We start from the raw sequence: 72,089 nt of genomic DNA on the forward strand, positions 1-72,089 counted from the left end.
CCTCCCATGTGGGAGGTAGAAATCCAGGGTGTGCAGGGCTGTTTTTCCTGGAGGGTCTAGGGAAAGTCCAATTCTAAGGCCATTCAAGAGGTTGTTCATTTCTTCTTAATATTCCATCATATGAATATATGACATTTCGTTTATCCATTCTTTGGTTGATGGACACTTGGGTTGTTTCCATCTTTTGGCAATTGCAAATCATGCTGCTATGAACATCGGTGGGCAATTGTTTGCATCACAGTTTTCAGTTCTTCTGGGTATATTCTTAGCAGAGGAATTGCTGGATCATATGGCAGTTGCATATTTAGCTGCCTGAGGAACTGCCAAACTGTCTTCCACAGAGGCTGCACCATTTTACAATCCCACCAACAGTGAAGGCATGTTCCTATTTCTCCACATCCTCACCCAGCACTTATTGTTTTCTCTCTCTTTTAGTAATGGCCATTCTATGAGCTGTGAGATTGTACCTCATAGTTTTGATTTGCATTTCCCTAATAGCTAGTGATATGGAACATTTTTTTCATGTGCTTTTTTTGCATTTGTATTTCCTCTTTCAAGTAATGGCCATTTAAGTCTTTTGTCCATTTTTAAATTGGATTCCTTGCTGTTTTATTTTTGAGTTGTAGTGTCTTTTTATAAAGCATTGAAATAAACCCTTAATGGGTATTTGGTTTCCAAATATTTTCTGCCATTGAGTGGGCTGCCTTTTCACCTTTTTTTTTTTTTTAGGTTATAAAACTTTTTATTTGCATATTTTAAAAATTGTGCATTCCAATAATTAAAATCACTTCAACAAAAAAAAAATGGCACTCTGATTAAACTGCATTTTACAGCCTGTAGGACACCTTGGACCAACTTTTGCTTTTACTCTAGATTTCACTGTCATCCTTCACCAACATGCAAGTTTTTCCTTCCCTGCCAGCCATACAGGCAGGTGGGAGAGGCAGGCATGGCCTTCCTTGTCAGTAGTTCTTGATTCTTTGATGTGAAAAGGTGCAGCACAGTCATTTAAACTTGATCAACCTCTTTGCATCTTACAAAGTTAACAGCTAAAAGAAGTAAAATAAGAAGGCAATGCTTGTGGAATGGTCAGTGCATATTGGTGGTGCCCACCTCATTACGATTTGCCTGCTTGCTTCTCCTATTCGATCATTTCTTTGGAAGGCAGTGGATTTTTCTCTTGCATTTCTGTCTTCTTCAATTTCGACTTATCGAATTTCTCAATCTCAGCCATGTCAGGTTTGTCAGACATGGTTGCAGAGGAAGCCAAGCGAGCAGCGAGTGAGGAGAAGCCGGTTCACACAGGGTTTGTCACCGAGTCCTTTTCACCTTCTTGACAAAGTCTTTGGAAGCACAAATTGTTTTACATTTTGATATGTACACATTTGGCCAACGCTTCCCCCTTTGCTTAATCAGGAAGGCCTAGAAGGAAAGGAACTATTAGTTGCCCTATCTTTCCCTTCCCCTTTTTTTTTTTAAAGATTTATTCCTCTCCCTTTTCCCTGCCAACCCCCCCCCCATTGTCTGCTCTCTGTGTCCATTCTCTGTGTGTTCTTCTGTGACCACTTCTTATCCTTATTAGCAGCACCAGGAATCTATGTTTCTTTTTTTCTTGTATCATCTTGCTGTGTGAGCTCTCCGTGTGCGTGGCGCCATTCCTGGGCAGGCTGCACTTTCACAATGGGTGACTCTACTTATGGGGTGTGCTCCTTGTGCATGGGGCCTCCCCTATGCTGGGGACACCCCTGCATGACGGGGTACTTCTTGTGTGCATCAGCATGGGTCAAGGAGGCCCCAGGGTTTGAACCGTGGACCTCCTATGTGGTAGACGGACACCTATCCATTAGGCCAAGTCCATTTTCTCCCTTCCCTTTTGTCATCATTTTTACTGTAAGAGGTTGACTTACAGGAGGAAGAAAGAATCTGATAGGAATCCTTGGTGGTTTTGTATTTCTTTGAAGGCCAATTTTCTACCTTCTGCTTTGGAAGTATCTCTAGTTTGAAAGAAAAATATGGTCTTTTAGAGCAGAGACTTGCTGAACTTCCACCCATCTTAGTCATTGTAATTTTGTGCTCATGGGATGTTGTGAATGCGACGTGCTAATGGGATGGCAAAGAATAATGGCAGACTTGCATAATGTGTGTATCTCTTTGGCTCCACTACACCGTTGTACTTCACAGACAAAACACAGTGCCTGCCCTATGGAATTTGGACACATGAATAGAAAACCCTGACTGATAAACAGTTGCAGTTAAGTTATCACATCAAACTATTGTTGAGTTAGGATGTTGAATTTAAGCCCCCTATATCCACAAAACAATCACCTGAAAAATATACAGAGAAAGAATTGAGAAGGGAATAAAAATGGTTCACTTCATAAATCAGTATGAAAGTAAGCAATAATGAAAGAATTGAGGTATCAAAAAGATTGAAGACTTGCAAAGCCAAGTGGCATGGCTATATTATATTTCAGAGAAGTTTTTAAGAGTCATGTAGGAATTACCATTCCCTCCCATGAGGTGTCAGTGCCATGTGCACCTCCCAGACACCACCACCATGCGGAGTAAGTGGGAGACAGAGCACAGATTGTTGACTTGGAGAAGAAAAGGTAGAAGACTTGCTTTCTTCATGCACAACTTCATTCCCTACTTGTAAAGACAGGAAAAAGGAGGTCTTCCAGTGAGTTTTCTGGCTTGTGGAAGGGAGATAGCTACAACAGAGAACCTGGGTAAAACCTTTCATTCTTTCAAAATGAAAATAAGATGAAAGCCATCTTTCTCTCAGCATTATAGATGCCCATAATGTACCTTACTATGCTTTAAGCAACAGAACATTTTCAGAGAGAACCACGCTATCACTTGAGCTGTGGATCACTTTGAGTCAGATCGTGTAGAGTTATAGAAAAAGAATTGGATATTTCCCTTGTAGATATTCTGAGCTCTTTCAAAACCAGATATCATTAAGGTTTTCAAATTAGAAATGTAGAAGCCACTGTGGCATTCTAGGTTATAATTTCTGATAAGGAACTAGGAAGAGCTAGAACCCACATAAACCCAAAGTTCTGTGGGATCCTCCATAATTTTGTGAGAAGTTTAGAGGTTTTCTGAGACCAGAAAGTGAGGAGAAACCCCTGAGGATAACCACAGCCTGGATTGGCCCATTGCTTGGATGACCTCACAAGGAGCCACTGTGCAGGACCTGCCACCTCTATATAAGGCCCTACAGCTGAGGCTCAGGGTCCACTTACCCAGGAAGCTGTTTTTGATGACCTGTGGACTAGAACTGCTCTTCGTTGGCTTATTTCTCATTTGTGGATTCATTTATTTTGTTTCTTATTTTTTCTTTTTGTCTTAATTCTTTTTTCCAGATTTTGTTTTCTTTTTTCTTTCCTTTTAAAAAAAATTAGTTTGCTTTTTAATTTTTCCTGTTTGTTTTTTTATCTTTTCCTTTTTCTTTTACTCCTGTTTTTTATTTTTGTATTTTTGTATTTTCATTTTTTTCTAGCATTTGATTTTTTTTTTATTAGATCACTTATTCAGTCTTTCCCATTGGAAAGTCTGCCTAGAGTCACCGGGTCTCCAGCCCAGCATAAACTCCAGCATGCTGTGACCTCTCGCAGCCTTGAGGGCTAAGGAGGAAACCCACCTCAAGAACTACCGGTTCCTGAGAACAATAGGCAAGGGTGCCTTTTCTGTCATCAAATTAGCATGGCACGTCCTCACTGGCCATGAGGTAGCCATGAAAATCATACGCAAGAATGACGACCCCAGCAGCCTCTGCATGCGCTCCAGAGAGGTGAGTGTAATGAAGAGCTTGAGCCATCCCAACATCACCTGGCTCTTTGAAATCATTGACAACACCGAGGAGCTCTACCTCATCATGCAGTACACCCATGGAGGTGATCTCTTTCACTACTTGGTGGCCCATGGCCCTCTATTAGAAGAGGAAGACTGAGCAAAATTTCACCAAGTCATATCTGCTGTCCAGTACTGTCACCAGAAGTTTATTTCGCACAGAGACTTGAAAGCAGACAACCTCCTTTTGAATGCTGCTGGGAATGTGAAAGGTGCTGATTTCGGCTTGAGTAACACATTTGACATCAACCAAAAGCTGAAAACCCTGTGCGGCACTCCCTGTTTTACTGCCCCCGAAATACTTAAGGGGCACATGTTTGATGGGGCATCCGTGGACGTCTGGAGGCTGGGGGTGATTCTGTACACCATGATCAGTAGGAAGGTCCCTTTTGTTGCACAGAGCTTCAAACACCTGCAGGAGCAGGTGCTCAGCAGGGAGCTCTGCATCCCAGACCACCTATCTGCAGACTGTAGGAATCTCCTCAAAAAGTGCCTGACAGTGGATCCCTGTAGGAGGTCAAGCCTCCCAGACATAATGACTGACCCATGGGTCAATACAGGCTATGAGCATACAGAATTGAAGCTGTATATGGGACCCCTCCCAGCTTGCCAGGACCCCCACCAGATAGCAGCTATGATTACCGTGGGCTACAAAGAGGAGGAGATACAGGCGTCCTTGAGAGATGGCAAACATGATGAAATTATGGCCATCTATCTCTTGCTGGGTCACAGCAGATGGGAGCAGGGGACCTCCACCAGCGCCCTGCAGACCCAGCCCCCTGCCAGGCCAGGAGTAGGAGAAGCCCACCTCTCTACCCTCCTACCAGAGCCTGCCCTCTGTCCCAGTCCACCCTACAGCTCTCCTGTCCTGCAGAGGACCAGCCTTAGCCAGGCCTTCATGGACGAGGGCTGGGAGAGCCAGCACATGCCAGAGACAGGAGCCTCCAAGACATTGGCTTCACCCACAGGGCCCCTGGCCCTGCCTCATGTGCACCAGCAGCCCCAGATGGCCTGGGTGAAGCCTAGCCAGGCCACCAGGCCCTGCCCCAAGGAGCATCATAAGGAGGGTCCCCTGCTTGGCCCTGTGGTCACTGCCTCCTCCCACATTATCTGCGGCGGGGATGGAGGACCTCAAGGAGGCACTTCTGCCCACTGTTGGCATGGGTGAAGCCATCCCTGGGGGAACACCCCAAGTCGGGGTGAGCAGCAGAACTTTCCCTGCACGGGGAGGCCCACCTCCCCTCCCACCAACAGCCAGGGCCAGCTGAGCACCTGGAGGCAATTCTGGACTTTCCTGAAGCATCGCCTGTGCCTAGGGTGCACCTGCAAGGAGCAGCACCAGGGGAGGAACAACCAGGTGGACCTTCAGGGGGTCCTGCCCTGGTCATGGGACCCAGAGTGGAGGATGAACGTCACGAGCTCCCTGGAGCCACACGAAATAATGGGGGAGATCTGTTGGGTGCTTGATGTACTTGGCTGTGAGTGGGCCCTGAAGGGGTGCCATGGGCTGCTGTGCATGTGTGGCACGCCAGGCCAGGAGGATCTCCTCCAGTGGAGGATGGAGGTGTGCAGGCTGCCATGGCAGGGGCTCCACAGGGTGCAGGTCAAAAGGGTGTCTGGGAGCTCTGGGGCCTTTAGAGACATTGTGGCCAGACTAATAAAGCTGCTTCAGGTTTAAAGCACTCCCAGGCACCCACTGGGAGACCAGGGAAGGTGGGCAGACCCTCGCTGCCCAGGTGACCACTGCCCACACCCCAGGCAGAACCCCAGAGGCTGCACTGGTTGTGTACTGGGCCTGCTCCCTTCTCCTGTCCTTCTCCCAGGCTGGTGGTGAGGCCCAGGGGCTACCCCTTGACCCCACATCTCCTGTGAGCCCAATAAAGCAGAAGCTCCTTAGCTACTGGTAATGTTCTGCATGCCATAGAGGTGTATAGAGGGATCCTCCTCAGTGGACCCCCACTGTGAGCCCACCATGGCCTCTGCACACCCCCATCCTGCCCTGTGTACATCCCCCAGCCCCGTGTGACACACACCACAGCAGCATGTTTTGGCTGTTGTGGTCCCACTCATGGATGCTGGTGATTGTCTCCTGTATCTCCTCTGTGGGCTCCATGGGGCTCCTGGTCTCCATCCTCCATGGTAAGTCTACTGAGTGGACCTTGGTTTCTCCCCTCGGTATTTGCTGAGGTTCAATGACCTCCTGGCAAACCTGACCTGCTTATATCTTCATTTAACCTTGAACAGGTTCCCTTTTGGTGTGTTCTAGCCTGGCTATTGCTAGAACAAGAGGCTGGGGACCCAATGCAGGGAAAATTTTCCTAGGTGCCTTGCTGTGGGAACTGCCCTATGTGGACAGAGCTCTCTTTGACTTAGCTTGGGAAGATGCTTTGTTTTTGGACTACATCCGTGCTGCAGCTGTGGGGTGGTGAGGCCACGAGGCCATGCTGCAGTGTTCCTGGTTCTTGGCCTCTCCGTTGAGCATCTGTGGGGCCCAGTCCAGAGAGCCTGAGGGGCTGCTGCCAGCTGTGCCTGAGCTTTCTTTGGTTCCTGGTCCTGGCGAGTGAGTCTGGGAGATGGCAGTGAAATAAGAAATCTGTTGTGAACCTGAAAGCGAAAAGCACATGGAGATGCTCCCACCTCTGATGGTGAGAAGCAGAGGCAGGGACCAAAATGGAAACCATGGGAAAAGTCCAGGCTGCTCTCCCTAGACTTTGTGTGGAGGAACAAGATCATGTGTCACACAGAGCCTGAAAGGACAGTGGGGGAGATGAGCAGGTGCTGGACACAGCAGCTGTAGTTGGACCTGAACAACAGTTTCAGCTGCTGGGCATGAGTACCACGTGTGCTGGAGGGCTTAGGGCAGTGGAGGATGGAGGTCTGCAGTGCTGGGCAGGTCTCAGTGGGTCCACTTGCGAAGGAGATCCTCATCCACAAGGCCTTCCAAGCATCGGCTCCTAAGATCCAGGGGCTTCAGCTTCCAAAGGTGAAGGGAACCTTCTGGGGGTCCAGAGGAATGGCCTGCAGAGCCTCGCTGCCAGGGGGCCACTCGCCCCACCTATGGTGCTGCAGAGGCTGGACTGACCTGTGTCCCCTGGGGTCCTGCACCCCTCTCCTGCCTTCTCCATCTTTTCCTCTTTGTAGGAGAGTGGAGTTCATTCTGGAGAAATAAAGAGAGTTCAAAAGAGAGCAGAGTCTGTTTATTCAAAGCTTGAGCTCTAGTTTGGGAAGGGACCCCAAGGTAGGCAGGAGCATGGGGAAGCATCACAGTGAGCAGCGAGAAGGCTCGGGGGGGCTCCCGATGCCGGTGGTGGGCAGTGAAGGCCACCTGAGAGGCATCTTATGTGACTGGGGAGCTCATTTGGCTTCCCCTGGTAGGCCCTTATTTGGGAGAATGGGTGACTTCCATAGGGTGAGCACAGGGAGGCTGGGTGTCATTGACAAAATTCCTCCCCTCTGGGGCCTGATGCTTACAGAGGTTTTAGGGTCTCAGTTCTTTCCCTGCCCAGAAATTCCCTCTCCCACCCTGTCCTCTACAGTGGTCCAAGGAAGAGGAGGAGGGGAAGATGCAACAGGGCTCTCTCACAAAACAGGCAGCACAGGGGGCTGCCTCTAAAGGACAATAATATGCATAACAACAAGAAATAAAATTCAGAGGTCCCCTTTTTCTCCAGCTCCAAGCAGGAAGTGGACACTGCATCCCTGGGGTCCTGCCCTGGTGACAGGATTCCCTGTTAGCCCTTGCAAAGCCCACTTAGGCTTCTACCCTCCCCTCCCTCCTTCCCCTCAAGCAAACCACCCCATGGCCTGTCCCTCACCTCAGGACCCTGGGACCCATGCCTGGGTATCTGTGCACTTGCCCTGGTGCAGATCTGAACAGGAGGGGCTGACAGCTGCTCTAGGATGCAGAGGTGAGGGTGAGGGGTGCTGGTGACCCCCCACACCAAATGCTGTCCACTTCCCCAGAGTCAGGCATATTCCTCCCCAAACTGCTATCAGGTCCTGTCCTCCAAAGAGCCTGTGCTCCCACTTCCCCCAGCCCTCCAGGTGGAAAGAGGGGCTGACCCAGGCCTGGAGAGAGCAGGGGCTGTGGGCTGCTGGGCCCCCAGTCACCAGGAGGCTGCCCCAGGAGTCCTCTCCCTGGTGAGGAGACTCTGAGGCTTCACCCTCCAGGAGAGCCTCTGTCCGACAGCACCCACCTGCTGCTGCTCTTCCCTCGGGGTGCCCTTGCTGTGACCCACGCAGCTCCTGTCACAGTGACTGCCCCCTCCCCACCTCCCTGAGCCATTCCTCTGCTTCCTGCCTTCCCTCATGGACAGTGAGGTCCTGCAGTGGCTGAGGAAGAGGCAGGACCATGGGGCTCCAGCCTTCTCCTCAAGGCCATTTTGGGAGCAGGTGTTTATGGGCACTTAGCTGGAGGCAGGCAGTATGTCCTGATTCATTTCTCCCCTCTATTGAACCTTTGAGATATTGGGCAAGGGGGCTATACACAATAGTGCTTCCACTCTCGCCTGGACTGTGTTTTTTTATGAGGGCTTATTTATAAATTTATGGAATCATGATAAGTCCACAACCACCCATCATTTTCCACCTCCCCTGGTCTCATTTCAGGCTCTGAGGATAGTCAAGACCTTGGGAATGTGCAGGTGGCCTTGCCAATATTATCCCTCCTCTCCTACTCTCCTGGGCCACCCCTACTTCCCTTCTGCTTTTTGTGATGACCTGAGGGTCCAGAAAGGCACAGCATTACTCAAGAGGTGAGGGTCAGTAGGACCCCAACAATGTAGACCCATTCTGTCCAGCTTCCCATCGAGCACTAGCTTCTCTGAGCAAATAAACCACAAATCAGAATTTTGTGGGAGGAAAAACCACGGGGAGCATAGAGGGTTTTCACCAATAACTGACACAATGTGATGTATGTTTTAAGGGGATCCCTGCTTATAGAAAGTGGTGGGGGACAAAGGCAGAAGGAGGTGGACACTGGGAACATTGCCATACTCAGGGTTGCTTGACTGGCCCCGTGTCACAGAAGCAGCATGGAGTGTGCACTGCCCACGAGCTGCTAGACTGATGATGCACCTCTGTCCCCCAGGTCAGGAAGGTCACACACTCTCTTCTTTCCACCCCTTCTCCCCGACTCTGTTTCCAGCTAAGACCAGAAGATAAATTCAGAGAGGAGTCATGCCACAGCCCATAGAGCAACTCCTCTAGTGAGTACCCCCACCCCACCCCACTAAGCACAAGACTCTAGTTGTGCACAACACACCCCTCTCTGGAGACAGACACCATGCCCACACACCACCACAGCTGCCTTGGGGATCCAGGCTGAATGAAGGGTCCAGGTCCCCAGCTGTCTGACTCATCGATTCTGCTTCCGTGGCTGCATCTGATCGTGGAATGCCCCTCACTGGGAGGAGTCCAGGAAGCAGGTGTCTGGCACTTTCAACCCCATTTAGGTGAGGCATTCTCTGCCTCCCACTCTGGGCAAAAAGTTGGGAGATCCCAAACCTGCCTGGCCTTGTAGAGGCTGAGCAGCCGACATGTCACAAGTGCCTGGAGGAGAAGTCTATCAGAGCAGAAGCAGTGAACGTCCTTTGAATATAAAATGAACAGTGTTTCCTTTCATGGCTCTAATCTACACTAACAGAAGGAAGTTCTGAAAGAAAAATAAAAGGTATTCCATTCTTTCATTCTGTGAATTAGCCTCCTGAGGGAACTGTGATAAACTATGATTTAAAAACTATGATTTTAAAAAGCACTTGTAGATCATGTGATGGCGACTTGTGGAGGATCCTGTCTTCGAAGCTATTCCTTAAGTGACAGCTGGGAAAAACCGGACGGCCCAGGGTACCGAAGCCCAGGGCGTGGAGACTGAGTGTGCAGAAGAAAGGGGTTCGTCATGGCGGATGACCTAAAACGATTCCTGTATAAAAAATTACCAAGTGTTGAAGGGCTCCATGCTATTGTTGTGTCAGATAGAGATGGAGTACCAGTTATTAAAGTGGCAAATGATAATGCCCCAGAGCATGCTTTGAGACCTGGTTTCTTATCTACTTTTGCCCTTGCAACAGACCAAGGGAGCAAACTTGGACTTTCAAAAAACAAAAGTATTATCTGTTACTATAACACCTACCAGGTGGTTCAATTTAATCGTTTACCTTTGGTGGTGAGTTTCATAGCCAGCAGCAATGCCAACACAGGACTAATTGTCAGCCTAGAAAAGGAACTTGCTCCGTTGTTTGAAGAATTGAGACAAGTTGTGGAAGTTTCTTAATTTGGCAGTGGATTCAATATGTATCTTATCTTCATTATACCAGACACATTATCAATCCAGCAATCTTTAAACCACAATAATACTTATATCCATGTACTCAAGGAAGGGCCCCTTTCCCACCTTATACTAAGAAAGAGCCTCTAGATATAATTTCTGGACAGATTGTTTCATTTCCTTGTTTAGGGTCTTTTCTTATTTAGTGAGATCTGGGGACACTACAAAAATGGTTCCGTCTATGTCAGCTCCCATGGAGTTAGTTCAGTCACCAAATAAGCTTAAGATTCTCTTCAGTAGATCAGAATCAAAATGATATATTGGTCCACTTAAGCCATTAAGTGATCCCTAGTGTATATTTCTCCCAGGCCTTCAGAGTGAAGCAGACCCTTTTTATTGTGAATAACAATGAGGACATATTTTTCTCCGTATTAAGTTTTATTTCTTTGCATTGAATGTGAGGAAGATAAAATGACTTAGCAAAGGTAATAAAGTCAGTACAATCACTAAAAAAAATAAAATTAAATTAAAAAAAATAAAAATAAAAAATAAAAAGCACTTATTAGATGCTTTTTTAAGAAATACTGTTGGGCAGCGGACTTGGCCCAGTGGTTAGGGCGTCCATCTACCACATGGGAGGCCCACAGTTCAAACCCCGGGCCTCCTTGACCCATGTGGAATTGGCCCATGCACAGTGCTGATGCGCACAAGGAGTGCCCTGTCATGCAGGGGTGTCCCCTGCATAGGGGAGCCCCATGGAGAAGGAGTGCACCCCATAAGGAGAGCCATCCAGGGTGAAAGAAAGTGTAGCCTGCCCAGGAATGGTGCCACACACACGGAGAGCTGACGCAACAAGATGACGCAAAAAAAGAAACACAGATTCCCATGCTGCTGACAAAAAGCAGATAAAGAAGATGATGCAGCAAATAGACACAGAGAACAGACAACTGGGATAGGGGGAAGGGGAGAGAAATAAATAAATCTTTTAAAAAAAGAAATACTGTTAAAAGCATGATCAAATTTATATGATAAACTATAACCATATATACTTATATGCATACACAGAAATTCATATATACATGTATACATATATGTAAGGAGAAAGAATGAGGAAATGATAGAACCCTAAAAATATCATTTGATATCCCATTCTATCCAGTTGTACTTTGAGCTGAACTAAGTCTTAGAAATCCCAGGTATTCAAAAAATTTAATTACCTTTTAGGTTATAGTTAGTTTATGATGAGTTTCTGTCATTCACCTTTGCATGGAATAAAAAACTATATGAATACATTTGGCACTTAATATCTGTTGGATCTATGTTTTGCATTATAGACATAAATGTACATAGGTGAGCATATGTATATATACTATAAGAAGGAAATGTCAGATAAAAACAAATGATTTTAGATTCAACTTTATAATCCTCTGTCAAAAGGTAAAAAAAAAATCTACATTTCAAAATTCTCCTTAGTTTTGAAGATTTACTTCTAGTGTGCAGGTGGGGCACAACCATGTTTGACAAAAAGAAGATATACTTCTATTGTGTGTGGAAAAATCATTTTTTAAGTTTAGATAAGGCTGGTTCTATTCATTCCTTGAAAGTACACTTGATTTGACAAAAATTTAATGTTACTTGCAAAAGAAAGATCTTAAAAGTTAAGCAAATTTAATTTTTATTTATGTTTTTAAAGATTTTATTTCTCCCTACTCCCTCATTGTTTGCACTTGCCACATGCTGTTTTTAGGAGACACCAGGAACTGAACCCAGGACTGCTGATATGGGAGGGAGATGCATAATCACTTAAGACCCCTGCGTGCCCTGCCCTGTCATGTCTCTCATTATATTTTTTCTTCTCAGGCTCTTGTGTCATCTTGTTGCATCAGGTCGCTGTTCCTGCCTATCATGCCAGCTCACTGTCTTCTTTAGGATGCACTGGAAATCAAATCACAGATCTCCCATGTGGTAGACAGGAGTTTAGTTGCCTTAGCCACATCTCATCCTTAACTAAATTTAAATACAAGGACAAAAGAATAAGGAAAATTATATATGGGATACAAAATATTTTATAAGCATAAAATTTAGACTCCACTAGGAATCTGAGTCCAGTGTTCTTTCCTCAATACACAACACATATACACAATATTATCCTCTAAAGGGTTCTAGAACATTAGATTCAACAGGGTATGAACATTAATGTAAGAATTTTATTAAACACTTCCCAATAATCACTGAGAAATGAACATTGACACCTCTGTTTCTCACATAACTTAAATGATGATAAAGTAATTAATTTAAAGGACTGAACCACAAGGATCAACAGAGAGACAAGGAAAACAGAATAATAAAATATTGAAAGTAAAGTGTGGACTTAGGACTAGTAACTTGTTGGCAAAAGTAGAGAATCCTAACCTGAGAAGCAGTGGCAGAAGGACAGGCCTGCTCATTTATGCTCTGATCCCTGCAGGACTTGACACTGGAGACATCAGGGACCCTGTGGTGGAACAGGTGGGGAGAAAGGCAGGTCAGGAGAGGGGGAGTCTGGACAGAATGATCAGCAGCTGGTAGCTCCTGCCCACTGCAGAAGACTGGGGTTTATTTTCCAGAGGTGTGGATTCAGTGATGCCCTGGACTAAGGACCATTCACCCCTTGTGCAGTAAGGTGCCACTTAAAACAAGGGGCTTTGTGGAAGTCTACCTGTCAGAGAGACTTCTAGCCCTGGACAGTGCATTGTTTCCAAGAGCTATTCATTAGAAATAATAGTGTGCTGAGCAACCTCATAAATGTAGGATTTTTCCTTCTTTTGGCTTATTTACCCTACATATGCTTTCTGTAGTTTTTTGTAAACCTATTTAGTAGGAGAGTGATGTCCAAGTGTGAGAGTTTGAATTTGGTGACTCCTCCCCAAATTTTATGTTTTTTAATTCATTCCTGTGGTGGTGAGACCTTTTGATTGCCTTTGATTTTGTTCTCACCCTGAATAAATCACTTGAGTGATCAGTTCATTTTGATGGGACTCCATCAGTGAGGCATGACCCAGGCTTGGTTTCCTCCCTCTTCCTGGGCCTTACATAAATGGAGACACAGGGAGGAAATTTAGAGAAAGGAAATCACCATTTTGACCCTGCTGTATGAGAGGCCTCAAGGATCACTAGCAGCTGAAGCTGAAGCCTGAAGCCCCCAAGAGGCTGGGCTCATGGAGCAGCTCAAGGCTGAAGAGATGAGCCACATGCCTGATCACCCACAGCCAAGCACTGGGAAATGGTGAGACTTGAGCAAATGCAGGGACCAGGCAGAGATATGCTGCTGCTTGTCCCTCCACGTGGCAGGGCGCCGGGGTCACCAGGAGCTGAATTTGGTGAGAAAGCATCTCTGATGGTGCCTTGATTTGGCTATTTCACAACCACAGAACTGTCAGATTTTGGCCTAATAAATGGGTTGTAAAAGCCAACCCCTTTCTGATACTTTGCATTGGGAGCTCTATGTCAAACTAAAACACCACATTATTCTGTTTCATTTCTGTTTGAGTTAACTTTTCTACTTTTTAAATGGAAACATGATCTTATGGAGTAGATTCAATATTGAAGGCTTAAGTTTTTAAAAATTAGATTCAAGTAATTTTTCCTTAAGAATTCAATTTTGAATGTATTTAGGCTTTCTGCTTTGTCATGTGTTGATGAGAGTGTTAACTGTGTGTTCCTGTGTGTGTGTGTGTGTGTGTATATATGTACGGGTGTGTGCACAAGGTTGTAGTTGCAGATTGAACCTATTTTGCTGGCTATGATAGCCATCCTTTATAAACCACTGGAAGGTGACTTTCCTGGAGCACAGAAGGGAGTCATCTCTTTTCTACTCCCTACCTGAAGAAGGCAGTGAATTGTCTAAATAGTCCAGAAAACCAGGTCCTTTTTGAAAGATGGACATTTGAGTATAGTCTGGGAGATTATATATTTGTATTGAACTAACAAATATATGCAATGAAATACATAAAACTTTTTGGCACTTCCTGAGAACTAAGATTTCCAAAAAAAAGTCAGTGTTGTAATTTTTATGGAGCTGTATTTTTGCTTTGATTTATAGTTGATCAAACAGAAGAAAGAATGGTGGAAAGCAGAGTCCTTTTTGTCATTATTTGAGACTGTTCTATGTACAAGTCTAAGAATAAAATGGTACTTTGGATGGATGCTCATGGAATCAGCTTTAGGTTTGCATTAAATTGGTAGTTTGGTAATGACATGAATGATTGTCTTGTGAGTGTAACTCTTCTCTGTATCTGTTCTTTAGAAATTATCTTCAGGAACAACCATGTTTTTCTGCAAAGGCTTAAATTTTCCTCCATGATGAAACAAGATAAGGTATGTAGGACATCATGAGGGTGATAAGTCACAGTGAAGGGGGGACAGGAACTGTGGGGTCCAGCACAAGCAGGCAAGGATGACAGAGCAGGGGGGGCCCTTCCTAGGAGGTACATGTCTCCAAAAGTCAGAGGTGGGTCAGAGACTCAGGGGCACCTGGAGGGGAGGGCTACAGGTGGGGGGAGCCTGTGGGAAGATAAGGGTTCAGGGAAAGCTGCTGCCCTGGAGCACAGGGCAGCTGAGGGAGGAGCCTCTGCTCTGCAGCGGGAGAGCCCTGGCTGCCAGCAGGTGCCTGGGAGCACCTGGGCTGGTCCCCAAAGCCTCTGCTCCCTGAGGTGGTCGTGTCTTGGACCACACCAGCCACTGGCAGCACTGCAGCCACTTTCCTGGCTGCAGAGGACACGGTCCTGGGCTCCTGGTCCTGCACAGAGGCCGGTCCTCGTGGCCCAGGTGGTCGTGTAGCCCCTCAGAGCTGCTCAGCTCTTCCAGAGGGTCTCTGCTCGGCCTCACCCTGCAGCACCCCCTCGGGGCCTGGAGAGCTCAGTGTGCATCTTTGGGTTCTGCTGCACCCTCTGGTGGCTCCGGGTGGAGGCCCCCTCATGACCTTCACCTTCTCCCCCCTGCTCGTGGGCCCCGTGGGTGAGGAGGAAGGCGCCTTGGGAGCGGGAGGCTCCAGGTTCCAGGCCTGGTCCCGTGAGGAGCTGGAGAGCACCATGGAGGGTTGGGGTGAGCCCTGAGAGGGCACACTGGGCCCCCCTATAAAGTGAAGCTGGATCCCCAAATCCGGTATCCAGGAAATGGAGGTGTTTTCCTCAGGTGGAATCAGCTCCACAGATGAAAGCAACCAATTACACATAATTGACTGAAATTGAGTTGTAGTAAGTCCTGAGGCCAGGATACAGCATCTGTGGCCTTTTTAACAAGGAAAATATGACACCATTTTATTGCAAACTGGCCAGAAGTTAAGGTACCCAAACTTTGATTTTCTTTGAGGCTACAATTTTGTGGCAGCTCTCAGTACTTTTCCAGAACATGCTGACCCTGGTTTCCACATCACACGCAAGGATCCAGGGCACGACATTTAACAGCCGGCTTTCCACTTTCAGCCAGCATCCTAAACTCAGGAAAGTGTGGATTTACACATACCACTGTAGTAATACAAAGCTCATTGAAGCTTATTAGAAAGTTTCTTTTATGAATAAACATCAAAGTCAGAATTTGAAGGCTGTTATAGAATATTCAGGAATATATCCTAATACTTTAAATTAGTTACAAATCCCCAAGAAGTCAGAGAAATAAGACCAAAGAATTTGTTAAAGGAGACTTTCTTAGTTTGTGATCCTTTCAGGGTGGAAATGTTAATTGGTGGTGGAGACATTACATAGTTAAAAAGGCCTACCTCTCCTCAGTGATTTTTAAAGTTTTCTGGGACATCCTGCTGTGCAAATAAAGTTGCTTTATTCATGCTGGGAATCCAGAATGACTCCCTTGAGGAAGCAACATATGACTTACTTTATCATTATCACAAATGTGATTGAGGAATTCAGATTAAATAAATGCTTAGGGAAATATCTAAATTAAAGCTATTAAAGCTCTAATAATAAACATGGTAACCTAAATTTATATTCTCTTCTTTTCTTGGTTCTCCACTTGCTCAATTCATTTGAAACTCTTGGCTTCATTTATATTAATATTTGCATCCACAATTCCCACATGAACCTGTGTATAGAGCAAAAGACTTCATAAACTCATTTCAGTCATTACATCTGACAATAAAGCCTCTCAATTATAATAGATTTGAAAATTATTTGTTAAAATGCATTAAAGTTATTTTGTCTGCCATCTTTTTCTACTTCCTTCAATAAACAAAGCAAAGCATTTCTATTGCCTATCTTTCCAGATAGATTGTGAGCCTCCCAATGACAGAGGCCAGATCTCCAGAACCTTGCAGGGTGTGAGATGTATGCTAAGTGCTAAATAAATGTTGAACAGGTCCAATTTTGAATAATCTGTTTTGATGAGGTGGAAGCAGTTGGTGACTGACTCTTGTTTTTTTTTTTTTGGTAAGCAACATTTTAAGCATAATGAGTGGTTAAAAGCAAGAGTCTTTGAAATCACAAAGCCTGATTTTGAATCCCAGTTTCTTCATGTAATACCTGTGCATCCTTCAGAAATCACTACATTTCTCTAAATTCCATTTTTCTTGTCTGTAGAATAAACTGAGATTACATATGTCTAACACATAGGGGCCAGTGCATAAATGGTGGCTAATATTATTACAAGAGACTATACCAATGTTTTGTTTGTTTTTTAATCTGTTTGGGTTTTATCTGTGAAGTTTAATGTAAATAACTATAGTGGTATACAATACTGCTAAGCATGAAGAAGATAGATAACTGGCCCTTCCCACAAATACCCCAAGTCAGAAAGTAAAGAAGTTTTAACTCGTAACCTATTTATTTGTTGAAACTAAACTTTATGAGTTACTACTAATCATTGATAATTAATTGAATAATTATGGCCTTATCAGTTCAGAAACTATATTTCCTTCCTTTTCAGTCAGTTTTTTAAATAAATGAAATAGTCTTTATGAAAGGTTTTTTGTGGATTTTTAAATTGAAATAATAAGTTCCTGGAGTATCTTTTACATAGATTGACATATTCGGTTATGAGGTTTACTTGAATTGCTGTGTGTGAACACATTACATTTGGGGATTGAACGAATAGGAGATCTAGTCTGTACTTCTAATGTTTTGGCTTCTGTAAATGAATTTAGTCATTTTAAATACTTCTCAGTTATTCTTTTTTCCTATATAGTGAAAGATATAGTTGTTAGGCCTCAGAGAAGGGCCTCTGTGGATAAGCAGAGATGACATGAAGAAAACTTTCACATGAGATCTAGGCAAACCTACATTTATTACATCTGCAGAGGTAAGGAGCCAAGGCCAGTCCAAAGTGACTCAGACCCAACTCCCCATGCTGCAGTTTCTCTCTTGCTTAAATGCCTACTTACTACTTAGCATTTTTTTTGATTATGCATCAGTTTTTCTGCTTATGGATGAACACACATAGCTGATTATATAATTGCATGATTAGTATGTTCAGAAAACCATGCTTGCACATACACTGGGTGATCAAGAAAGGGGCAGATAACTCCACCCCTGGGTGGGAAATTTACTATGCTAATCAGCAGTTTGAAGTGAGGACAGTCAGGGGCTGCTTCTGTGCAGGCCCAGCCAACTGATAAAAGCTGGTTTTTCTACTTGATTGCTTCAGTAGGATAATCTTGACCACCAAAAGTGGAATTTGGTAGAAAGAAAGGGTTGCATCTCATTACCTTCTGATTTACATATAATTCTTTCCTTTGTATCCTGGCTGTTATGAAATAAAAAGCATAACCTTGCAGAAAATTATCTAACAAGCCAATCCTGTGCCCTGCTTCTGTAAATCAGCCCATGAGAACATGGCCTTGCAGGAGATTATCAAATGAACCACTCCTGCCTGCCTCCCCACTTCTGTAATCTAACAAACCACTCCTGCCTCTGCTTCTGTAAATCAGCCTGCAAAAGCATGACCTTGCACCTACCTTCTGCCTCTGTAACCCCACTTGCAAAATTCCACCTAGCAATGCATTAGCCAATGAGTGAGAGCCATGCTAGTCCCACATAAAATCTTATATAAACCTATGAAAACTGAAAAACAGGGCTCAGAATTTGGAGACTGACTCTCCTCTGGGCCTGTGTGTTATAAATCTGTTCCTCTGCTAATCTGAGTACCACTTGGGCTTTTCTGCCACTCAGAACTCCCAGCTTTACAGCAACATTTGGTTCCCTGACTGGGAAACCCAACTATGCTGGCCCTTTGAGCCTCTGGTTTGGGACTGGCAGGCATGGCTGGTGGAGATCTCCACATGAACAAGGCAGCACCACCTGTCCCCTTGATGGGGCATCCTTCAGGGAAAGGATCCCTGTGGGCCATGTCCTCTGACCCAGCCTGACTCAGTGGAGGGGTGGATTGAACAACATAAGAAGATGCTGGAAAGGTAAGGCCCCAGGGCTCTGAGACCCAGTCAGGCCCATCTCCAGATACAAGTGCAGACTGATCACCTCCTAAAATCTTGAGATTCAAGATTCCAGGATAGGGCACTCCCTTGGGTGGGACTGTGTAAGCTCTGAGTGATTGAGTGAATGACTGGGGACTGCAGAGGCCTCTACTGATCTAGTCTGTGGCCCATGGCCTGTGCTACAGAACCCAAGTGGGTCCCAACCTGCACTCAGCGGCTATGTCATATGGCATAATGGATAATCCAGACTCTACAAAATGCCTTAGCTAAGGCGAGGCTAAGTTCTCTTGAGAAACACGGACAAGTAGGCATCTGAGTGGACTTGTGAGGGACACCCCTCCTTTGTTTGACCTGTGACACCAGCTAAGGGATGGGATCATCACAATCCAAACTCACTATCTTAGATGGTATGTTAAAAATTTTCAAAAAGGCCTTTTCCAGGAATTATGGTATGTCCTCCAGAACTATCCAGATTCTGTGCAAAGTTGAGTGGCCTAAGTTTAGTGTTAATTAGCCCTCAGAGGGAACCCTAGAGGTGGCCAAGGTTCATGCAGTTTGGCAGACAGTCACTGAAGCCCCCGGCCACCCCAATCAGTTTCCCTACTTCAATTCCTGGTTAGAAATTGCCCAAACCCTGCTCTCTTAGGAAGGGTCAGAGTAGGGTCCTAGTAACACAAACAGCCAGACTTTGAAAACCTTTTATTCTACAAAAATCTCCAGAAGGAAATCCACTATTCCTGCTGTATAGTACAGCCATTTCAGAATATTTCCCTGCCCTGGAGCCTCCACAAGCAGATGTCCCAGAGACAACTCCACTTTCAGGCCCCCAGGCCTGTCAGCCCTGAGGGGGCTCCTGAGGTCCCTTTGGCAAGGAGACTTCAGTCAGTGCAGCCTGTGCTTCAGAAGCCCCTCCATGAAACACAGGATCCACCCAGATCAGTACAGATGGGACTGAACAACCCAGGAGGCCACTCCTGTTTCATCAAGCTTTCACAACTGCAGATCTCTTAAACTGGAAGCATCATACCCCTTCACATTTGGAAAAACCTCAGGCTCTTATCCACCTCATGGAGTCCATTTTCCAAGCCCACCACCCCACTTGGGGTGATTGCCTCCAACTCCTCCTAACCCTGTTCAATATGGAGCAGAGATGCCAGATCTTCATGGAAGCCAGAAACTGGTTGTGAGAACAGACCCCCACAACTGTCTTAAACCAGAGGAATGGGCCCCAGAAGCAGCACCAAAAGCTCAACCAGTCTGGAACTTTAACACGAATCAGGGACAGGCTGCTCTTCAGTGGTATAAAAAAGCCCTCCTCTGAATGGTACGAGAAGGAGCGAGGCAGCCCACAAACATATCCTAAAAGGCCTCCATCAATCAACAGCCTGAAGAAACTCTGAGAGATCTGCAAAGCCTTCAGGATCTACACTCCCTTCAACCCAGAAGCCCTGGAAAGCCAGAGAATGGTCAGTGCATCTCTCATCACCCAGGAGGCATCAGACATCAAATGGAAACTTTGAAAGCTAAATGGGTTCACAGAAATAAACATCTCCCAGCTCCTCAAAGTCTCAAACAGTATTTGTCAATTGAGACAAAATCTCCCTGTTAACAGCAGCCTTAAAAAATCCAGACCCAACCAATCGCAAAAGACCACCCTGAAAAGGGAGGAATACTTCACCCTGAAACACTCCCACTGCTGCCAGTACCTCTTAATGGGACAGTTATGGCCTGGGGCCACCTGATTTTCTTGTCTGAACTTAAAAAAATCCTTTTTTTTCTGCCTGTGGGTGGTTCCCCAGAACCAATCCCTATTTGTTCTTGAATGGGAGAATCCCAAAACTCAACAAAAAATTTCAGTTAACTTGGACTCAACTCCCACAGGGCTTCAAAAACTCCCCCACCCATTTTCCTGAATCCTGCCACTTTCCTGCTGACCAAAAGAAAACCTCCTGAACATGACTGTGCAGAAGTAACAAAAAAAGTGTATGCCAGGTGCCCTGACCTCCAGGACAGGCCACTTTCTTGCCCAGATCAAACCCTATTCACAGACAGCAGCAGTTTTCTCAGAGATGGAAATAGGCTCAGATTTGCCAGCAACAAGTTTGGTATCTAAAGTTTGTCATCTCAAAAAAGCACCCGAGGGAAACTGGCTACTCCCGGGTGGCTGAGTCTTCATCCCAAAGGGGCCGCCCACACCCTTGTTCAACAATAGCACCAGCTCACCCACCTGGGCAAAGCTGCTTTAAGAGCCCTGCTCAGAAAATATTACTACAGTGCCCGGATGGCCTCGCCCTGCACCACCGTTAGTGGCCAATGCCAAACCTGCCTAAGAACAACCCCTCCCAAGGTCCCCAGGCCCGGCAGGCATCCAACCCACAGGAACTGCCCCTCTTAAAAACTTAGCAGTGGACTTTACAGAAATAAAACCAAGTCGAGGGTATAGGTACTCATTAGTAATAATGTGCACTTTCTCAGGCTGGGTCAAGGCCTTTCCCACTGCACTGAAAAAGCAAAAAAGTAACTAATGCTTCACTCTGAAAAATAGTTTCACGGCACAGAATACCCTTGTCCATAAGCAGCAACAATGGCCTGGCTGTCATAGCAGCCATCATCCAAGAGCTAGCAAAATGTTACAAATTAAGTGAAAACTCCATACAGCATATAAGCCCCAGAGCTCAGGGAAAGTAAAACCCTAACTCAAAACCACCCTAGTCAAGTTCTGTTAAAAAAAAAGGCCTCCCCTGAGTAAATCTGCTCCCATCAGCACTCCTTAGAGTCAGAGGCTTCCCCAGGTCCTGGGGTTATTCACCTTTTGAAATTCTGCTTAAAGGACCACATCCAATTACTCACACCTTCAAGGGAAATCTTGGACTCCTAGGAAAAACCAGCCAGGATTCTATCCTCTAGCAGTTAGGAAAAACCCTAGCCCAAATACACAAACCATCCTGTCTCAGGATCCAATCCCATTAAGCCACCCAGTACACCCACACTTTTCTGGAAACCTAGCTTGGTTTAAAAAAAAAAAATAGAAAAAGGAGACTTTCCAGCCCACCTGTTGCTTCTTAAAAAGAGAAGGCACTTCAAGAGATGGAAGTTGTTTATTTCTAGTGGCATGGGGCTGAAAATTAATCAAAAACATTTATATATGCATTGGATATTTCAGATTGTGTGTGTGTGTTTTGTGTGGGTTTAAAAAAATTATTCATTAAGTATTTATTGAGAATAACTTTGTCAGGCATTATTGTTTTGATTTTATTTTTGTTAAGCACTGATTATTGTATTACATTTCAAAGATTTAGATTTTATACAACCTTAACATTCAAACATGTAGTGGCACACTGATGTCCTGTTTTGCTTTTATCTTGTTTTTTTCTCTCAAGGATTTCTGATCATTAGTTTGATAGCATTTCCAATAGGCATGTATAACATGAATGCATTTCTACCCTTTAAATGGCTTTGTGATTTTTATATGACTTTCTGAGATTTCTGGTTTTATAGCTCTTTGTAAAAAATCTCACTGGTTAACATTCAGATTCTAAATATTAGAAAATTTCACAAATAAAAATGCATCACAAATTATTTATGAATTCTTATATTTGAAGTGAAAGCATTAGTGTAAATCAGAGTTCATCCTATTAAAACCAAATTCCCTTATGCATATTCCATAATGTAGTACTCTCAACAACTTAACTTGCTTCTGTAAATTAATAAAATTCTAGAATAAAATTTAGTAGATGATACCTATGAAAATGATGGCTTTCTCAGAAATTTCTGTTAGGTAGCAAATAAGTTAGATTTAGATATACCAAATGGAAAATTATATTTTGGCATGTGGTAGGAAAATACTGTGTAGTTTGAAATTTTATCATAAACTTTTCATCATCTAATCCTAAAGAGATACTAACTTTTGAAAGTAAAGATGACCCAAAGTGGTAGAATTTATTACAAATAAATGCTTAATAAATTTGCTTACATCTTTTCCCCTCATACCTTTTAGATTAAGTGAAGATATTAGCAAGAGAAGTGTTGTAAACCTTTATCCCATGAAATCAGCAGAAGCTTAGAATTACAAGATTCTGCACTCAAGTTTGTTTACTTTTTAGTAACAAAAACAGACTCCTCCTTTTTACATTGAAGCATTTGTGCTTTAAATTCCCCTGCTATCTTTTTTCTTCCCTTGTTCCTACAGTGGTCAGATTCAGCTGGAGACGTTCCCAGGGTGTGAGGTAAGGGTGCTCTCAGACTAGCCAGGGCCTGCCACAGAATTCTGGCCACCATGTTCCCTGAAGATTCATGGGTGGTGGTGGTGGTGGGGTGGTATGGAATGGCCTGTCCTTCTCGTGTTGTTTTTTTGTAAGCCTAAAACTTCTTTGAAAATAAAGTTTATTATTACTTAAAAGAAAAGAATATATCAAAGAGAAACTACCAGAACTATCTGAGAACAGGGAAAGGGGGGTTGGGGTAGAGTTACATGAAGTAAAATTTAAGTGGCTGTGGAGAAGGCAGTTTTGAGATGAAGTAGGAATGAACCTAGAGGGGCTTAAAAAGATGAACTTACCCTGGTCATAGGGAGAGAGGTTTGAGTGAGGAACACTCTTTAAGTCCCTTCTTGTTGAATGGGCTTAGAGTGGCCAATGTCAAGGCGGGATTGGGCACGAGCCAATTTATATACCCTGAGGTGTCAGTCCATGTGCAGTCTCACACTGGTAAGTCTCTGTGCTAAAGAAATAGGAGAAAAGGGGACAATAAAGGTCAGAGCCTTGTCCCCTGAGAGTATGGGTTAGTTGAGCAGAGTGACTTGCTTGCAATTGCTTTGGGTATCAGTCATTCCCAGCTCAAGGGTTTACCGTGGGCCAGTTAATTGCCCTCATTTTCTGCTAATTGGAGTGAGAATAATAGCTGTTATAAAAATGGAATGAGATGATGCAAGAAGGGTCTTGCAACACAGGACATGCCATAAATGGTAGCTGTTATTCTTCTCCTAGTCTTTTATTGCTAGAGGGGTGGTCTTAGAATCCGGGCACCACCGCCTTCCTGGTGGAGACATTGCTGCATCACCCCATCGTGGAACAGCAGGAAGCCTTTCGTGTGCAGGCTGCCCTGGGCCCATGTCATCAAGCTCTCCATTCCAGACACTGCTGCTGCTGATTCTGCACAGGCACATTTTATTTTTTAAGGACTTTATTTGGAAATCATTCTAAACTTATGAAAGATTGCCCCCCCCCCAAAAAAAAGTCATTTCAAGGATCATTCATATATTCTTTTTTTTTCTTTTTTTTTTTTTAAAGATACTTAGATTATGCAACTGTCACATAAAAATGTACAGGATTCCCATATGCCCCACTCCCTACCATCCATTTATTCTTTTACCCACATTTGCCTATTATTAACAAGCACTCCATTTATACTGCCATTTACTCCATCTCTACTTCCCCCTTCCCTCTCTACTCTTCCCCTCCCTCCAGCCCCCACAGCACATACACACAGAGTTCTTTTTCTAAACCATTAGAGGGTATGCTTCTTACACCATAGCCTTTACTCCTCACCATTTCAGTGTGGGTTTTTTACTAACAGGCATTTTATCTTAGAGAGCTACCTTTCAATATTAACTTTATACATCTACATTGATAAAATTCTTTCATCTAATCTTCCTTCCATAAGGAAGGAAGGTCCTTCATAGCCTTGCCCCCTCCAGTGCTGGATCTAGTCTAGGAATTGGTGTTGCATTTATTGGGGGTGTAGCTACAGCCTCCTTTGATCTGGAAATGTTGTAGAGAAATCGGGTGTGCGCGGTATCGAAGGCCAGGACACGAGAATACCGAGAAGGAAGTTGATTTATTTTGACCGGCCAGGCTCAGCAGACTCTTGTCTTAATAAAAACCGAGCCCCGAATAGCCTTTTTCAGACCTTTTTATACAGAGGATATAGGATTAGGGAGACTAACTGTGATGGTATGTATGCAAACAGACCTCTGGTTAGGTTCTTCAGTGTTTGATCTTAGTATCAGATAGGTTATTTCCTCCAGGCAAGTTACATATTCTCCACATCCAAGCCAGCTTGGATTAGCATATCTTCCACATTCCGTCTGGAGGCAGCCCTGAATACACATTCAGTCTTACATCCTTTCTGAACCTTCAAATACTGTAGGGCCTATATTACTTATTTGGCCATTTTGGGGACTAGGTACACTTGGAAACAATTTTGAATTTATGCACAGGCTATATCAGCACATACTACAAACTTTCTTTAACTTTTGTGACCTTGAAATTTTGAAGGACACAGTCCCTGCTCTCCCCCACCCCCTTTCCAATAGAATGTTCCTCATTTTACATTCGTCTGAGGTTTCCTGATGATTCATAATTAGATTGGGGTTCTGCACTCTTGGTTGGAAAACTGCCCCGGGGTGCCCCAACTGGAGGCCTGCCATACCAATCTACCCCTCCCTGGTGGTAGTAATTCCTTCACCTGGCAAAGGTGTGGCCCGATTTCCCTACTGGGTAATTACTGCTTTTTAAATCCTCCCTTGCAACTCATCAGTCTATGGGGGGATGTTTCCAGACCAAGGTAATGTCTTGCTGCAGACATGCTTTTGACCTCACCAGACAGATGTCCACCAATGAGCATGGCATCAGGAGTCCCAGCAGGGCTCAGTGCCTCTAGGGGAAACTCCATCTCAGTGTCCACTCCATCTCAGTGTACAATTAGAGGATCATCCAAGGCTCTCCAGTGTCTTCTGCTGAAATGCAGGTCTTCCTGATCGTGAAACCTGCCACGTATTGAGGCCTTACTTCATCCGGACAGGGTGTGAGGTGTTTGACACGTGTCATTGTTACTCCTTTCTTTCAGCACATACTTACTGAGTACATACCATGGCACCCAAAGAACTAGCAGTGAACTAAGCCAAGGTCCTGCCCTCAGGCATTCAGGATCCAGATAAGGTATTAGGGAAAGGTGGGCGTTATGAGGCACAGTCTACAGGTGCAGAACCTGGAGCTGCCATCAGGTCACATGCTGGCCCGAATGACTTAGGTGGTAAATGGCTGGTCCCTGCTTTTCCACTACATCATATTGCTTCTGCATGATGTGGACTAGTGGTGATGTACTAACCTTGTCATATTTAGAAACCTAGTGGGACCCGAATAGACCAATCCTTTTCTGAACAACTAGTCTCAGCAGGGGTAGAGAGCATGTATGTCCATGGTGATGCATTTTGCCTCCCACCAGGAATGCAGATGGGGAATGGAAGGAACAGGGGTGGGTATATCCTGGACTAAGTACTGACTGACCACAGGTCAAGTTTTGCCTTGATCTAGTCTTCATCCCATCACTTAATCCAAGTAGCTCTATACTTGAGTGCTTTTTGTTGATGCCATGAAGCACTAATAATTCCAATAGTTATTAAGAACTTCTACTAAGGTTGGACATCTCAGTGGTTAGGAAAGAATATTTCATGTCACATTCTCTTAATATTTGTCCAAGATTCTCTTAATGTTGAACTTCTTCTCATTTTCCCGTCAGCAAATGTGAGCTGTTTCTCTGCAGTCAGTTCTAGATTTTCCCAGGGGAATTTCATTCTCTCTATTGATCTCCTCTTTATTTTTCCTGTTCTTTGCTTTTCTCCCATTGTTTGACACAAGCACAGACACTTAGGGGTTCCCCTCTGAGTAGGGTCATGCGCAGTGGCTGGCACACAGCCAGCAGTCCCTGAGGGCTTATGGAAGGGAGAGAAAGGGGATCCAATGATAAGGAATGGACTTTGGGAAGGAAAATTTCAATGTCCCGCCCATTCAGTGGACAGACCACTGGGTTTTAACTGATTGCTGAAGGTACTCCATCATTTAGGCACAATTTATATTCTATTCTTGTAATGCATTTCCTTATGCTTATCTAAATTGAAACGCATCCGGAACATTTCCAATTGCCCATAAAGCTTCATGGGATTTTCCCAAAATTTGACTGTTTGCCATCATTTTATTATGTGGAGAATCCTAGTGTCACCCCAAAGAATGATATTTCAGTTCCAAGTAATGTATCAATCCTTCAGTCAGTTTGGTCACCACCCCCTCCCCCCTTTGTTTAAGCACCTGCTTGAAATGTCCTTGAACTTTCCATCTCATAGAGTCTCAAAAAGAGATATATCTGTGTACCTGAATTCAGGAGATTGGGGGAAACAAACCCTCTGGAAAAATACCTTGAGTCCATCTCTTATGTATAATGTTTTGTGTTATGTTAATTCAAGGTGTTTTTTCCCATCCTTTTTGGTTGGATGAGGAGTCCTCCTACTGGAGTAAGAAATTCTTACTCCTTGTCTTCCTTGTAGGGCAATTCACCATCTTTGACTAGATGCATGTTCACGATTTTAAAAAGGGAGGTTGGATTAGCTGGTTCTGGTGGGAAAAGGAAGTCACACAGAGCAGGAAAAGGAAAAGGAAGTTGTGCCTTGGCAAGGCTGGCAATAATGACTATGCAGAACTTAAATATGTTTCTCATTTATGATCTGGTTATTTTCACAGTCTCTCTTTCATCCCATTTGGGAAGAGAGCAAACCTTCCAGGATACTCTTAAGTCAACTAACCAATATCTCTTGGTAACCTGGAGTGGCTTCAGCCTTGTTTTGGTGTAGAGGACTGGAATATGAAGGCAATAAAGTTGTCATCCTGAGTCTGTTTTAGGCACTTTGGTGGCTGAGGATGGGATAAGGAGTTTATGGAGAGATGAGCAAACTAGACTGGTGGGGTGGGTGGGGTGGGCTTGGATTGGTAACTGGAAGCTGTGTTGAGCACATGTGCAGGAAGCTGCACTGTGTGTAATGGTGTGGGACCCAGTTAGATACGGGGAGGCCAAGAGCATGAGGCAGTTTGTCATTGGCGCTGCTTTCTCGGACTTTATACTCATGTTTGAAGACTTTCCACAGGAATTTTGGGTAACCTTGGCATCCATTCAGGGAGAACTGCAAATGACCTTTCTGTATATAAATAATAGAGAATGAGCTGAAGAGTTAGGGGGAATGACAGGAAATAGGAGGGGAAGGCGTTGCTTGTCACGAGAACCAGCCCAGAAGTCAAGTTCCTTGTTGGAAGTTCTAACAAAGCCACTTAACTGAATAGGGAAAATAATGACATTTTCCCCCCTAAAAATATGTTCTGGTTTTGACATAAACCCAAAGCTAGAACATAATTTATATATATATTTATTTATTTTATTTATTTCTCTCTCCTTCCCCCCCATTTTCTGATCTCTGTGTCCATTTGCTGTGTGTTCTTCTGCATCCACTTGCATTATTAGGTTGCACTGGGAAACCGCATCTCTTTTTTGTTGTGTCATTTGCTGTGTCAGCTATCCATGTGTGTGGCACCACTCCTGGGTGGGCTGTGCTTTTTTCATGTGGGGTGGCTCTCCTTATGGGGCACACACCTTGCATGTGGGGCACCCCTATGCAGAGGTGCTCCTGTGTGGCACAGCACTTCTTGCATGTGGCAGCACTGTACATGGGCCAGCTCATCACATAGGTCAGGGGGCCCTGGGGATTGAACCCTGGACTCTCCATATGGTAGGTGGATGCTCTATCAGTTGAGCTACATCCACTTCCTGATTTTTAAGATTTTTAAGAATAGCATTACTCAACAGTGAATTCAAGATAAGAATAGAGATTGGCATGAACTTGGTGGAATGTATGAAGATGTTTATATTAGCAATTACCAGCATTTTCATTAGGGTGGATCTACAGGTTCTTGATTATCATAAAAAAAAGAGAAGGTAGAGCATAGTGGTGTAGCTCAGTGGCTGAGTGCTTGCTTTGCATGTAAGAGGTACCAAGTTCAGTCCCTGACATCTAAAAAATAAAATAAAAAAAAGAAGAAAGAGCATCATGAAATAAGCTAGTGTTGTGCCTTGTGAGGCCCCTCATCTCCGTGCATCTCTCTCCCCTGGTTTTTCTGGTATGCTACAGGCTCAGGTGCTCCTTGAATAAGAATGGCTCCAGGCCCCAATCTCTACCCCCCAAAATTCAAATATATATCCAAAGGACTGCTGACCTTTTTCATCTCCAGGCCTCACATTTCTCATTCTCTACATGGCTAAAGTGAAGCTATCAAATTCCTTAATTAAAAAACAAACAAACAGGTGTTGTGGTCATATATGTACACCATAACGTTTCCCATTTTAGCCCCTTTCACACATACAATTCATTGGCCTTAATCCCATTCACAGTGTGGTGCTCTCAACCCCATCACCACCATCCATTCCCAAAATGTTTTCCTCGACCACCCAGAAACTCTGTACTCACCCCCATCCTACCCCAACCTTGTAGTCTACCTCCTGCCTCTATGAATTTGCACATTCTAGTTATTTTCTATCACTGAGATCCTGCCACGTTTGCTCTTTTGTACCTGGCTTCTTCTACTCAAAAAGGTTCATCCATGCCGTTGCATGAGTCAGAACTCTATTCTTTCTACAGCTGTGTAGTCTTCCATTGTGTGTAACACATTTTGTTTGTACACTCCTTCTCTTGAGGGACACTTGGGTTGCTTCCACCTTGTGACTAGTATGAATATTGCTATGCATATCTGCTGGACACCCCACTTTCAGGTTCTTGGGGTATATACCTAGGCCATATGGTAATTCTGTACTTTCTCAGAATAGTCAAACTTTATACAGTGACTGCATCATTTTATATTCCCACCAACAACGTTCGAGGATGTATTTCTCAACATCCTCTCCAACACCTGCAACTTTCCATCTTTAAAAATAGTAACCATACAGGTGGGTGTGACTTGGTATCTCATCGTGGTTTTGATTTGCATTTCCCTAATAGCCAGTCATGATGAGCATCTTTTCATTTGCTTTTTTGCCATTTGTATATATTCTTTGGAGAAACGTCCATTCACATCCTGGGCCCATTTTTTCATGGAGTTGTCTTTTAGTTGTCAGCATCCCTCTGGAATTGCTCCCAAGTGTCTTCTCTGTGGGTCTCAGAGGTACCAGCACCCACTGAGCCACTCCTCTTGGAAGCCAGAATGTCACCCATGGTCAATTCCAAGCTCTGCACATTTTAACTGAGCTTGTTTTTCTCTTGAAAACTTTCTTTGAACCATGATTGCCAAGGCAAATTGATGTTGAACTGACAGCATGTGATTTGCCCAGGTGCTTTTGGGTTTAGCAAAAGTTTTTATTAACAGCTCCCCATGTGATTCTGTGTATTTGGGAACTGCTGGCTTGGACCCTTTCTAGAAGACTGTAATTAAAATGGGGTGGGGGCTGCATGTGAAAGAAGCCAAAGGCAGCATGGCTGGTAACCACACGGTAAACAGACAAGCTGATGTTGACAGGTACTTTGTGCTGGGAGGTCCCTCCCCTTAGTTTGTGTTCCAGTTCATATGTACTCCTCTAGGAATACAACTTTCATGGTTTTAGGAAATGTGTCTCTGCCTGACTTAAAACACTCATTAGTTAATGTAGTGTAGGAGGAAGAAAGATGCATTCTTACCGCAGCAATTTTACAGTCCAGTGGAATATACCATGCTTTCTTTTTCTTCTTCTTTAAGGTGCAAAACGATCTCACATTGCAGAGTAATGGCAGTCAGTGTTCTCCAAATGAGGTAAGTTTCCTGAAGGTTAATGGAACTGGAGGCCTTTCATAAAGCCTGAATTGGAGCATCTTCTACAGCAGGCGTTCTTAACCAGGGGTCTGTGAGTTTGAAGTGAAATTCAAAAATACATTATTCTTGTGGGGATGTGCTGGAGTGGGCATGAAATATTTATTAACTAATGCACAATACAGTGTGGACTTTTTAAGGGGTCCATGGTTTTCACCTGACTGGCAGAGGGGTCTATGGAACAAAAAAGGTTAAGAACCCCTGTGTTACAGAAAGAGATCATCTAAGACTGTGATTAATTAGTTAACTGAGTGTTGCAGATTCACTTTCATTAGCTATCTTAGCCTTACCTCACCCTAATTGTAATTAAAGATTGTTTATGAGATATAAATATATTTTTTTTTAATTTTTTTATTTTTTATTGACTTTGTAATAATATTACATTAAAAATATATATGTGAGGTCCCATTCAACCCCACCCCCCCACCCCCCCTCTCCCCCCCCTCCAACAACACTCGTTCCCATCATCATGACACATCCATTGGATTTGGTAAGTACATCTTTGGGCACCTCTGCACCTCATATACATTGGTTCACATCATGGCCCATACTCTCCTCTATTCCATCATGTAGGCCCTGTGAGGATTTACAATGTCCGGTGATTACCTCTGAAGCACCATCCAGGGCAGCTCCATGTCCCTAAGACGCCTCCACCTCTCATCTCTTCCTGCCTTTCCCCATACCCTTTGTCCATTATGTCCACTTTTCCCAATCCAATGCCACCTCTTCTATGTGGACATTGGATTGGTTGTGTCCATTGCACCTTTATGTCAAGAGGAGGCTCAGATTCCACCTGGATGCTGGATGCAATCCTCCCATTTTCAGTTGTAATCACTCTAGGCTCCATGGTGTGGTGGTTGTCCTTCTTCACCTCCATCTTAGCTGAGTGTGGTAAGTCCAATAAATCAGATTGTAGGTGCTGGAGTCTGTTGAGGCTCAGGATCTGGCTATCACATTGTCAGTCCAGAGATTCAAATCCCCTAAATATATCTTAAACCCCAACATTAACTGCACCTCCAGCACATTAGCATGAAAGTCTTATGAAGGGAGATCCCATCTGAGTCCAGATTCATCACACATAAACACCATTTCCAAAGAGGGGCCATCTGCCCTGGTAGTTAACCCCATCGGCCATGACCATAACTCCCATGGGTCTCTTTAGCCCTCAAAGGAACCAATATCTGGGGGTTGTATCTGCTTTATCTGTCTCTCTGACTCTGCTCAGTTGTGCATGAGGGCAAACCTTCTGCCAGCCTCCAGACTCTTTTTTAGAAACTCGTAGCCATATAAACTCATTTCTCCTTTCCATTTCCCCCTTACTTTAGGTCAAACAGCATTTTAAAGTCATGGTATTTTATGTAGACATGGATATTCTGCTGATCCGCATTGAACCTTCCATATAAGGTCATTTTCCAGTTGCATCATCAGTTGGTAGTTGATAGTGGTCCCTCGTTGCCAGGGAGGCTCATCCCCGGGTGTCATGTCCCACGCTGGGGGGAAGGCATTGCATTTACATGCTGAGTTTGGCTTCGAGACTGGCCACATTTGAGTAACATGAAGGCTGACAGAAGGGAATTCCCAGGCACAAAGTTGCTCTAGGCCTTGTTATTATTTTGGGTTTATCAGCTCACAAGCATAGTCATTAGTATCAGGGGCTCACTGTTGAACCCTCACTCCCTCCCGGTCCCCACCACTGTACCTGGGAGACTGTCGCTGCTCCCCTAGGGACCACGACAGAGCACCACTGGCCGGGAACCCAGTACCCCCCCTACTGTGGTTTTTAATTGTTGCCACTATGAGTATATCCAAACATTACCATGCACCCTGGACATATGTTCTGTACAGCTCCCTGTCAGTCATATATCATCTGTCATTGGTATCCCATACCAGTATCCCTCCATTGCCATTGTTGAAACACTCTGTGATCCAGAACTCCCCGAAATTTGAAGCCCAATATAATGTCATGGTCCCTTACTAGGGAATGGCATATAGCGATGAGTTTAAAGGATAGATAAAGAACTTGGATAAAGTTAGATAAAGAACTTAGATAAAGAATGTTGACTTGAGGGAAACGGACTTTGGCCCAGTGGTTAGGGCGTCCGTCTACCATATGGGAGGTCCGCGGTTCAAACCCCGGGCCTCCTTGACCCGTGTGGAGCTGGCCATGCGCAGTGCTGATGCGCGCAAGGAGTGCCGTGCCACGCAAGGGTGTCCCCCGCGTGGGGGAGCCCCACGCGCAAGGAGTGCGCCCGTGAGGAGAGCCGCCCAGCGTGAAAAGAAAGAGCAGCCTGCCCAGGAATGGCGCCGCCCACACTTCCCGTGCCGCTGACGACAACAGAAGCGGACAAAGAAACAAGACGCAGCAAAAAGACACCAAGAACAGACAACCAGGGGAGGGGGGGAAATTAAATAAATAAATAAATCTTTAAAAAAAAAAAAAAAAAAAAAAGAATGTTGACTTGAAAAAATTCCACATCCTATTTCCCCCCCCCCCCTAATTATTCAGCTTTTCTTCACAGGAGTCCTAGACCACAGCAATGTATATATATAATATACAGCACTCCCACACATCCACCAGAAAACCTTTTCCCTTCCACAGTGATACTCTTACGCCCTATTCATATCATATTTACTTAAAGTGATGTACAGAGTCTGAGACATTAGCTTTCTAACAAGGTGACATCTGTATTTACATTATGGTGCATACTTTAGGATACACAGTTCTTTACATTTTTAGTTATCCTATGTTTTACATTATGGTTTACATTATCAGTCTGTCATCTCCTATATGTTATGGTGTAATATTACATGTTTTATATCCATCCTTGTGTACTCTCAAGAAACTCCTCTCTTACCCCCCATTTACTTTGGTTCCACACATTTAACGTCCATTTTCCCTTCCACCTTAGTGCCCTCAGTGATAGCCAACCTCCGTTTCCTGAGGAGCCACTTCCAGAGATAGATGGAATAGTGTTCAGGGCCTAACTTGCTCAACTGCCCCAATGCCCTGGGAGCCACCCTTTCTCTCGAGGGATACAGTTCCCTCTATTGGATGGCATTAGTCCTCCCCAGGATGTGGGTCCACCCCCACTCTCACTACTTGGGTTTCTACCCCATGGTGTCACCCACTCTGGCAGAATGAGCATTTAGACATTCCCCAGGAGCCCGTCCTGCATCAGACCCTCCCCTCCGAGCATTCTAAACAGGTAACCCTCTTTATTATATTTTGATATGATTTTCTCGGCATTTTACTCTCCACCAACACCTGACCCTCTCCTGTGTTCGTATGCTACCCCTCCCTCCCCCCACTTTTGGGCAACGTTACCCACCCGTCCCTCCCCAGCCACCCTCAAACCCGCAAAGCCCCAAGCAAAGGCAACCCCTTGCCCCCCTTTTATCTCTTCTTTGTGTTCATACTTACCACCATCTCGTCTTAAATTCCACCCCTGCAGACATCGGCTCATATCCTTCCTCCACCCTCCGATTTCCTGCAAGCCTATCATTCAGTCTCTTGCTATCTAGGGCAGCTTGTTTATTTCATATCATTGAGGTCATGTAGTATTTGTCCTTCAATGTCTGGGTTGCTTCACTCAACATAAGGTTCTCAAGATTCATCCATGTTATCGCATGTGTTTGTAGTGTGTTTGTTCTTACAGCCGAGTAGTATTCCATTGTGTGTATATACCACATTTTATTGATCCACTCGTCTGTTGATGGGCATTTGGGTTGATTCCAACTTTTGGCAATAGTGAACAATGCTGCTATGAACATTGGTGTACATATATTGGTTTGTGTTCTTGTTTTCAGTTCTGCTGGGTATATTCCCAGCAGTGGTATTGCTGGGTCATATGGCAAATCTATGGCTAGTTGTTTGAGAAACCGCCATACTGTTCTGCAGAATGGTTGGATCCTTCTGCATTCCCACCAGCAGTGGATGAGTGTTCCCCTTCCTTCACATCCTCTCCAGCACTTGTATTCTTCTGTTTTTTTCATAGCTGCCAATCTTATGGGTGTAAGATGGTATCTCATTGTGGTTTTGATTTGCATTTCCCTGATAGCTAGAGATTTGGAGCATTTTTTCATGTGCTTTCTTGCCATTTGTATTTCTTCTTCGGAGAAGTGTCTGTTTAAGTCTTTTTCCCATTTTTTAAATGGATTGTTTATCTTTTTATTTTCAAGATGTAGGAGTTCTTTATATATGCAAGTTATAAGTTTCTTATCAGATATAGGATAGCCAAATATTTTCTCCCACTGTGTGGGCTCCCTTTTTACTTTCTTGACAAACTCCTTTGAGGTGCAGAAGGCTTTAATTTTGAGGAAGTCCCATTTATCTATTAGTTCTTTTGCTGCTCGTGCTTTTGGTGAGATATTCATAAATCCATTACCTATTACAAGGTCCTGTAGATGTTTCCCTACACTGCTTTCTAAGGTTTTTATGGTCTTGGCTCTTATATTTAGGTCTTTGATCCATCTTGAGTTGATCTTTGTATAAGGTGTGAGATGGTAATCCTCTTTCATTCTTCTACATATGGCTATCCAGTTCTCCAGACACCATTTGTTGAATAGGCCACTCTCTCCCAGTTGAGAGGGTTTGGTGGCTTTATCGAATATTATGTGGTTGTATATGTGAGGTTCTATATCAGAGCTTTCAATTCGATTCCATTGGTCTATATGTCTCTCCTTATGCCAATACCATGCTGTTTTCACCACCGTAGCTTTATAGTATGTTTTGAAGTCAGGTAGTGTGATTCCTCCAATTTCATTTTTCTTTTTCAGTATGTCTTTGGCTATTCGGGGTCTCTTTCCTTTCCAAATAAATTTCATAGTTAGTTTTTCTAGTTCCTTAAAGAAGGCTGCATTGATTTTTATTGGGATTGCATTGAATGTGTAGATCAATTTTGGTAGGATAGACATCTTAATAATGTTCAGTCTTCCTATCCATGAACAAGGAATAGTCTTCCATTTATTTAGGTCTTCTTTGATTTCCTTGAACAGTCTTGTATAGTTCTCAGTGTATAAGTTCTTTACCTCTTTAGTTAAATTTATTCCTAAGTATTTGATTTTTTTATTTACTATTGTGAATGGTATTTGTTTCTTGATTTCCTCCTGATCTTGCTCATTATTGGTGTACAGAAATGCTACTGATTTTTGCGCATTGATCTTATAACCTGCGACTTTACTAAACTCATTTATGAGTTCTAGAATCTTCGTTGTAGATCTCTCAGGGTTTTCTATGTATAGGATCATGTCATCTGCAAATAATGAAATTTTGACTTCTTCCTTTCCAATTTGAATGCCTTTTATTTCTGGTTCTTGCCTCAGTGCTCGAGCAAGTACTTCTAAGACAATGTTAAATAGGAGCGGCGATAGTGGGCATCCTTGTCTTGTTCCTGAGTTTAGAGGGAAGGAGTCTAGGATTTCTCCATTGTAAACAATATTGGCTTTAGGTTTTTCATATATACTCTTTATCATGTTCAAAAAATTTCCTTGTATTCCAATCATTTGGAGTGTTTTTATCAAGAAAGGGTGCTGTATTTTGTCAAATGCTTTTTCTGCATCAATAGATATAATCATGTGATTTTTTTCCTTCAATCTGTTTATATGGTGTATTACGTTGATTGATTTTCTTATGTTGAACCATCCTTGCATACCTGGGATGAATCCCACTTGGTCGTGGTGTATAATTCGTTTAATGTGTTGTTGAATACGATTAGCAAGTATTTTGTTAAGTATTTTTGCGTCTAGGTTCATTAGAGAAATTGGTCTGTAATTTTCCTTTCTTGTGATGTCTTTGTTTGGCTTTGGTACTAGGGTAATGTTGGCATCATAGAAGGAGTTGGGTAATGTTCTTTCTGTTTTGATTTTTTGGAATAGTTTCAGCAGGATTGGTGTCAGTTCTTTCTGGAATGTTTTGTAGAATTCACCTGTGAAGCCATCTGGCCCTGGGCTCTTCTTAGTTGGGAGATTTTTAATAACTGATTCTATCTCTCTGCTTGTGATTGGTTTGTTAAGATCATCAATTTCTTCTTTTGTCAATATGGGCTGTTTATGTGTTTCTAGGAATTTGTCCATTTCCTCTAGATTGTCATTTTTGTTGGAATATAGTTTTTCAAAATATCCTCTTATGATAGTCTTTATTTCTGTGGGGTCAGTGGTGATATCGCCTTTCTCATTTCTTATTTTGTGTATTTGCATCTTCTCTCTTTTTTTCTTTGTTAGTGTTGCTAAAGGTTTGTCAATTTTGTTAATCTTCTCAAAAAACCAGCTCTTGGTCTTGTTTATCTGTTCAAGTGCTTTCTTATTTTCTATTTCATTTAGTTCTGCTCTTATCTTTGTTATTTCCTTCCTTCTTCTTCCTGTTGGGTTACTTTGTTGTTGTTTTTCTAATTCCTTCAAATGTGCAGTTAGTTCTTCAATTTTTGCTCTTTCTTCTTTTTTGATATATGAATTTATGGCTATAAACTTCCCTCTCAGTACTGCTTTTGCTGCATCCCATAAATTTTGGTATGTTGTGTTATCATTATCATTTGTTTCAAGGTAGTCATTGATTTCTTTTGAGATTTCCTCTTTGACCCACTGTTTTTCTAAGAGTGTGTTGTTTAATTTCCAAATCGTGGTGTGAAATCTGGGCTTCTTTCCCTTGCAAATCTCCAGCTTGACTCCACTGTGGTCAGAGATAATGTTTTGTATGATTTCAATCTTTCTGAATTCGTTCAGCCTTTCTTTGTGGCCTAGCATATGATCTATCTTGGAGAATGATCCATGTGCGCTTGAGAAAAATGTATATCCTGCTGTGTTTGGGTGTAGCGATCTATATATGTCTATTAGATCGAGCTCCTCTAATATACTATTCAGATGTTTTGTGTCTTTGGTGATTCTCTTTTGAGATGTTCTGTCCAGAATTGATAGTGGTGTATTAAAATCCCCCACTATAATTGTAGATGTATCTATTCTTTCACTTAGTTTTTCCAGCGTTTGCCTGACGTATTTAGAGGCACCCTTGTTAGGGGCATAGATATTTATGATTGTTCGATCTTCTTGACAGATTTTCCCTTTGACTAAAATGTAGTATCCTTCTTTGTCTCTCACAATTGTTTCACATTTAAAGTCTATTTTGTCTGATATTAATATAGCTACTCCTGCCTTTTTTTGGTTATTGTTAGCTTGTATGATTGTTTTCCAGCCTTTCACTTTCAATCTCCATGCGTCTCTGGGTCTAAGATGTGTCTCTTGTAGACAGCATATGGATGGGTCATATTTCCTTATCCAGTGTCCCAGTCTGAATCTTTTGATAGGTGAGTTTAATCCATTGACATTCAGTGTTATTACTATCAAGGAATTATTTGTGTTAGCCATATTTTGATTGGATTTGTGTTTGTCATATTTTGTTTGTATATTTTTTTTTGTCTTTTTTGTTGTTGTTGTTGGTCTTATACTCTCCTCCAACTTTGCCTTTCCTGTTTTTTCCTTTCTTCCTGCAGAACTCCCTTTAGAATTTCTTGAAGGGGAGGTTTCTTGTTGGTATACTCTTTCAGTTTCTGTTTGTCTGCGAATATTTTGAACTCTCCATCATGTTTGAATGCTAGTTTAGCTGGATAGAGTATTCTTGGTTGGAAATTTTTTTCCTTTAGTACCTTGACTATATCATACCACTGTCTTCTTGCCTCCATGGTTTCAGAAGAAAAATCAGCACTTAATCTAATTGAGCTTCCCTTGTATGTGATGGTTTTCTTTTCTCTTGCTGCTTTTAGGATCTTCTCTTTGTCTTGAGCATTGGATAATTTGACAAGTATATGTCTTGGGGTGGGCCTGTTGGGGTTTATGACTTGTGGAGTGCGCTGTGCTTCTTGGATATGTACATCTGTCTCTTTCAGTAGATTTGGGAAGTTTTCAGTCATTATTTCCTGCAACACTCTTTCTGACCCCTTTCCCTTCTCTTCACCTTCTGGAATGCCTATAATACGTATGTTTGAGCGTTTTGCATTGTCATTCAGGTCCCTAAATCCTAATTGGATTTTTTCTATCTTCTTATTGACCCCTTCTACTATCTGTTTGATTTCTGATGTACTGTCTTCCACATCACTAATTCTCTGCTCTGTCTCTTCTAGTCTGCTGATATTTGCTGCAAGTGTATTTTTGATTTCTTGAACTGTGGTGTTCATTCCCATCATATCTGTTATGTTTTTGCGTATGTCTGCAATTTCCCCTCCAAGTGATGTCTTCATGTTGTTAACCTCTTTCATTACTGCATCAATTTTGTCGGTGATAAATGTTCTGAGATCTTTCATTGCTTGTGCCAAGTTTTGCTCCCCTTCGTGATTATTGGTTTGTTGATTGGATTCAGCCATGTTTTCCTGATTATTGGTTTGGTTCGTAGATTTTTGTTGCTTTCTGGTCATCTCTTTATTTTGACGAATTTAATCAGTTCCTTAGCTTCTTTGTCTGCTCTTGGAGGTTAATTAGTTGTTATTTTTGCACAGGTGTTATATCTTCTCTTTGTCACTTTTATCTTCTTATTCTAGTTACTTGTTGTTGGTTAAGTTCACTTTAGAGGAAAGTATTAGTGTTGGGGAAAGGCAATTGTGTAAGCAAGGGAAAAGTGTAAAGTTGTATTGGTGATGTATGTTAATAAAGCAGGAATATGAGATCTGGAAGGATGGAGGTTAGATTCATGTAGATTGTATAGAGTTATAGCTGTAGGTAGAGTACCTTTTATGAAGTTGATGACTGAATTTGGGAGGAATATGGTATGAACTACACAGCTATTGTTTTCATGAGAGAGGGAAAAAGAAAAGAAAGGTAATAGTTTCAAGAGTGGATAATAGACAGAAAACAGAACAAAGGTATTAGAAATTAAGAGTTAGACACTTTGTGGATCAAAGAACGGGAGGTGGGGGGTGGAATATAGGAGAGACAGTAGATGATAGTGGATATCAAGATGCAGGGGAAGGGGGATAGTGTAGGTAGCCTAAATCAGTTCACACAGAAATGAGGCAGTGGAGGATGGGAAAACCCAGCAAATGTGAGGTGTTCCCTGTAGCACCTATTGTATACTTGAATTAAAGTAAAAATAAGTGGAAGATGAGGGACAAGAGGGAAAGAGAAAACCGAAAAAAAACAAAACAAAAAAAAAAAAAACAAACTAATTATAATAGAGAAAAAAGAAAGGCAAGAAGAAATGAAGAAAGAAAAAGAGGATGGGCAAACGGTGGGGAACGGATAGGGAGAAGAGAGATACAGGTACACACGTGTCACAATTGCAACACTATCTAAAACAACAACTTCCCCCCGCTTTGCCCTAAAACCCTCCCGTCTGTCTGCCCAAATGGGTCTGCAAGCACCTCCCTTCCCACAAACCCCCAATAGGCCGCCCAGGGCCCACGAACTCCCCAGTACTGCAGATGCTCAAAAAAAAAAAAAAAAAAAAATTTTAAGTAAAATTAAAAAAAACACAAACAAACAAACAAACAAACAAACAAAAAAAAACAAAAAAAAACAGAAACCCCTCCGCAGGCCCGGCTCCGCCCGCCGCGGAGGCTTGGACCAGCTCTGCCCGGCTCCTCACGCCGCCTTGGCCTGGCCTGGCTCCGCCCAGCTCCGCTCGCTACAGCGGCCCAGCCGGCTCCGGCATCCACCTCCCGCCACCGCAGCCTGGACCGGCCCTGCCCGGCTCCGTACCCGCCGCGGCCTGACCCGGGCCCGCCCGGCTCCAAACGCTACCGCGGCCCGCAGCCGGGGCCTGCACCGGCCCCGCCCGGCTCCAAGCGCTACCGCGGCCCGCCGCCGGGGCCTGCACCGGCCCCGCCCGGCTCCAAGCGCTACCGCGGCCCGCCGCCGGGGCCTGCACCGGCCCCGCCCGGCTCCAAGCGCTACCGCGGCCCGCCGCCGGGGCCTGCACCGGCCCCGCCCGGCTCCAAGCGCTACCGCGGCCCGCCGCCGGGGCCTGCACCGGCCCCGCCCGGCTCCAAGCGCTACCGCGGCCCGCCGCCGGGGCCTGCACCGGCCCCGCCCGGCTCCAAGCGCTACCGCGGCCCGCCGCCGGGGCCTGCACCGGCCCCGCCCGGCTCCAAACGCTACCGCGGCCCGGCCCGGCCTGGCTCAGCCCCACCGAGCGGGGCTAGATGCCTCGTCTCCGCCTACCCAAGAAGGGAATCCTCTGCAGGTAGCTGGGATCTCCGTGTATATTTCACAGACGAATCCTCTCTGTTACCTTCCCTCCAAATCGATGTCCAGACACCTCCGGACCAGCAAAAATCCCGAAACAATCCGGTCCCAAAGAGTCTCCAACGCCACCCAGCTGATTCCCTGCAGAAGACTCTAACAGGGATGTTCACTCAGCCGCCATCTTCAAGAGGATTCTCGATATAAATATATTTGAAAAACCAAATAGGGGAACTTCTTTATAGACTGTCTGTGTTCTAAACTGAATGAAACCAGCTCAAATCAAACCACCTTTGGCATAGCTTGTTATCCATAAATGATTCAGTGTGCTTTTCCTGTAGACATCTATTCAGTGAGTGTTGGTTCCTCATTTCATTGCAGTATGAGAGTCTTCATCTGATATGCCCCATTTTGGATGTGTTGGGGAACAAAATGATTGCCAGTTTTCCATGACTAAAATGTTTCTGTAAAGAACAAATAAAAAATTGAGTGAATTCCCCCCCAAACAATATTCTTTTGATTGTACAATTTTTTTAAATTGACATGTGAAGATGCATCTATTATTATATATTTTAGCCAGGCCCTCATCTCACAGCAGCAAATGCAAAAGGCCAGTGGTTTTATAATCGTCCTTGAACATAGAGATGCCTGCTGAGTTCTCTTCTGTTTTTTTAAATTGCCTTTCCTTCTAACACCACAGGTGAGAGAGGACTCACCTGCAGAATCTTCTACCACAGAGAGCACCACTCCCTTTGGCCTGAAGCCTCCATCAGGTAAACAGAATGCTCAGACAGTTTCTCTCATTAGCCTTTTAAAATGATCCATTGTCAGTGTGAATGTCCTTATCAACCCTGCGAGTATAATAAATCCTGACCTCAAAATTGGCCTACCACCTGGGAAGCCCAGACTTCAGAGTTTTGCTTCCAAGTAATCGGCTTATAAATCCATATTTTCAGTCATGCATGGCTTGCCTCCTTCCAAATCAGGGTAAAAGTAAAGTGGTGATGGGTATGAGTGGAGAAGAAATGATCTTTGGAGTTTTTTGATACCCAGGGCTTATCTGTCAGTGATTCCGTTGCCCCAAGGGTGCCTGGTGCTCTGCTGAGTCCATGATTAAGGGCTGCCTCTAGGGGAGGAGCTCCTTCTTCCACAGCCTGAACTTGCATCCTGAGCCTGGCAGGTTCTATGTATTTACTCATCTAATAGGTGGTCATTTCAAGATTTCTCTCCATGGCCAGGAATCTTTTTTTTTTTTTAAAGCCTTTCTTGAAAGCATTCTGCTTATATTACCTCCTTTCTTTCATTTACTATTAGTATATCACATAAGTAAATTATAGCAATGTGCAAAATATTTGATTTTTTTAAAAAGAGCTACAGCTAGAAATGTTGTGATTTCTCTGTTTATCTAAAGGTCTGGTGCCATATACCTTCTTTCATGTCCTTCATTGTTTTCATATTTTTGATTCTTTGGTGTTTGGCATCCACTCACTACAATTGCTTTTAAGAAAATGATAGATGACTCAGACACTTCTAAGCAAAAACTAGCTCAGATGTTCTTGGGTTTTCCAGTAAAGCATTTTGGCAACAGCCTAAGTTCTACATATGCATATTTTGGGAAAAGGGTGGGGAGGGCACCTGTAGAAAAAAGAACAAAGATGATTCTTTTACACAGGGGAGCCTTTCATTTCTGAGCAGGCTGGCCAGGTGTAATGGTTTCCCAGCATTTCAGATGGACCAGGAGGCAAATCCCTTTGACAAGTTGCTTGGGCTTGGCAAGGGTTAGTGGTGCTTTAGGGAGAGCAGAATGGTACGTGAAATAAGGCTCAAATGCTGGCCCCTCGCTGGGCCCTTGTTTGGAGCTCTGAGCATATGCCACCTCTGAGCCGTGGGCCCTGGGCTTCCCGTCCTCCCAGGCTCAGACATGTGCTGGGGAAAACGGAGGCCAGTCAGGGCATGGCTCAGCTCTGCCTGCATGGAAAGCACCCAAGGACCCCAGGGAAAAACAGCTTTATCCTAAGCTTTGCGGTCAGTTCTGCACAATTTTAAAATATTTTTATGTTGAGCAAATCAAGATAAATTTTTTTAGGAGGTACCAGGGATGAACCCAGGACCTCGTACATGGGAAGCAGGTGCTCAACCACTGGGCTCCATCTGCTCCCCAATGAGAGCTGGTTGTCTCATTTGTTTGTTTTGTTTTTAGGAGGGCTGGGGATCAAACCTGGAACCTCATACATGGGAAGCCACAGCCGCTCCCCAGAACAGTGTTCTTTTGAAAGTGCAGCTTTGCACTTTAGCTGTCAAGTTGTTTTTAGTGACTTTTTAAATTCATTTTTTGGGCATCCATGGTCACCTTATCAAAGTTAGAGCTTACCCTCCACTTGTACTGTTAAATCATTTCAAATTCTTTGTGGTGGTAAAAAAAAATTTTTTTTTAATCAATTGTTTATATTTTAGTAGGAGGAAACAACAGTAATCCCCTCTCCAAGGTTTCTACCTTTTTATAATTTTGACTAGTCAATGAGGAAATCGGTTTTGAAAGTTCTCTGACTTTGGTTGCTGTAAATAATAGTAATTTATCTTCAGGAACATCTGGCACATTTGAACTTTATAAAACAAGCATTACATATTGGGAATTTATTTCCATTTCATTTATTAGTTTAAAAATATTACAGTATATATTTATCACATTTTCTAGGAAATAATATATCTAGTAATCTTAATTGAAAGTCAGATGGTTAAAAAAGAAACCCTTTTGACTGAGTAGCTCTGGGTAAAAAGCCAAGGAATTTTTATTTTAAAATTAAGTATGTGAATTTATGTGATTTGTGTGTTATAAATAAAAGAAAGCAGACTGCTCAAATCAGTAAGTTGGAATAAGAACTTAGATTCTTAAAGTCAGCTGATAGTTTTCTTCAAATTCTTTTGCCTTCTGATTTTTTCCCTCAAAGAAAGATAGGTGCATGTACCCAAACAGTCATTCTAGAACCATGTCCATTTATTTTACTGGTCCTGCCTTACGATTGAATGAAAAAATTATATAGCCATTTCCTAAACACATGAGATTGCTATATTGCTATATGGATATTTAATGGGAAAAAAAAAGAGGAAAGTGCTTCATTTCATTAATGACCCACTAAAGAGTGCTTGAAATTGACCTCTATTGGCTAATTGGGTTTGTTGTTAAAGAGACCTTTACGAGGGTCCAAAATTGTTCTTATATTGACCAATACTCAAAGACAATATTGAGAAGTGTGTCAGAGATTGAGAAAAGAGTTGGCTAGATTCAATTATCAATAAAGCATGCCAGTAAGAATTACAGCTGCCTTAAAAAGAAATTTTACATTGCTTTGGGGGGAAAAATCACAGCTGGTCAATACTGATCCTGTAATCAATGGTTGAGTTTCTAAAGAATAGATATATCCACACCTCTATTAAGCTTTCCTGTGCAACCAGATTTTTTGTGACTAATGTTTATTAAGAGCATTAATTATTTGGAAGGCCTTTGCAAAAAAATTACCTGGTAGGTCTTTTGCTTTTTTTCTGCATGACCTATGGGTACTTTCTTCCTGCTGACATGTTTCATTAGAACTTTAAGTCTTTGGGCTTTCTGTTGAGATGAACGATACTAACAGCATGCAAAGTAAATGACTAACGCTCGGTTTTTATCATTCTTTTTATTCCTTGCACCATCTCCCATTCTTCTGTACTGTACTTGTGAAATGAACTCCATATCAATGAAATCTGCTTCATTTCCATCCAACCCTTATGCCATTTGTGACATGCTGCTGCCCCTTTGGTTTGTCCTGGTCCTTGTGCAACACAATGTGGACTGGCTCTCATGCTCTCCTGCAGACCCAGCCCTCACTCTTCCTCCTATCTCTTCCAACAAACTTATGCAGGCACAAACATGGGACAGCTCTAGCGACAGTGTTCCATCTGCAGGGGACAGTGGCAATGGTAGGTGGCTATCTATGTTATCTTTCAGTTTGCTCGTTAGTAAGCCAATGACTATACTCAAACGTTCCTTTCCATGAAGCCAAAGATAGAGCATATGCAAGTGCATGCCTGATATAGATACAGTGAGAGAAACGGAGAAGTCAGAAAAGTATGTGCCCATTGTTCTAATCATTTTGAATATTTTGAACGTTGGGGAGGACTTCAAAATATTTTTTCTCTACCTTTTCTGCTAGGGTTTTTGGTGTTTGTTTGCAAAGCTTTGGGATGTGTGTATTTGAATTATCTCTGCTCCTGCATCTGAACCAAGTGCGTTTAGAGTTTGATCTTTTATTATTTATGCTTACCATATGAGATTTTTAAAGTAACTAAAAGGTACCTACACTGACCCCAAGTGTCACACTGAAAATAATGTTATAGAAATTTCTAAAATGAAGAGAATCACTTGCCTTCTCTGTTCTCTTATTTGCATGTTTTGACTCCTGATACCTCCATGAGTGTAAGAGCATCTTGAATAATATTGAACAATATAATTTGGCCTGAAGATCAAATTTATGAATAAAAATTGAGGACACTCAGCCAAGCTTGGTGGTATATCTTTTTTTTTTTTAATTTTTTTTTATTGACTTTGTAATAATATTACATTAAAAATATATATGTGAGGTCCCATTCAACCCCACCCCCCCACCCCCCCTCTCCCCCCCCAACAACACTCGTTCCCATCATCATGACACATCCATTGGATTTGGTAAGTACATCTTTGGGCACCTCTGCACCTCATGGTCAATGGTCCACATCATGGACCATACTCTCCTCCATTCCATCCATTGGGCCCTGTGAGGATTTATAATGTCCAGTGATTACTTCTGAAGCACCATCCAGGGCAGCTCCATGTCCCAAAGACGCCTCCACCTCTCATCTCTTCCTGCCTTTCCCCATACCCATCGTCCACCATGTCCACTTTTCCCAATCCAATGCCACCTCTTCTATGTGGACATTGGATTGGTTGTGTCCATTGCACCTCTATGTCAAGAGGAGGCTCAGATTCCACATGGATGCTGGATGCAATCCTCCCATTTTCAGTTGTAATCACTCTAGGCTCAATGGTGTGGTGGTTGTCCTTCTTCAACTCCATCTTAGCTGAGTGTGGTAAGTCCAATAAATCAGATTGTAGGTGCTGGAGTCTGTTGAGGCTCAGGACCTGGCTATCACATTGTCAGTCCAGAGATTCAAATCCCCTAAATATATCTTTTTATTTTTTATTTTTTATTTTTTATTTTTTATTGACTTTGTAATAATATTACATTAAAAATATATATGTGAGGTCCCATTCAACCCCACCCCCCACCCCCCCTCTCCCCCCCCCCCCAACAACACTCGTTCCCATCATCATGACACATCCATTGGATTTGGTAAGTACATCTTTGGGCACCTCTGCACCTCATATACATTGGTTCACATCATGGCCCATACTCTCCTCTATTCCATCAAGTGGGCCCTGTGAGGATTTACAGTGTCCGGTGATTACCTCTGAAGCACCATCCAGGGCAGCTCCATGTCCCGAAGACGCCTCCACCTCTCATCTCTTCCTGCCTTTCCCCATACCCTTTGTCCATTATGTCCACTTTTCCCAATCCAATGCCACCTCTTCTATGTGGACATTGGATTGGTTGTGTCCATTGCACCTCTATGTCAAGAGGAGGCTCAGATTCCACCTGGATGCTGGATGCAATCCTCCCATTTTCAGTTGTAATCACTCTAGGCTCCATGGTGTGGTGGTTGTCCTTCTTCAACTCCATCTTAGCTGAGTGTGGTAAGTCCAATAAATCAGATTGTAGGTGCTGGAGTCTGTTGAGGCTCAGGATCTGGCTATCACATTGTCAGTCCAGAGATTCAAATCCCCTAAATATATCTTAAACCCCAACATTAACTGCACCTCCAGCACATTAGCATGAAAGTCTTATGAAGGGAGATCCCATCTGAGTCCAGATTCATCACACATAAACACCATTTCCAAAGAGGGGCCATCTGCCCTGGTAGTTAACCCCATCGGCCATGACCATAACTCTCATGGGTCTCTTTAGCCTTCAAAGGAACCAATATCTGGGGGTTGTATCTGCTTTATCTGTCTCTCTGACTCTGCTCAGTTGTGCATGAGGGCAATCCTTCTGCCAGCCTCCAGACTCTTTTTTAGAAACTCGTAGCCATATAAACTCATTTCTCCTTTCCATTTCCCCCTTACTTTAGGTCAAACAGCATTTTAAAGTCATGGTATTTTATGTAGACATGGATATTCTGCTGATCCGCATTGAACCTTCTGTATAAGGTCCTTTTCCAGTTGCATCATCAGTTGGTATTTGATAGTGGTCCCTCGTTGCCAGGGAGGCTCATCCCCGGGTGTCATGTCCCACGCTGGAGGGAAGGCATTGCATTTACATGCTGAGTTTGGCTTCGAGACTGGCCACATTTGAGTAACATGAAGGCTGACAGGAGGAAATTCCCAGGCACAATGTTGCTCTAGGCCTTGTTCTTATTTTAGGTTTATCAGCTCACAAGCATAGTCATTAGCATCAGGGGCTCACTGTTGAACCCTCACTCCCTCCCGGTCCCCGCCGCTGTACCTGGGAGACTGTTGCTGCTCCCCTAGGGACCACGACAGAGCAGGTGGTATATCTTTTACTTTTGTGACCATAAATATCTTACCTTGCCTAAGAGAATGAGATAAAATAATTATTTGGATCTACATAGCATATATAACTGGATCTCCATTCTAGTTTAATAGTGGTTCAGATTTTAAACATTTTACTTTAAAATACAAAATGATAGTAGTGATGTTAAGTGGTTCTAAGGGCATGATTTATAGATAAGAAAAGTGAGATGTGAAGTATAAACACAATGCAAATGCAATAGGAAAATAGATTTTCTGGTAATGTTTATTTTTTAAAAATCTAAGTGTGTCATGTGTTACACATGGAAAATTTGTAGTTTTAAAAACTTGCAGTGATTTCTGGTCAAAATTGCTGATCCAGTTTCCTTACATAGAGGATAATGTATACCCTGGAAGGGTCAGTTACAAATGAAATTTTAAAGTTTCATATGCTTCTAAAGTTTTTAATTGAAAATAAGTATGACAAAAAACATAATGAAACAAAAACTCTTATATCTACCTATTTTAAATTCTGAAAGTTGAAGAGGGCTAAATGGAAACTTTCTTGATAAATGGCTTCTTTACTTAAAAATTAAAAGAAAGGGGGAGGAATTTTTTTTTTTTTTAGAAAACATGGCTATTTATGGGTCTGATATGAGTTAAAGGAAATAAAGCCTGGAATGAAAGATTTATGCATGGTTTGGTATTTCCATAGGAATGATATCTGAAACTGAAGGACTTTTAAAAAAAAAAAACATTGGGAAAGAATAAGGTGTCCAATACAGAAATAGAACACCTAATGTTGCTGATGAACCAGCTAAAATGTCCATCTCTGCATAGCCTGAGCCACACTGAGCTATGTAGAGATGGAGGGGCAAGCCCAGGCTTCAGATTCTGGTGTCATCTCCTCTGCCACAGCTACATTCATTTCATAGAATGAAAATTCTCAGTATTTACTGAGGATACCTATGTGCAAGGTATGAAGCTAGACTGCCCTTTTTTCAGTAAAATCCTAAGATCCATAAAAAATGGTTATTGCAAAATCCTTTTAAAAATAAAAGAACCAAGGGAAATGGATGTGGCTCAAGGAGTTGGGCTCCCATTAACCATATAGGAGGTCCAGGGTTCGATGAACAGGGCCTCCTGGTGAAGGCAAGCTGGCCCGTGTGGTGAGCTCACCCACATGGAGTGCCAGCCACCATGGGAGTGCACGCCCTGCAGAATGCCACCCTGTGCAGGAGTGCCAGCCGCCACAGAGAGCTGGTGCAGCAAGATGACACAACAAGAGACAGAGGGGAGACAAGGGGAATACATAGAACAGGGAGCTGAGGTGGCACAAGAGAATTATCACCCCTCTCCCATTCTGGAAGGTCCCAGGAACGGTTCTCAGAGCTGCCTAATGAGAACACAAGCAGATACAAGAACACACAGCAAATGAACACAGAGAGCAGACAGTGTGTGTGTGGGTAGAAATAAATAAATCTTTAAAAAAATAAAAATAAAAGAACCTTGGATTACTTATTTGATATGAGTGAAAGTTTCAGGAAGTCACATATTGCTTTTATGCTCTACCACAGTAATATAAAGGGATTGTTTTCAATACTGCATGGCAGGGCCAGTCATATCAGATGTTCAATGGTTGTCATTTTTCCTTATTTGCAATTTGACTATAAAGTGCCTCAGGCAACAGATGATTTTCTGTTCAGAAATGTACCTTACCAATATTCTCTAGGGGTTAAATTATGACTTGTGATTTTTTAAAAATTTAAATTATTTATTTATTTTAAAAAATTACATTAAAAAAATATGAGGTCCCATTCAACCCCACCGCCCCCACCCCCCACTCCCCCCACAGCAACACTCTATCCCCTCATCGTGACACAGCCATTGCACCTGGTAAGTACATCTCTGAGCATCACTGCACCCCTAGTCAATGGTCCACATCATAGCCCACACTCTCCCACGTTCCATCCGGTGGGCCCTGGGGGGATCTACAATGTCCCGTAATTGTCCGTGAAGCACCACCCAGGACATCTCCTCGTCCCGAAAACGCCTCCACATCTCATCTCTTCCTCCCATTCCCCAAACCCAGCAGCCACTATAGCTACCCTTCCCACACCCATTCCACATTTTCTCTGTGGACATTGGATTGGTTGTGTCCATTGCACATCTATGTCAAGTGGGGGCTTAGATTCCACATGGATACTGGATGCACTCCTCCTGCTTTCAGTTGTAGACACTCTAGGCTCCATGGTGTGGTGGTTGACCTTCTTCAACTCGATGTTAGCTGAGTGGGGTAAGTCCAATAAATCAAAGTGTAGGAGCTGAAGACTGTTGAGGCTCTGGGCCTGGGTGTCACATTATCAGTCCAGAGATTCAAATCCCCTAAATATATCTAAAACCCCAGCACCAACTACAATTCCATTAAAGTAGCATGCAAGTCTTGTGAAAGGAGATCCCCTCTGAGTCCAATTCCATCACGCAGAAACACCAGCTCCAGAGAAGGGCCATCTGCCATGGCAGTGAACCCCGTCTGCCATGATCATAGAACTCGTGGGTCTCTTTATTCCTCAAAAGAACCAATACCTGGGATTGTATCTGTCTCTCAGACTCTGCTCATTTGTGCATAAGGGCATTCCTTCTGACAGCCTCCAGACTCTTTTTTAGAGACTCATAGCCTTATGTTCTCATTTCTCCTTTCCATTTCCCCCTTACATTAGGTCAAACAGCATTTTGAAGTCATGTTATTATATGTAGACAGGGATATTCTGCTGATCCGTGTTGAACCTTTAATTCAAGGTCCTTTTCTAGTTGCATCTTCAGCTGATATGTGGTAGTGATCCCTCGGTGCCAGGGAGGCTCATCCCCGGGTGTCATGTCCCACGCTGGGGGGACTGCACTGCATTTATGTGCTGAGTTTGGCTGTGAGAGTGGCCACATTTGAGTAACATGAAGGCTGTCAGGAGGAATCTCCCAGGCACAGTGCTACTCTAGGCCTTATTCTTATTGGAGGTGTATAGGCTCAAAAGCATAGCCATAAGTATCAGGAGCCCACTGTTAGGCCCTCCTTCCTTCCTGGTTCTTGCCGTTGCACCTGGGGAACTGCCGCTGCTCCCCCAGGGTCCACGACAGTGACCCCTCGGCCAGGGGCCCAGTACCCCCCCCCAGCTATTGTTTTTAATTATTTCCACAATGAGTATATCTAGACATTACTATATACCCTGGGCATATGCCCTGTATAACTCCCTGTCAACCATATATATCCTGTCAATAACATCCTATATCAGTATTCCTCCGCTGCCATTGTTGAACCACTCTGTGATCCAAAACTTCCTGTAAAGTCAATCCCAGCATATTGTCAGCTTCACAAGAGTCTTAGATCACCGAAATTCATATATACAATATAGAGTATTTCCCCAGATTCACCATAAAACCTTTTCCCTTCCACAGCGATAATCTCTTAACTTGTTCATATCATATTTCCTGAAACTGATGTACGGATTCCGAGACAATAGCTTTCAAACAAGGTGACATCTGTGCTTACTATGTGGTCCATACTTTAGGTTGTACAGTTTTCTAAATTTTTTAGTTATCCTATGTTTTGCCTTATGGTTTACATTATTATTCTGTCATCTCCTATATGTTTTTGGAGTAATATTACATGTTTTATATTCATCTTCGTGTATTCTCACAAAACTCCTCTCTTGCCCCCATATTTACCTTGTTTCCATCCATTCAACATCCATTTCCCCCTCCCTTTGGGGCCCACAACGCCAGCCAATCTCCATTTCCCGAGAAGCCATGTCCAGAGATACTTGCAGCAGTATTCAGGGCCTGACTTTCTCAACTGCCCTAATGCCCTGGGAGCCATCCTTTCTCACTAGAGATACAGTTCTATTTGATGGCATTAGTCCTCCCCAGGATGTGGGTCCACCCCAACTCTCACTTCTTGGGTCTCTTCCCAATGGTGCAACCCACCTTGGCAAAATGAGCCTTCAGCTATTCGCCCAGAGTCCGTCCCGCAACAGCCCATACCCCCTGAGCATCCTAAACAGGTAACCCTCCTACTTATATTTTGATACGATTTTCTCAACATTTTGTTCTCAATTAACACCTGACACTCTCGCATGTTCATATGTTGCCCCTCCCTCCCCCCGATTTTTGGACAATATTACCCCTCTGCCCATCCCCAGCCCCACTCCAACCCACAAAGCCCCACCCAAAAGTAACCCCTTGCCCCCATTTTGTCCCTTCTTTGTGCTCATACTTACCGCCAGCTCATCACAGATTCCACCCCTCCAGACGTTAACTCACATCCTTCCTCCACCCCCCGATTTCCTGTAAGCCTCTTTTCCAGACTCTAGCTCTCTGAGGCAGTTTGCTTATTTCATATCATTGAGGTCATGTAGTATTTGTCCTTCAATGCCTGGGTTGCTTCACTCAACATAAGATTCTCAAGGTTCATCCATGTTATCACGTGTGATTGTAGTGTATTTGTTCTGACAGCCGAGTAGTATTCCATTGTGTGTATATACCACATTTTATTGATCCACTCGTCTGTTGATGGACATTTGGATTGATTCCAACTTTTGGCGATAGTAAACAATGCTGCTATGAACATTGGTATACATATATCTGTTTGTGTCCTTGTTTTCAGTTCTGATGGGTATATACCCAGCAGTGGTATTGCTGGGACATATGGCAAATCTATGGTTAATTTTTTGAGAAACCTCCAAACTGTCCTCCAGAATGGTTGGATCCTTCTGCATTCCCACCAGCAGTAGATGAGTGTTCCCCTTTCTTCACATCCTCTCCAGCATTTGTATTCTTCAGTTTTTTCATAGCTGCCAATCTTATGGGAGTGAGATGGTATCTCATTGTAGTTTTGATTTGCATTTCCCTGATAGCTAGAGATTTGGAACATTTTTTCATGTGCTTTTTAGCCATTTGTATTTCTTCTTTGGAGAATTGTCTGTTTAAATCTTTTTCCCATTTTTTAAATGGGTTGTTTATCTTTTTGTTTTCAAGATTTATGTGTTCTTTATATATGCAAGTTATAAGCCTCTTATCAGAAATATGGTTGCCAAATATTTTCTCCCATTGTGTGGGTTCCCTTTTTACTTTCTTGACAAACTCCTTTGAGGTGCAGAAGGCTTTAATTTTGAGGAAGTCCCATTTATCTATTAGTTCTTTTGCTGCTCGTGCTTTTGGTGTGAAATTCATGAAGCCATTTCCTATTACGAGGTCTTGTAGATGTTTCCCTACACTGCTTTCCAAGATCTTTATGGTCTTGGCTCTTATATTTAGGTCTTTGATCCATCTTGAGTTGATCTTTGTATAAGGTGTGAGATGGTAATCTCTTTCATTCTTCTACATGTGGCTATCCAGTTCTCCAGGCACCATTTGTTGAATAGGCCATTCTCTCCCAGTTGAGAGGGTTTGGTGGCTTTATCGAATATTATATGGCTATATACATGAGGTTCTATATCAGAGCTTTCAATTCTATTCCATTGGCCTGTGTGTCTCTCCTTATGCCAATACCATGCTGTTTTCACTACTGTAGCTTTGTAGTATGTTTTGAAGTCAGGAAGTGTGATTCCTCCTATTTCGTTTTTTTTTTTTTCAATATGTCTTTGGCTATTCAGGGCCTCTTTCCTTTCCAAATAAATTTCATAGTTAATTTTTCTAGTTCCTTAAAGAAGGCTGTGTTGATTTTTATTGGGATTGCATTGAATGTGTAGATCAGTTTTGGTAGGATAGACATCTTAATAATATTCAGTCTTCCTATCCATGGACAATGAATATTCTTCCACTTATTTAGGTCTCCTTTGATTTCCTTGAACAGTCTTGTATAGTTCTCAGTGTATAGGTTTTTTACCTCTTTAGTTAAATTTATTCCTAGGTATTTGATTTTTTTATTTACTATTGTGAATGGTATTTGTTTCTTGATTTCCTCCTGATCTTGCTCATTATTAGTGTACAGAAATGCTACTGATTTTTGCGCATTGATCTTATAACCTGCGACTTTGCTGAACTCATTTATGAGTTCTAGAAGCTTTGTTGTAGATCTCTCAGGGTTTTCTATGTATAGGATCATGTCATCTGCAAATAATGAAATTTTGACTTCTTCCCTTCCAATTTGAATGCCTTTTATATCTGGTTCTTGCCTCAGTGCTCGTGCAAGTACTTCCAAGACAATGTTAAATAGGAGCGGAGACAATGGGCATCCTTTTATTGCTCCTGAGTTTAGAGGAAAGGATTTCAGGATTTCGCCATTGTAAACAATGTTGGCTGTAGGTTTTTCATATATACTCTTTATCATGTTCAAAAAGTTTCCTTGTATTCCAATCTTTTGGAGTGTTTTTATCAAGAAGGGGTGCTGTGTTTTGTCAAATGCCTTTTCTGCATCTATAGATATAATCATGTGATTTTTTTCCTTCAATCTGTTTATATGGTGTATCACATTAATTGATTTTCTTATGTTGAACCATCCTTGCATACCTGGAATAAATCCCACTTGGTCATGGTGTATAATTCGTTTAATGTGTTGTTGAATACGATTAGCAAGTATTTTGTTAAGTATTGTTGCATCTAGGTTCATTAGAGAAATTGGTCTGTAATTTTCCTTTCTTGTGGTGTCTTTGTTTGGCTTTGGTACTAGGATAATGTTGGTCTCATAGAAGGAGTTCGGCAATGTTCCTTCTGTTTCGATTTTTTGGAATAGTTTCAACAGGATTGGTGTTAGTTCTTTCAGGAATGTTTTGTAGAGTTCACCTGTGCAGCCGTCTGGCCCTGGGCTCTTCTTAGTTGGGAGATTTTTAATGACTGATTCTATCTCTTTGCTTATGATTGGTTTGTTAAGATCCTCAATTTCTTCTTTCGTCAGTATGGGCTGCTTATGTGTTTCTAGGAATTTGTCCATTTCCTCTAAATTGTCACTTTTGTTGGAATATAGTTTTTCAAATTATCCTCTTATGAGTCTATTTCTGTGGGATCAGTGGTGATATCACCTTTCTCATTTCTTATTTTGTGTATTTGCATCTTTTCTCTTTTTTTCTTTGTTAGTCTCTCTAAAGGTTTGTTAATTTTGTTGATCTTCTCAAAACACCAGCTCTTGTTCTTATTTTTTCAAGTGCTTTCTTATTTTCTATTTCATTTAGTTCTGCTCTTATCTTTGTTATTTCCTTCCTTCTTCTTCCTGTTGGGTTACTTTGTTGTTGTTTTTCTAATTCCGTCAAAAGTGCAGTTAGTTCTTCAATTTTTGCTCTTTCTTCTTTTTTGATATGTGAATTTATGGCTATAAATTTCCCTCTCAGTACTGCTTTTGCTGCATCCCATAAATTTTGGTATGTTGTGTTATCATTATCATTTGATTCAAGGTAGTCATTGATTTCTTTTGAGATTTCCTCTTTGACCCACTGTTTTTCTAAGAGTGTGATGTTTAATTTCCAAATTGTGGTGTGAAGTCTGGGCCTCCGTCCCTTGCAAATTTCCAGCTTCACTCCACTGTGATCAGAGATATTGTTTTGTATATTTCGATCTTTCTGAATTCATTAAGCCTTTCTTTGTGGCCTAGCATATGGTCTATCTTGGAGAATGTTCCATGTGTGCTTGAGAAAAATGTATATCCTGCTGTGTTGGGGTGTAATGATCTATATATGTCTATTAGATCCAGCTCTTCTAGTATATTGTTCAAATGTTTTGTTTCTTTAGTGATTCTCTTTTGAGATGTTCTGTCCAGAATTGATAGTGGTGTATTAAAATCCCCCACTATAATTGTAGATGCATCTATTTTTTCACTTAGTTTTTCCAGCGTTTGTCTCACGTATTTAGAGGCACCCTTGCTAGGAGCATAAATATTTATGATCGTTCGATCTTCTTGACAGATTGTCCCTTTCACTAAAATGTAGTATCCTTCTTTGTCTCTCACAATTGTTTTGCATTTAAAGTCTATTTTGTCTGATATTAATATAGCTACTCCTGCCTTTTTTTGGTTGTTGTTTGCTTGTATGATTGTTTTCCAGCCATTCACTTTCAACCTCCATGAGTCTCTGGGTCTAAGATGTGTCTCTTGTATACAGCATATAGATGGGTCATATTTCCTTATCCAGTGTCCCAGTCTGAATCTTTTGATAGGTGAGTTTAGTCCATTGACATTCAGTGTTATTACGTTCAGAGAATTATTTGTGGTAGCCATATTTTGGTTGGATTTGTGTTTGTTATATTTTGTTTGTAATATTTTATTTTCCCCTCCTCTTTTTGTCTTTTTTTGTTGCTCTTACACTCTCCTCCATCTCTGACTGTCCTGTTTTTTCCTTTCTTCCTGCAGAACTCCCTTAAGAATTTCTTGAAGGGGAGGTTTCTTGTTGATATACTCTTTCAGTTTCTGTTTATCTGTGAATATTTTGAACTCTCCATCATTTTTGAATGCTATTTTAGCTGGATAGAGTATTCTTGGTTGGAAGTTTTTTTCCTTTAGTACCTTGACTATATCATACCACTGCCTTCTTGCCTCCATGGTTTCAGATGAGAAATCAGCACTTAATCTTATGGAGCTTCCCTTGTATGTGATGGTTTTCTTTTCTCTTGCTGCTTTTAGAATTTTCTCTTTGTCTTGAGCATTGGATAATTTGACAAGTATATGTCTTGGGGTGGGCCTGTTGGGGTTTATGACCAGTGGAGTGTGCTGTGCATCTTGTATATGTACATCTGTCTCTTTCAGTAGATTTGGGAAGTTTTCAGTCATTATTTCCTGCAACACTCCTTCTGACCCCTTTCCCTTCTCTTCTCCTTCTGGAATGCCTATAATACGTATGTTTGAGCGTTTCGCATTATCATTCAGGTCCCTAAGTCCTATCTGGATTTTTTCTACCTTTTTATTGACCACTTCTACTATCTGTTCGATTTCCAATGTACTGTCTTCCACATCACTTATTCTCTGCTCTGCCTCTTCTAGTCTGCTGATATTTGCTGCAAGTGTATTTTTGATTTCTTGAATTGTGGTGTTCATTTCCATCATATCTGTTATTTTTTTGCGCATGTCTGCTATTTCCCCTCCAAGTGTTGTCTTCATGTTGTTAACCTCTTTCATTACTTCATCAAATTTGTCGGTGATAAATGTTCTGAGATCTTTCATTGCTTGTGTGAAGATCTGCTCCCCTTCCTGATTTTTAGTTTGTTGATTGGATTCAGCCATGTTTTCCTGATTACTGGTTTGGTTTGTATATTTTTGTTGCTGTCTTGTCATCATGTCTTCTTGACAGGTTTAATCAGATCCTTAGCTTCTTTGTCTAGTCTTGGAGATTAATTAGCTGTTGTTTTTGTGTAAGTGATATATCTTCTCTTTGTCCCTTTGTTCTTCCAATTCCAATTTCTTATTGCTGGTTAAGTTCACTTTAAAGGAAGTATTAGTGCTGGGGAAAGGCAATTGTGTAAGGAAGGAAAAAGTGTAAAGTAGTATTGGTGATATATGTTAACAAAGCAACAATATGAGTTCTGGGAGGTTGGAGGATAGATCGTGTAAACTGTGTAGCGTTATAGTAGTAGGAAAGTACCTATAATGAGGTAGACAACTGAATATGGGAGGAATATGGTACGTACTAAGAAGCTATTGTTTTCATAAGAGAGGGAAAGAGAAAAGAGAGGTAATAGTTTCAAGGGCGGATACCCGATGGAAAACTAAACAAAGGTATTAGAATTTAAGAGTTAGACACTTTGTGGGTCAAAGAAAGGGAGGTGGAATATAGGAGAGATAGCAGATGGTGGAGGATATCGAGTTGTAGGGGAAAGGGGATAGTGTAGGTAGCCTAAATCTATTCACAGAGAAATGAGGCAGTGGAGGATGAGGAAACCCAGCAAATGTGAGGTGTTTCCTGCAGGACCTATTGTATTGTTAAGATAAAATAGTATAAGAAGAAGATCAGCAACAAGAAAGAGAGGATAATAAAAAAAAACAAAAAAACACACACAGAAAGAACAGAAACCCTGCTGCCGGGCTCGTCCTGGCTCCGGCCGGTTCGGCTTGGCCTGGCTCGGCTTGGCCTGGCTCGGCTACACCCCCCTGGCCGCCGTGGCTTGTTGCTCCGCCCGGCTCGGCTCCGCCCAGTTCGGCTCCACCCCCCGGCCGCTGCTGTTCGGTGCTCGGTCCGGCTCCACTCGGCCCGCTCAGCTCCGCCCCCCAGGCTCGGCTCCGCCTGGCTCGGCCCCGCCCCCCCAGCTGGCGCCACTCAGGGCTCAGCCTGGCTCAGCTCCGCCCAGCTCGGCTCCACCCCCCGGCCGCTGCTCAGCGCTTGGTCTGGCTCCACTCGGCCCGGCTCGGCTCCGACCCCCCGGCTCGGCTCCACCTGGCTCGGCTTGGCCCAGCTCGGCCCTGCCCCCCTGGCCGCCCCCCGCTTGGTGCTCAGCCAGGCTCAGCTAGGCCTGGATCGGCCTGGCTCCCCCTGCCGCCGCAGCATCAGATGCCTCAGCTCCGCCTACCCAAGGAGGGAATCCTCCACACGATGTCCGTATGTATTTCACAGACGGGTCCTCTCTGTTATCTTCCCTCCAAATCGATGTCCAGACACCTCCAGACCAGCAAAAATCCCGAAACAGCCCGGTCCCGAAGAGTCTCCAATGCCGCCCAGCCGATTCCCCGCAGGAGCTAGTGACCGGGAAGTTCACTCAGGCGCTATCTTGCCTACCTCCTCATGACTTGTGATTTAAATATATTTCCAGTACTTTTCTTTTTAATTAAAGGAGCTGTACTCTGTATCCACAACCGTGTGAGCTAATGTTCCAAAAGGAACACAACCTCCTTCTGTGTGGTTGTTAATGTTCCTTTTAGGTAGGGGATCCTATTTAATGGCCTCTTGGCATTTCAAAGCTGATTACCACTTCGTTTTGTTTCCTCATGTTTGTTCCATTGTCCAACGTCCTTAGCTATCTTTGTTTGTCTTTATTTTTTAATGTTACATTAAAAAATATGAGGTCCCCATATACCCCCCACCTCCTCACCCAACTCCTCCCCCCATAACAACAACCTCCTCAATCATCATGAGACATTTATTGCATTTGGTGAATACATCTCTGAGCACTGCTGTACCTCATGGTCAATTGTCCACATCATAGCCCATACCCTCCCACAGTCCACACAATGGGCCATGGAAGGACATACAGTGTCTGGTAACTGTCCCTGCAGTGCTATCCAGGACAACTCCAAGTCCTGAAAACGCCCCCACATCACATCTCTTCCTCCCACTCCCTACCCCCAGCAGCCACCATGGCCACTTTCTCCACACCAATGCCACATTTTCTTCGATTACTAATCACAATAGTTCATGAATAGAATATCACTAAACCCACTCTAATCCATACTCTATTCCTCCATCCTGTGGACCTTAGAATGGTTGTGTCCACTCCACATCTATATCAAGAGGGGGCTTAGATTCCACATGGATGCTGGATGCAATTCTCCTGCTTTCAGTTGTAGGCAGTCTTGGCTCCCTGGTGTGGTGGTTGGCCTTCTTCACCTCTTTGTTAGATGAGTGGGGTAAGTCCAGTAAACCAGAATGTAGGAGTGGCAAGTCTGTTGAGGCTCAGGGCCTGACTATCACATGGTCAGCCCAGTGATTCAGGTCCCCTGGGTATACATTAAACCCCAGCACCAACTACAGTTCTGGTAAAAGTAACAGAATAGACTTGTGGATGAAGATCACATCTAAGTCCAGCTCCATCACACAGAAACACAAACTCCAAAGGAGGGCCAACTGAGATGGCTCCCCTGAACTCCATCTGCCATGATCATAGAACCTGTAGGCCTCTGTAGCCCTCAGAAGAACCAATACGTGGGTTGTACCTACTTTATCTGTCTATGGGACACTGCTCAGGTGTGCATAAGGGCAACCCCTCTGATAACCTCCTGGCTCTTTTTGAAGACTCATAGCCATATAAACTCATTTGTCCTTTCCATTTCCCCCTTGATTCAGGTCAAAAAGCATTTTTAACTCCTGGTATTATATGTAGATTGAGATATTCTGCTGGTCCAAGTTGACCCTTTTATTCAAGGTCATTTTCTAGTTACATCATCAGATGACCCTAGCATGACAGGAACTCAAAATCACTCTTACCATACTCTTTAAACTTAGTTCTTTGATTGAGTAACTTGTGTTTCCTTTTCAGAATGGTGCAGTATGCACACTTCTTTGCCAAGGATGGGCTTTTCCTCACTTACACAATTTGTGTATATATGATACCAGAATGAGAATTAAGTAATTGATTGACTTTCAATAGGAATGCAGTAAACAGGTCTCATTAACAGCAGTGAGACATCTCTCTAAAGCAACCAGGCAGGATACTGGAACCTCATCCACATTGAAATGATGTGTGTTGACATTGTCCTTTAGGTAGTACATGGGATTTTTGCCTGCTATGTGTAAGCTCTTAACTACAATCATATTGAACTCACTCTTAAAACTTAGTGCTATGACCAAATTGCAAGGGTCAAGTTTTGGGAACTAAGCAAGGTACCCATTTGGTAAACTGCTAAGGGTTTTCCATCACTTACACTGACACCAAAGAAGTCTATTCTTCACTGAGAGAGACAATGAAGTTGGGAGAGTGAGATCAAAATGACTGTAGTATTAAAAACAACTGAGGGAGTGCTGAGTTCCTAGTCAGGGGAGCTGTATCACATTCCCCAATTGAACAGGAATAGTCCCCCAAGTGCAATGGCAAAGACCAATAAAGAAGGATGGTCCAACAATGAGCCCTTGATACTGATGACTATGCTTATGAGCCTGTGTGAGTTTGGCTTAGAGAGGGGCCACATTTCAGCAACATGTAGGTTCTCAGGAGGTAACTCAGGCACCCTGCAGCTCTGGGCCTGGTTCAAATTTCAGGTGCACAGGTTCATAAGCATAGTCTTCAGTACCAAGGTCTCATCATTGGAGCATTCTTCTTCACTGGTCTTCACCCTTGCACTTGGAGGTTGTTGCTGTTTCATTGGGGAATGTGACACACTTCCCTGGCTAGGAACTTAGCACTCCCTCAGTTGTCATTTATAACTGTAACTACTATGAATATACCCAAAATATATCCAAACATTTTATGTACCCTATATATGTGCCCTGGAGAACTCCCTCCCAACCTTGTGTCCCCCATCAATAACACCCCACACCAGAGTTCCTCCCCTGCCATAGTTGGACCGCTCTGTGGTCCAAAACTTCTTCAAAAATGAACCCTAATATATTGCCAAATTCAATTAATATGAAAATGAAGTAGTATTGATAGGTTTAAAGATTAGTAATAGAATGCATACTAATTTAGAAATACTAAAATAAAGTAAAAATAAATTGGGGTATTAAGAAGTGCAAAATATCATAAAACTTTGTTTTGACATTTTGCCTTTCATCACTCTAATAGATGTTGCCATGTATGTACAGTGGCAAGGCAGTTTCTTTCATTTCTTCCTCAGTGTCTACATCCTTTCTTTTTATTTCTAACTTTTAATTTTGTCTTCAAGAAAGTTTTAGATCATGTTAAAGTCACATATAAAATATAGGGGACTCCCATATATCCAAAATCAAACCCTTTACCCCCTTCCCCAGCAATGATCTTTTTACATGTTCATGCTATAGTTACTACAGCTGATGTAAAGATATTGAAACATAACTATCAAACACGGTTTCATTTGGGATTACATTATGGTTAATATTTTAGACTGTACAATTTTTCTAATCTTATATTTTTTATTTTCAGTTTTTTAAGATTTTTATTTATTTCTCTCCCTCTGCCCCAGTTGTCTGCTCTGTGTCCATTTGCTGTGTGTTCTTCTGTGTCTGCTTGCATTCCAGTCAGTGGCACTGGGAATCTGTGTCTCTTTTTGTTGCATTGTCTTGCTGCATCACCTCTCCACGTGCCTGTGCCCTGCCACTTCTGGGCAGGCTGCACTTTCTTTCATGAGGGACAGCTCTCCTTACGAGGTGTACTCCTTATGCATGGGGCTCCCCTACACGGGGGACAGCGCTGCATGTGGGCCATCTCATCACATGGGTCAGAAGGTGCTGGATTTGAACCCTGGACATCCCATGTGGTAGACAGATGCTCTGTCAGGTGAGCCAAGACCACTTCCCAAATTTTCTAAACTTTTAGTTACCTTATATTTTACATTATGGTTTACATTTTAGCCTATAGACTTTTATACATTTTTGGTGTAATTTAACATGCCTATATCCGTCATTGCATGAGCTTATGGAACACTTCCATTGACCCCCAGTTACTCTGCTTCCATCTATTCTATTGCTCTCTCTCCCTCCCCTCAGGACCCACAGTGACAACCAATCTTCACTGCCTCAAGGACCAGATTTACAGATACTTACAACAATGCTGAGGGCTTGACATATTAGACTGTCCTCCCCCATTGGGAGCCACCAATTCTCTTGAGAGACACAATTCCATCTATTTCAGAACATCAGGCCTCCCCAGGATGTGGGCACACCTTCCCACTCATTGTATGAGTCTCCAACCAATGATATAACACACTATACCACTATGACAAGGTAAGCATTCACACACTCCCTAGAAGCCTGTCACTGTGCCAGATGCCCCCACCTTAAGGACCTTAACCAGGTAATCCTTCTTTATTAAATTTTCCAAAGAGTTTTCTCAACATTATAGTTTAAACCACTTGCTCAACAATCTCCCATGTTCAATTTTTTTAAAGATTTTATTTTATTTATTTCTCTCCCCTCCCCCCCAGTTGTCTGTTCTTTGTGCCCATTTGCTATGTGTCCTTCTAAATTTTGTCTGCTTCTGTTGTTGTCAATGGCACGGTAATCTGTGTTTCTTTTTGTTGCATCATCTTGCTGCATCAATTCTGTGTGTTTGGCACCATTCTTGGGCAGGCTGCACTTTCTTTCATGCTGGGCAGCTCCACTTATGAGGCACACTCCTTGCACGTGGGGCTCCCCTATGTGACCTCTGTGTGGCAGTGCACTCCTTGCATGCATCAGCACTGTGTATGGGCCAGCTCCACACAGGTCAAGGAGGCCTGGGGTTTGAACCGCGGACCTCCCATGTGGTCGACGGATGCCCTAACCACTGGGCCAAGTCTGCTTCCCTCCCATGTTCAATTGTTCCCTCACCCCTCCCCCTGATTCCTTAGGCCATCTGACCCATCCTCCCACCCTAGACCCCCTCAGACCTGCAAAGACCCATCCAGTATTATCCCTATGCCCCCATCTTATCCCTTCCCTGTACAACTGCTTAACCTCCACTTTATCATTGATTTCACTCATGTAGACATCAGTGCACCACCTTCCTCTCCCCCCAATTTCCTGTAAGCCTATCATCCAGTCACTGAGACAGCTTTGTTTGATTATTTCATATCAGAAAGTTCATGTAGTAATTGTACTTCAATGCATGGCTTGCTTCACTGTACATAAGGTCCTTAAGATTCATCCATGTTTCCCCATTTGTTTGTACTGTATTTCTTCTTATAGCTGAGTAGTATTCCATTGTATGTATAGACAACATTTTGTTTATCCATTCATCTGTCAATGGGTTTTGGGTTGATTCCAAATTTTAGCAATAATGAAGAATGGCACTATGAACATTAGTGTGCATAGGTTTGTTCCTGGTTTTCAGTTCTTCTGCATATATACCCAGTAGTGTGATTGCTGGGTCATATGGCAAATCTACAGGTAGTTTTTGAGGGACTGCCAAACTGTCCTCCAGAATGGCTGGATTCTACTGCACTCCCAATAGCACTGGATGAATGTTCCCATTCCTTTACACCTCCTCAAACACGTGTAGTCTTCTATTTTTTGATAGCTGCCAGTCTGATGGGAGTAACATGGTATCTGCTAGAAATTGTGATTTGCATTTCCCTAATAGCTGGTGATTTTGAGCATCTTTTCACATGCTTTTTTTTTTTTTTAAGATTTATTTATTTATTTATTTCTCCCCCCTGCCCCGGTTGTCTGTTCTCTGTGTCTATTTGCTGTATCTTCTTGGCTCACTTATGTTTGTTGTCAGCAGCATGGGAATCTGTGTTTCTTTTTATTGCATCATCTTGTTGTGTCAGCTCTCCGTGTGTGCAGTGCCATTCCTGAGCAGGTTGAACTTTCTTTCATGCTGGGTGGCTCTCCTTATGGGACACATTCCTTGTGTGTGGGGCTCCCCTATGGGGGGACATCCCTGGTAGCATGGCACTCCTTGTGTGCATCAGCACTGTGTGTGGGCCAGCTCCACACAGGTCAAGGAGGCCTGGGGTTTGAACCATGGACTTTCCATGTGATAGACGGACGCTCTAACCACTGGACCAAGTCCACTTCCCTTCATGTGCTTTTCGGCCATTTGGAATTCTTTTTTGAGAAAGTGTTAGTTCAAATATCTTGACCATTTTTTAAGTGGGTTGTGTGACCTTTATTTTATTTCAAACCAATAATTTACAAGATGTCCATTTTTCCACATCCTCAAAACCATTTTTTTTTCTAATACCAGCATTAAAGCATGTGTGTAGTCGCACCTTATTTTTATTTTTGGTATATTATGTGCATTTCTCTAATGGCTAATGAGGTTGAGCATCTGTTTACATGCTTTTTGGGCATTTGTATATATTCTTGGCAGATATGTCTATTCAAGCCCTTTTCCCATTTCTTAATGGGGTTGATTGTCCTTTTATTGAGTTATAGTAATTCTCTTTATATTCTGTGTATTACACTGTTAGCAGAAACACAGTTTCCAAATATTTTCTTTCCTTTTTTAGGTTTTCTTTTTTACTTTTTGGAAAAGTAGTATAGTAGAAAAGTAGTTAAGTAGAGATCATGGTTCAAATTTTGGAATTAGGTCCTCTTTCTGACCTAGGACATACATTTAAGGTTAGAGCCACCTTCTTGCTCTATGGTCCCCATGAGCTTGCCTAAGAGGGTCAAGGGTGCAAGGGGAGCAGAAAATGAAGAGGTGGCTGGGCTGTTGGGGAAGAGCATGGCTGCAGATTCTCCATGTCCTGTGGCTGGGGAGAGCTTGGATACCTTTCTCAGGAGGGAGCATTCCCACACAGTGCTTTTCATCAGAGAGCTCTTCCCCTCCTGGGAACACTGGACCCCTTTGATGGAAGGTCTGGCCTTTTGGGAAGTTCTCTATGACTTATATCCATTCAGCTGGCAATCTGCAGATGAGGCTCCAGGAAATTTCTGTCACAATTCTAATGCCATTCCATAGATGGAATTTCCTATTAGAGTGCAACCCAAACCCCTTTTCTGTGCCCCTCACCTGAGGGCATATGATGCCACTGAATATTTTCTAATGTTCACTTTGACTGATGGAAAACGCTTGACTCTGGTTTGTTCTTCCCCAAGATGGACCACAGATCTTGTTTGGATACTGATTATTGCTCCTTGGTTTTATGAACACCTTGGAATAATTTCAAATCCTGTCAGTGCCTCATGTTGGTGCCAACAGACCCAGAGACCAGGGCAAGTCATCCAGGTTTGCCTGTGGGGAATTCCTGGGATTGCTAGGTGGATTACTTTTTGAAGCTGTTAAAGTCCTGACCCAGTCACCTGGACAAGACACAGGTAACAGGTGATGCAGGTGGAGGCCTTTTCTGGCACTAGCCTGTGTTACATTTTCAATGTACCCTCGGGAACTGTCACCAGCCCTTGGCAGGTGGGGAGGCTTAGCTAGGAGGGTCTCCTGATCATTAGCTCTTCCTGACAGAAAGCTGTGGTATCAGTGCCCTTCTAGAAGTACATGAAATGGCTCATTTCAGCTCCTCAGATCTTGAAACTGCTGTGAATGGGGAATGGGCTGGGTGCATGTAAACTCTGCACGTTTTCAGGCCTCTGGGATGCAGTAGACCCTGCAGAAAGTGGTGAGAAGGCTGTCCAGGCTTGGAGGAGATTCCTCCTCTCCAGCACACACCTGGCTGGGTAAATCTAGGGCAGGTGGTCCTGCACCATGTTGGCAAGTCCCTCCTGGGCTGCATCCAGGACTTTGCAGGCAGTGACTCTTCTTCAACGTCTTCTCATTACTTCCCCTCCATCTGCCCAGGCCTCCCTTGTTCTAGGGCTGTTGGGAAGAGCCAGTCCGAAGTAGTCACAGCATGTATGAGCTTGGATGGAGCCCATCGGAAGGCCTGGGACTTGGGGCAGAAGGGCTGAACAGTGAGGAACACAGGTCATGCAGCCGCTGACCTGCTGGGAGTTCGCAACCACGGTGTCTATTGGTGGGCTGAGGGATGGGGACAACTGCTGTGTCAGAGGGAGAGAGGATTACTGCCCAGTGGCTGCAGGTGCTGGTGAGTCTTGTGGCCAGAGGGAATTACGGGAAGCCACTGTGATGCTGCCCTACCACCCCAAGTGCTTAAGGGCTGATTGGGACAGAGCTGCCCCCATTTCTCCTGCAGAATCTACCCTGAGATGCAGGCCAGCCCAAGGTGTGTCCCCAGGCCTCCTGCCTCACAGGGTGGATCCTCCATACCTCTCCTTGTCCTTATTGTACTCCTTAGCCCCAGACTCCTCCCTGACCTCCATCTCCTCAGGGCAGCTTGGGCATCAGGGCCCTGAGACAAGGCCTGTCTGAGGGAGAGAGTTGAAGTTTGGTGCCCTGAGGAGGCAGGTTTCAGGAACAGTAGGACTTGGAGGCAGGTGGGCAGTGGTGCCAAGTGAACATGGTGGCTGTTGGGAAGGTGGGGCTGCAGCACCACCCCCACAGCCACCACCATGTGGCTCATCCACCAAGGCTGAGGGACTCAGCTGATGGGGAGAGACAGAGTTCCTCTTGTTTCAGTTGCAATTGCCACCTAAGCATGCACCTCCACTGAGCATGACTGGACAAGTGCTCCACCAGTGAATGCCCACCCCATCCCATCACCTGGACTGATCTGCCCCAATGTGCTTGAGGCTCAGAAATTCTATTGGACTCCTGGCCTCAGTTTCCTCCTTGGGAAGATGGTGCTTCAAGGACCAACCCATGAGTTTGAATATAGGACTGACTGGGGGGATCAATAGGAAGGGCTGCCCTGAGCCTGGCTCATGGACAGGGTGGCTGGAGGGACAGGTCTGGTCCTGGGCAGGATTTTCCTCTGCCCAGTGAGGAGGCTCTTGGCATCAGCCCCTACTGAACCAGGTTTCTCATTTCTTAAGGAGGTCTGCATGCCCTTTCCGGACCTCGGACCTTGGTATGATCAGAGCATGGATTAGTGTTGCCCACCAGAGGGGTCCAGACCTACCCCATATCTGAGAAGGTGCGATTTAGGGCTCATCCTTTACCTGGTAAACATGGTGCATGCACTTCCTTAGGCTCATAGCTTCATACAGTGTCCAAAGCAGACAACAATCCCTGCCTTCTGGGTTCATTTAGAGTGGGGGCTGCAGGCAATAGGATGCAGTATCTTCAGCAGAGGGTACACTCAGGAAGAAGTTGTGACACCCTCACTGTCTCACCTAGATATGGACATGACTTCCATGGAAGGGGTGGGTCTGGTGGATGCCTTGAAATGAAAATATGAGCACACTGTGGGTGAGGGTGGGCGTCTCTCCTCTCCAGAAAGCATCATGGGGAGTCAGGTGGTGGGTGACAGGGTACAGCTGGGCCGGATCTGGGCCCACACATCCTGAGACCCCTGGAAGGCCAAACCAGAGGGCATCCCCCTCCCCTTGTAGAGGAGTAAAGATGCTAGGCACTGTCTGCAGAGGACATCAGGGGACTCAGTCCATGAGAGAACTTTCCCCCTCCTTTGGAACCTCAAAGTCCCCAGGCCACCAACACCACCTCATGCAGACCCCCAACAGGAGGGGGTGAGCAGCCTGCTTCTTTTTACTGACAATATGATAACCAGGCCCTGAGTCTCAACAGACTCCAGCTCCTACAGTCTGATTTATTGGACTCACCTCACTCAGCTAAGATGGAGTTGAAGAAGGACAACCACCACACCATGGAGCCTAGAGTGCCTGCAACTGAAAGCAGGAGGATTGCATCCAGTAACCATGTGGAATCTGAGCCTCCTCTTGACATAGAGGTGCAACGGACACAACCAATCCAAGGACCTCAGAGAAAAGGTGGCATTGGATTGGGAAAAGTGGAATGGTGGCTGATGGGTATGGGGAATGGCAGGAAGAAATGAGATGTGGAGGTGCCTTTGGGACTTGGAGTTGACCTGGATGGTGCTTCAGGGGCAATCACCGGACATTGTTAATCCTCCCAGGGCTCACTGGATGGAATGGGGGAGAGTGTGGGCCATGATGTGGACCAATGACTATGAGGTGCAGAGATACCCAGAGTTGTACTTACCAAATGCAATGGATGTGTCATGATGATGGGAGTGAGTGTTGTTGGGGGGGGAGGGGTGTGGTGGGGGTGGTGGGGTCGAATGGGACCTCATATTTTTTTAATGTAATATTTTTACAAAATCAATAAAAAAATAAAAATAAAATAAAATAAAAATCTGCTGTGAACCTCAGTCCTGTCTGCCTCCTGCAGGGTTGGCAGGGATGGATGCATCCAAGTCATGGCAAGACCGGTGTCAGTGGGAAGGGGAGACACAATCAACACATGGCAAAAGATGAGGCAGCTCTTTGGGCCAAGTGTACTGGCAGGGGGCCATGAGGGACTGGCACAGGAGGCCCTGACCCCTCATTACTCACACAGAAGCTTCTACTGTGTGTCAACACCAGGCAATGAACAGAACAGTTGGAATTTTTGCCAGTCCTTATGGACTTTATGTTCACTGGGAGGGTCCCTGTGTGTGTTGTGGAGGGAAAGGTCAGAGTCTGATTATGTAGCCCCCACCTGCCCTCAGCACCATCTGCTCCCAGCGGGGCACCTGGATGGACCAGTACTCCGAAGATTTCCTGCAGCCTTCAGAATTTTGTGCCTCAAGCTGCTAGTGGCCAATGCCCATGTAACTGACTGGCTCTGCTCTGGAGCACTGTGCCATGGTTCTTCTTTCATAGATGAGCCACCCAGAGCCCACTGAGGCAGACCCAGAGGGTGAGGAGGTCTCAGGGTAGGGCACATGAGCTTGCGGGGTGGGGGCCAGGATTGCACCACAGAGGCTGGAACTAGCAGAGGTTGCCCTTGGACAGGGATCATAGAAGAGCCCGAGATATGACTTGGGTGCCTGTAGGCTGGGAACACTTTTATGGGCTGGATCTTCTGCTAGAGGTATTGGGATCTTCTCTGTATTGGAAAGACACTCAGAGCCATTCATGGTGGGGAAACTGCCTCTTGTCCAGCTCTTTTGTCATCCTCATCCCACAGGACAGCAAATACCTCCAGTGCAACCTATAGCACAAGTTCCAAGGTGTGTGGCAGACACCAGAGCAGTACCAGGGCCTGAGTCAGTTCCATCACTGCCTTTACTGCCCATTTCCATGTTGTACCAGTACCTTTTCTGAAAATAGAGTTTGACACACTGTGTGCTCTGGAGCCAGCTCCTGAGTTGAAGGTGTCTCTAACACCACCACAACAGCCACCCACAGAGATAAGGCCCATGCCCTCCCTGGAGATAGATTGTCCTATGTCATCAGCTGGAGCACCTCTTAAGGAGCTGAAGGCAGCTACATCACAATCAGGAGAACAAGTTCCAGAGCTGGAAGCAAGTCCACCTTCACCTGCCTTGCTGCCTCTACACTTAACAGCACTGCCCTCTCTAGAGGTAGAGCCTGCTCCTTCAGCAGCAGAAGCACTGGTTTTAGAACTTGAAGGTGCCTTGGTACAACCTCCCTTGCCACCTATGGAGGTAGCAACAATGCCCCTTCTGGAGGTAGACCTGGCTCCATCCTCAGGTATAACACCTGCTGCCAGCTTGGAGACACTGGTCAGCACTTCCTGAGTAGGAGGTGGTCCCACTGCTACCTTCACTGCCATCTTTATAGGTCACTGGAGTGCTCATTCTGGAACTACAATCAGTTAAGTCACCTTCAGAGCAATGGCTCTGGAGAGGGAGGCAAGTGTGGCACCAGCACCAAAGCCAGGAAAGAGCTCAGATCAGTACCAGGGTGGGCTGCCCCACAGATCCTTAATGCCCTTCTGAGATCTCTCAGAATGGTCTGTGTGAGGAGAGGCTGACCTGGCTTTCTCTCCTGAGCTGGTGTCTGAGTAGTTAACAAGGATGGATGCGGTGAGCAGCTCAGCTCAGGAGCGTGGAGCTGGGAGAATCTTTCTCCCATGTTCTGCCTCCCCAGACTTTCCATCCTTGATCCAGAATCCTATGATCTGGGTCAAGACCCTGCTCCATTGCGAGCATTGTAACCTGGGCGAGTTTATTGACCCCAAGCCCACAATTCCCCCTCTAGTGAGTAGATATAGGGCAGTAGCTGTACCTGTCCCATGCGCCATTGTGACAATGACCCTGGCCAGCATCCTGAGGGACTGCAGGATCTGAGTTAGCTGGGTGTGGCTGGCCATGTTCCCCTCCTTCCCAGGAACTGTTCAAGAAAGTGGTACTCTATCACTGTCTGGACTCCATCTGGTCCCAGTGAGACAAGAAGGGCAAGGAAAACATGGCTCCCGCCATCTACGCCATCATCACCAAGTTCAAACTTGTGACCAAATGCATCATTGTCAGCTACCTCAAGGACCACACCATGAAGGCCATGGCCAGGGCCAGGGTGGTGGTGCACTGGATTGACCTGCCTAGGGTGAACTCAGGGGCCCTCTCTGGAGTTCTGGGGATGCTCTGTGCTCTTGTCTTCTCTCAGTCTCCAGGCCCTGCCACAGCCTGTATCACAGCCCTCCATCTCCTCACATCCCAAACAGGCTCCTCCCTCAGATTGAGTGTAGGTCCCTCTCTTGGTGCAAGGTGTGCCCTCAGGGACTCCCTGGGGGCCTCTCATCCAAGGGGGGAGATGCCAGCTGAGGGTGCTAAAGCTGGAACAGGGGACACTCAGACCACACCTCATTTCTCATTCTTTCTCCCTCTCCAGGAGGATGTAATCTTCAAGAACTTCTCATTCTATGACATGCTCTCTGCTCTGAAAGCCTCATGATTGGCCATCTGTAGGAGATGTGGGAGGAAGCTTCCAGGTTGACCGGTCTCCCTCCACAGAAAGTCAGTCAGGACCAAGGGCCCCCTTGTGAGGCTGGACATCACGCCACAGGGAGCCTGGGAGGCAGGGTCTCCTCAGGAGGGACTGTGTAGGCTGGGGCTCCACAAGTCCTCAGGTCAGCTCTTCTGCCTCAACACAGGTCCCTGCTCATTCAGCCACAGAGTTGAGTAAAATGGGAACATGTCCATTGTGTGCTTTTAGCAACACACTCTGTCCATTTGAAATCTGCACATATTAACACCAGCAGCTCATGAAATAGGAGTGGGGATCTCTGCTATGCTGAGCTTAGAGGTCAGCTCCCAAGTCCACGATGTCCAGCAGGGCTCAGAGCTGCCCAGTTTCACCTCCACCCACCCAGGCAATTCTGGTCCCAAGCCATAAAAGGAAAGTGGATGTGCTCCTAGTCACTTCCAAACACCCCTACCTTTCCCCTTCCTTCTTGCCCTCCCCCAGGGACATCTTCCACTTCTTTCAGATGCCATCTGAGATTTCCTCAAAAGGGAACAACGTCTCACAGGGCAGCAAACTGATCATCCAGTTAAAGAGCAAGCTTGGGTAGTTAGGACTCAGGAAATGGGTTTGTTTGTTTTTCCCTGGCAGTTTAATTGCAAACATTCTGTTTGGCCTATTTGGGATGAAGATGAAGAGGGACCTGTTTCATTCATTGGCAGTTGGTGGGCAGATGTAGCTTCATAGGCCATGGTTCTTAAATGCAGTGGAGGTGGCTGGGATCTTCCAGGAGATGATGAAATGGCAGGATTTGAGGTCTCCATCCATATGGGGGTCTCAGAACTGCACCTCGTTACCAATAGTATGTGTCAGAGAGCTATGAGAAGTATTTGGGAGACACAAAACCATGGTGGGGCCCTCCTGATCAAAAGTAGAAGATTTCACATAAAAGCTGAAGAAAAATTCAATGTACTGTCGTGCAGGGACATGTGGTCCCAGCCATGACACCTCAGGGTGGGGTGTATCTGCAGGCAGAATATCCTGAGTGGACCCCTGGGAGGGGACACCTTTGGTATGGCCTTGGGCAGTCTTTGGGTTGTCCACACATGTGAGCTGGGGCAGCCAGGATCTGCTTAACTAAGCCTCCAGGGACACCCCATTCCTGAGTTACATTGCTGGGGCCACACAAGGCCCCACATACATATACACTCAGAGGCTGGGAGAAACAGACACCCTTTAGTGGTGATGGGCTGTGGGGCAAGGTCAGTGCAGAGGAGGCTTCCACCTGGAGGGAGCTGCATGTCTTCTGATGCCCTGAGTGATCCTTACTTTGGGTCTGTGTGTCCTCCCACAGAATGGAAACACGAACATCCAGTTTTGCCACCCTCATGAAGAGTTGGCAGGTTTCATGTGAGAAAAGGAACATGGCTGAGCATTCCATTGACTCCTGTGGGAGACCAGGAGGGCCAAGGCGTCCATGCCACTAGCCTGCACCACTGACTCTGGACTGCCAGTAAGAGGTCAGATCTTTGTCCTCATGTCACAGATGTACAAAGAGACTCAGGGGGTCCAGGCCTCTTGCACAAGGCCCCCAGGGCACCTCTGATATATAGTGGCAGCAGATTTCCACCTGTCCATTTGGTCCAGGTGTCCAAGACCCCAGGGACAATGGGAGGGGTGGAGGGCTTCGTTGACCTCAACCTGCTCAATCTGGACAAGAGGGGACCCCCAAGTTTTCCACTTTGGTCACAAACCCCAAAGAGGCCAAAAGAAGCAGCAATAGTAGTAGTGGCTGAATATGTCTAATGCCAGAGCCAAGGCCAGGTGGCCTCCAAGTCAGGATGGGACCCTCCTCAAACCCATCCTTCCTTGGCCTCTGAGCCTGGGAAGCCTCCCTTCAAACTCCCCTCCCCTGGAACATTTAGGGTCTGAGCCCTGGGAATCCTTGGGATCTAGTGGCAGCAAGAGCCTGGAAGAGATGAGGCAGGGTGGATTGGGTTTGGTGGGGGGTAATCTTGTGATTGAAGAAAAGCTGGTGATGTGAGGTGACTGTGAGGAAGTTTAGGGGACTTGGAGGCTGGAAAGTTTACAGAGGGATGACAGCTGAGTGTCCAATTTTGTCCCAGGTGATGCTGGGAGGTCTTAGGTGTCT

General features: G+C 44.1%; 1 long non-coding RNA gene across 1 annotated transcript; it reads left to right on the plus strand.

Annotated features, from left to right (window-relative positions):
* The first annotated feature begins 30,078 nt into the window (after positions 1 to 30,078).
* On the plus strand, positions 30,079 to 44,442 carry LOC131277344 (uncharacterized). The gene is made up of 3 exons (XR_009184533.1): positions 30,079 to 30,136; positions 41,055 to 41,127; positions 44,254 to 44,442. It is a non-coding gene; the product is annotated as an uncharacterized lncRNA (long non-coding RNA).
* Positions 44,443 to 72,089: the final 27,647 nt, after the last annotated feature.

This window comes from Dasypus novemcinctus (assembly GCF_030445035.2).
Source record: "Dasypus novemcinctus isolate mDasNov1 chromosome 8 unlocalized genomic scaffold, mDasNov1.1.hap2 SUPER_8_unloc_2, whole genome shotgun sequence".
NCBI lineage: Eukaryota > Metazoa > Chordata > Mammalia > Cingulata > Dasypodidae > Dasypus > Dasypus novemcinctus.